Consider the following 72,089-nt stretch of genomic DNA (forward strand, 5'->3'; position numbering starts at 1 on the left):
AATGGCCCTGGCTGTCTCATGCGGTTGCTCACTGTGCATTGCCTTACTTTGAGATAGGGTTGCCTTACTTTGCGATAGGTGACATCTACAGCCTAAGAGCTGAGGGTGGCCGTCGGGAAGGAGCAGCCCCTGAGGGGATCTCATGGTTCCCTTCGAGACAGGATCCAGGTGTAGCCCACAGTTCCCATGCTCTTTCTCATTTGCCAATTTGTTGCTGGGTACTTCCTGCTCCAGAGGAGAGGGCTGGAGACCTGCTCACCAGTGTGTGTTCCAAGACCTCACTGGACTTAATTAGAGCCACGCTGGACTTCATAGACAGGGGACAAAACATGTCGGGGAGGGAGAGAAGAGAGCTGTCCTGCAAAATTCTCCTCTGGTAAATTACTTTCTGGCCATGTGGGCCCATTGGGAAGAACACTCCAGAGTGATTACTGAGAAAGGGGACCGCAGGACAGTGAAGAATGGGGCCAAATGGGAGAGAATGGACAAATTAATGATTCGGGAAGATTTTTTTTTTTTTTTTAAGAGTGGTGTCCAGCCTGGCCTCCCCGATTTGACCAATCTTTCACTGTCAAGAGAGCCTGGGAGATGGATTCAATTAAGATTAGCGAGGCAGGAAAATGGCACAGGGGAGCTTCTGATGGGCGCTGTCTTCTCTCTCATCTCTGGGTGTTGGTGGCCTCGACAAGTCTCAGGGGAGCGACGCAGGCATCAGAGTGGGGCTGGTGTGCCCTTCTGCAGAGGAGGCCCGTGTCTCTCTTATTTACTTCTGAGTCTGCTCCCACATAACCCTCTGGTACGTCTTTCTCATAATTACTAACTTCTGAAGGGACAGCAAGGTGTTGAGAGCCTACTGTTATCTGGGGGGGTCAGTGCTGGGTATAAGTCCTTGAAGCAAATAAATGTAATTGGAGTCTCATTAATTCCTAGTGATGCCCTGGTGCCCTCTCTGCTGTGTTGGGAGCAGCAGAACAGCCCTGGAATGGAAGAGATCATGGAAACAGAGCCAAGAAGCCCGGGAGCGGAATAACTAGGGCACAGAGTGGGGTGGAGAGGGAGTAGGCTTTTCCCCAATCGCCACTGCCAGGATACCACAGTCACCCAGTGGGTGGATGTCTACCCAAGGGCCTTTGCCCAGGGAAGACCCAGCAACTGTCTCAAACATGCATGACTTGCAATTTGCCATCACCTCCAAATTGGTATTCGGTCCTTGTTGCCGGATGAGTTTAATGAAAGTGGTACTTTCCGTGAGGTCCCTGGTGGAATTAGTTCACATTACAAAATCATTATACATAATGTGACTCTATTGTGTGCCGTTAGCTTAGGGGAAAAGCCTGTTTTACAGCTCCTGGAGACAGAGGTCCCTCCCGATAAGCTTGGCCTTCGAGAGAGAGGGAAGAATGGCTCCCTTTGGTTAATAATAGGGACCTCAATGCTGCAGGCAGCCACTGACTTTCCACTCAGCAAGATGGATATGTAGTCCCGGTAGGGAAAATAGCCAAGTGGAACAGACAGGGGGCTGGATCCTAATCCTCCAGGGCACTCGGTTCATTTGCCCCTTAAATATATCTCCTGACACCACCAATACCTAACTGATGTTTTATTCTGGAACATCCTGCCCTAGTATTTGGCACAGCTTTCTGTGTGCTCTTCCGGGCTGCTCCATACTATTCCATGCCGCCCGCACTGGGTTGCCAAATCTATGGTATGGACAAGGGAAATCTCACAAGCTATGGTATGGACAAGGGAAATATCACAAGCTGTTAGAAAGTAACAGATTTCCATGGTTGTTGTTAAGTAGCCTAGGCCACTGGGTCCCTTTGTTCACTGCTGATATATTAATCTTTCCCCAGGATTTGCAAAAATGACTGGCCAAAGTACAAGCGCCTAAGAGTCTACATGACGAATGTGCCTATCAGAAGACAAGGCCACATGAGGGATAAGTAAGGGGAATGTGATCATGAAGACTGGACAGTAAGTAGTAGATAAATTAAACCTACTAGTAAATTAATAGGTAGAACAGGATCATGCCTGTCCTTACAGCATGAGGAGGAGATACCAGAGATTTGACTCTGGACTGCAAGAAAAAGTCACATACAAGCCAAGGAGAAGAGCCGAACCTGAAGCCAGCCAGTGAACGTATGCACATGCCTTAGTACACTTGGAGGTCAGAGGTCAACCCCCAGTGTCAGCGCTCACTGTACACTGGTCTCTTTGTGGTTCGCTGACACGTAGCTCATCCCAGATGACGTGAGCGCCTGTGGAGTCGCCTGTTTCCCTACATCTCACCGCCGGCACACTGATGTCACAGAAGTGCACTACTGCCCCTGCTTTATTCGAGTCCTGGAGATTCTGACTCTGATTGATCCCTCATGCTCTTAGAGGGCACTTTGTCGGCTGAGCTGTCTCCCTGCTCCAGGTATAACTTTTAAAAACTTTCTCCGTGGTTTGTTGAATGTGTTCACTCAGAACACATGGATACATTGTCCACTCGCCACCAGCTACTAACATCCTTTCTAATTTGAAACAAAATCACAAGCCAACTCACCTCCGGAATTTAACTTCCAAAGATGCCTGCAGCAGCTTCAACTAGCCCACAGTGATCTTCCCAGCTGGTGTCTTTGACTCATCTCTCTTCTTTGGACACTTTGGTGGCCCACCTCCCTCAACCTTTGGCCAGTTCTTGCCCTGTTGTAGTGAGCGCAGACCGTTTGTTCTGTCCTGGCAGCCCAACTAGCTTACACCCAAAATAATCACACAGAAACTGTATTCATTTAACCACTGCCTGGCCCATTAGCTCTAACTTCTTATTGGCTGACTCATATGTCTTGATTTTAATCCTTTTCTATTAAATCTGTGTTTTGTCACATGACTGTGGCTTACCGGCAAGATTTAAGCAGTGTCCATTGCAGGCAGGAGCTCCATGGCGTCTGCCACTCTGCCCTTCTTCCAGCATTCAGTTCTGTCTTCTCCATGCCTACCTAAGTTCTGCCCTATCAAAAGGCCAAAGCAGTTTCTTTATTCAATCAATGAAAGCAACACATAAACAGAAGGACCCCCCTATACCACTGCCCTAGCCTCTTGAGAAGGAACTACTTGGACAGGCCTTGCAGGCTGTCCCTGTGACACACTTGAATATCATTGAAGGTGGAGTACTCAGTTCTTCAAGACTCTTTGGCATAGCTGTCAGTCTCTGAGCTATGAAATCCATCTCTTGTAAACTCTCCCCGAGACTCTCCTTCATTCTTCTGCAGGTCCCATGGTATCCTTTCCAACTGTTCAGATTTCCTTCGAGCTGTGGGAGCTGAAGCTATTGTCTCATTCACAAATGAATTCAGTGTTCCCATGAGGTCAATACATAGCGTAAGCCTCCTAGTAAACGTACATGAAATAAATGAAGGAAAGAATGGTTGAAATGGCATGTTTTCAATAGAAGAAGCCCACAACGGTTCAGCTCCATCTTGTACCGCTAAGGGCCAGCCACAGAGAGGGCGTGGCCCTGGGTCACATGGTGAGCATGGCTGTCCACAGCAGAATATGGAGATGCCTGGCGTTTTGACTGTAGACAGACTAGCAAATATGTGGGAATTTTTTGACCTGGAAATTGACAGCATCTTCCTAAAGGCATTGTTGGATAATGCAAACTTCAGCAGCTGCAAGTCCCAGGCATCATTTCTGCTATTCCAAGGAACAGGATGCAGGATGGATAAGATTTCCAACACTGTCAGGTTCCGGGAATTTGAAAGTCAGAGACGATGGCAGGATCCCACCTGTCTCCTAGACAGAGACAAATGTGCTTGGAAAATTCCCGGAGGCAAGGAATCTCCATCTGTGGAGGCAAGTCTGGCCTAAGTCAGGCAAGAGTACAAGAGTCCAACATAGTTCCTTGTTGTTCCAGAATGCTCCTATGGATACATCATCAAGAGTACAATGGGCATTCCAAATGTCGCAGAGATGTCAGTCTCTGAACCAGGAACTAACTCTATCTGTAAAGACTGTCCTCCCATTCTCAAGACCTTGTCCCCTCCAACAAAGAGGAAGAAAAGCTCACTCTGTTCTAAGCCAAGAGAGGGAGGTGACAGCAGGCTTGCTGGGACAGGCCTGTCATCTCTCGGCATGGGGGAGACAGAGGTGGGAGGATCTTGAGTTTGGGATCAACTTGGGCTTTAAAATGAGAAAGACTTCAAAATAGAGGTTGAGAAAACCTGGAGACATGAGGGGAAGAGACAGATTTTAAAAGGGCCATAAATTACCCATGCAGAGACTGGCCGTGAGACACTCTCAACAGCTTTTATTTGAAGGAGAACAAATTAATCATTCAAAGAGAACTTGAACTAGGGAAAGATGCCATGTGCGTGCACTTTGCTCCCCTTCTCTCGCTTTTCCATCCTCTCTTTCTCCTGTCCCCATCAGAGTAGACTCCTTGGGGCCCACAATAGAGGCCCACTGCTCACCTTAAGAGCTCAGCAGCAATCAGTCCGTGGCAGTTACGCTAGGAATTGTGAGACCATTCTGTTTCAGGCATCTGTTCCAGGCATCTGCACTAACTTTCTTCCCTGCACCTCCTTCTCCCAGACATTTAGTGCTCTGGACAGCCCCATCTCGTGGGACACAGAATCTCCGAGAGGGCCACCAGAGCTAGTCCTGGAGAAGTTTTCCCTCTTTGGGGTCCAGGGCCTTTCTTGTTGGCTCCATATGAAGCTTACCAAGACAGCTCTGGAAACCCTTTCCTCTAGTGCCCATACCACTCACTCCCAGCTGATTTCTGGGGTCAGAAGGCTGCTTATTAAGAAAAAGGTAACCCTAAAGGGGCTGAAAGTTGCCCTTGCATGGTGTTGTCTGGGGGAATTCTACACCTTATCCTTGGAGCTTCCCGATAGGTGGAAGAGAAGGGCACACACCCCTGTGGGATACACTGAGCCCAAAGACATGCACAGCAAACTCCACATTTCCCCCAAGTCTTCCTGCCTCTGGAAATTCACAGGGACTTTAGTTTCTGTGAAATCAGAAACCAAAGTTTCAAATGACTTTGCCTCGCAATAAAAGATTACCTCAAAAGAAGATCACTGTACGTCCTCTGGACATCCATATTCTAAGTCAGAGGAGGAGGACCCCATTGAGAAGTTCAGGATGAGTCGGGCGACTGCCCACCCTTGGCAAGATCCAGTGACCAAAGCTCCCTCACAGAGAGGTGAAGTGATTGGCCCAAGGGATAAAGCAAGGCAGGGTCTAGACTCTCCGATACCAGACACAGTGGATGACAGCCCAGTCAGTGGAGCTGGGAGCGACAGGCGTGAAGCTATACAGTGCCGTGGAGGCACTGGCACCTCGGGACTCTGGGCAATGTTCACACCCCAGTTCTCTGTGCTTCAACTTCGAGATGACCAAGCGAAGATGGCAGCAGTGTGGACCCCAGGATCCAACTTGAGGCTAGAGATCGTGTGTATCCTAATAATGCGTAACTTCCACGGTTTACACAGGAGAGACTCCCGCGTCCCTCTGAAGTGCCTCTCCGAGATGGGCAATGCCGGGGAAGAGACCCAGGAAAGACTTCTGTTGCCTGCGAGGCTTAGTGTTGGGCTTATCTGAGTTAACACCCGGGAAGCATTCGGAACACAGCAAAGCCTGGTATGGAGTGAGCATTCTGAGAAAGCCACCTCTGGCCCTGCAGAGAGCTGTGTCGGCACCTAGGTATGTGTTGACTGCAACTGAGTGACAGGACTGACTTCCTGTTGGCCCAGACGGTATCAGAATCCTTCTGGAAACTGGCGCCCTCGGCTGTCCTCCCATGCAATATTGCTTGGTTTCTGACCCTAGTACCATCTGAGAAAGGAAGGAACAGCTATGAAAGTAGCTTGGGGCCGATTTATTCAAAGTATCCCAGGAAGGAAAACTTCTTAATCCCATCAAGATGATGTTTCCCCTCCAAGATTGCTTATGTCCCCCTTCTGGAGGCCGCAAGGCTAGCCAGAGCTCCCAGGGCCCTCTGGCTCCATTCAAAGTCTCCTTTCTCAGTTTTGGCACTTTTATGGCCTTTAATGACCTCCTATTGTGCCCTGATTGGCAATCAGGGCACACGTAATGACCAAGCAGCATCACTTAGCCCTTATTCTGATGACAATGGCCAGAGTGGCCAGCTCGCTGTTTTGACATGAGCGGGGTCACAGGGAAAGATTTCAAGCCAGTGGCATAAAGATCACTGACCAGCCAGTACCCTCGACGCTTCAGTTGCCAGGGCTTGGACAAAAGAATGAACTCTGAACTTTTCCTTTGACAAATGGAGGTCATTAAAACTGTGGTGGGGGCCCCTTCAAAGGCAGGTGTAGACCATGATGTCTCTCAAAGCGCCTAATAAAGAGAGAACAGGCAATTGTGTAAGATTCGGAGGCGGGAACTTCTGAGGGATTCAGTCAAGTGGTTCAAGAAGTCACAGAGCTCCGGAGAAGGATTGACAGGGGCCAGAAGTGCCTGGCCAGCCCACTACCACCCATTCAATGGGTGGCTGCCCCAATTGTTCCCAAGCAGAGGCCAGCACAATAAATGCTTCTGAGTCCTTTCAGAGGTACCCTGGGTTCCAGGGCCTTGAGCTGGCAAGAAAATCCAGAGAAAGCACCGCCACCAACTGGCATTCTCAATTGCAGCTATTTTAATAAAGTGCCGAGAGACCTCCAAGCAGCTTAAAATATTAAAGGTTTCTTTTAAACACCTGGAAGATAACATCTAATCGCTAGATATTGCTCCCAGTAATGTATATGTAATCATATCAATCCCACCTCCCATCAGCAAACCCCAAACCAAAGCTCTCCCTGAAAACCTCCATCTCTACAGAGCACACGGCACCCTGCAAACTCTCAACGTGGCTTCCAGACAACCCAACCCCTTTGCTCCCATTCCCAACATCCCATAGCCAGCTGGGGCCACATGCTGCCCCTGCAGGAGCAAAAAATCAGAAGGGCTGACCTCCTGGAAGTCAGCAGGACCAGCCAACTAAATAGATTGCCTGCAAATGACTTGAGTCATCAAAGCTCAACCATGAAGGGAATGAAAACTTGGGGAATTTAGACTCTTTTGTGTGTGTGTGTGTGTGTGTGTGTGTGTGTGTGTGTGTTCAAAGGTGCTTTTGCTTTCCACAAAAGAGTCAGAATTTTCATCCCCAAGGTCTGTGTGGCAAAATGGATGGATTTGGATGAGGTGGAAGCTGGGTCTTGGGGGAGCGGCACTCCAAATGCATCATTAAGAACATTTGCTGGACGCATTACACACGCATGCACACACGATGCAGAATTCCTTACCCATGTGAGGGTTAGTAACAGTCACAGGAGCAGATGAGAAGGCAGGGGACAGGCAGCCACAAAGCACAGAGGAAACAATTGTGGAGACAAATAAATGGAGCTTCCACCTCCCCAAAATGTACCCTCAAGGCAGAATCACATCCTTCAAATTCCCCAAGGACAAACCACTGTGGGTTCTTGGGCAGACGATTGTGTCGTCTGGGCTGAAGGAAAAGGGGATGACTCACAGATCCTGAGGAAGGGCACACAAGCATGCTCAGATGGACATTCACTTAGACCCCTTTCCAGGGAAAGCAACATTACCCTCACTGGGCACAGATATCGAGACTAAGGAGGCTTTAGTGGGAGAAAGGACATTCTTCTTTCCAAAGTGTCCAGGAACACAGTCTGAGTCCCTGGGGCAACTCACTACAATGCGTGTCACAAAGATCTCCAGCACAGGGTGAACTGCCTTCTCTTTATCCTCAGAAGATTGTCATGGAGTCTCAGATAACCCAACAGTAGGCAAGTCACCAGGAGAAAACCCGTTTTCATTACAAGCAAATGCACTATGCCCTCTTATCCAGGCAGGACCCCAGCAGACACCCAACACCATGACAGCACTTTGTCCGAAGCAAGTGTGTCCGATAAAGTTGGGCACAGCAAGGGATTGGCACCAATAAGCAATAACAAAATAGAGCAGGTGTGGCAATCTACTCTGTTGCTTAACTTCTTAGCTCTTCTGGAGTTTTCCACGTAATGTTTTCAGAACATGGTTAACTGTGAGTAACTGGATCTGTCAACAGAGAAAGCACATATAATATTACCACATATAAGGTGGACCTCCCGGGGCTATGGAAATGACTAGGGCTATCCGGGTGTGCTTGACTTTTTAAAATAGCCGACTCAAAAGTTCCAAAAAAGAACACTTTAAAGTGTCACGTTTTCATGCAGCTGTACCATGGGATGCTATGCCTTGAGCCCCAGCAGATGAAGAAGACCTGCCCCCTTCATTGGAATGGCAGACATTAAGCAGATAACTCAAGTAACGAGTATTATTATATGAAACGCCACGAGGGAAAGCAAAGAGTGTCCTGAACACCTGAAGATCTGTTCCTATCTGGAGGGCGGGAAAGGACTGGCGAGAGGTTCCCATCCTTTCTGGCACAGGCCATCAGAAAGGGCCCTGGTACAGACAGAGACGGCTCGGGCAGGGAAAGGATGTCTACAGAGGGCTTGCCATGAGAGACGGTGGCTTGGAATTCCCCAATGAGGGGCAGAATGACTAACTAGGGTAGAAGAAACTTCCATTCCCAGCTACCTCGGTTTCTCTGCACACTTTAAACATCAGAGTCCGAGCTGAACTAGAATGACAGGGACACCCAAGGCAGGAAATAGAGGAGTGGGCGACCGTGGGCTAGTGGGTTCACAACTTTGCTGAGACCGGAGGAGGAGGAACATAAAGGAGAAAAGGAAGTGGGTGGGGGGGAGAGAAAAGATAAGGAGGAAGAGGTGCAGGGTGAGGAAAATGAGGATGGAGAAAAGGGAGAGGAAAAGAAGATGAGATGGAAGGAGGAAAGACAGGAGGGGGCAGGGGAAGGGAGGGGAGGGGAGGGGAGGGGAGTGAAATGATGAGGAGGAGCAGGAGCGGGAGGGAGACAGGGAGGAGAAAGAGGAACTGAAAAGAAAGTCTGATTGTGAGATTCAGTACTCTCGGGAGTTGAGACAGAAGTGTCTAGAAACATCTAGAAAATGAAAACCTGCCCAATTCTTAAGTGTATTCAACTGTCCTGGATGAAAACATCAGCAGCAACTCCGAGATGAACTCACCCACTGCCACCTCTCAGTCTGCAGTCAAACCTGGGATGCCATTCCTGCATAGCAACAGCCTGTATCTGGTCCTTCGAACCCCCCCACTTTTGAGCCTGCTAGTGGAAAAATCATCGTTAACTATAACCAGCACTCACTCAACATCTGCACAGGGTTGTGGAGAGTGACATAACCCTACACCCCATTAAACTAAATGTTTGGGTCAAGATGAAGAGATATTGAGCCAAGCATGGAGACACATAGTCATGATCCCACTTAGGAGGCAGGAGCTGCCTGTTCATGATGATCATGAGTTCAAAGCCAGCCTGGACCACCTAGAGAGATTCTGTCTTGAAAGAAAGAAGGAGGGGGGAGAGAGAGGAAGAGGAGGAGGAAGAAGAGGAGAGGAAGGGGAGGGGAGGGAAGAGAGGAGGAGGGGGGGAGGGGGAGAGGAGAGGGGGAGGGAAGGTAGTGGTATGGTAGATCAGAAAGAATAAGAGGTCCTACCTATAGGTTCTCGTATTATGCTTCTCTTCTTTCATAGAGGAGAGGAGAGGAGAGAAAGGAAAGAAGAGCCATAGGAGACATGGGATTCCCATTTCTGAGCCACATGGAGTAGACAGCCTCCACGTCACAGGACTGTGTCTTTTGGAAGGGCCTCTGTGTGATGTCTGCTCAGAGCAGCTTGCATTTTTCCAGGAAATGTCTTCGTTAAATATGCAAGCATGTTTAATTGCAGAGGCCCAGGCAACTTGTTTATCTTCCTTGCACACTGCCAGGGTGGCTCTCGTTTGTTATCTGGGGTGTGAAATGAACGCTGACAACAATTAATACCTCCTCCCAGGCAGCTCGGCGGCGCTCTGACGGGAAGCTGTGTACTTCCGAGCAGGCAGCTGAGGAGGTGGCGGGCCTGGCTGTCACTCAGGATCCGAGGGGCAGAAGAGTGACAGTGGCAGCTGACAGCCCCTCCCGCCGCCTCCGGAGAGGCCCCCGTGATAAAGCGCCCTGCTTTGTGGTGTAATCAACTTGCTTTACATGCCTTACTTCCTAATGAGCGCCGTGTTTAAACAAGTGTATAGAACACATCTGTCCGGGCCTTGGGACTCGAGGCTGTGTGACCAATTTCAGCATCTGAAAGTTAAATTAATGGTAAAGGGTTTAATTGTGAGTAAACAATACCGCATTAAGGAGCAGTAAACACAGCAGTGGGGACCCACCGACTGGCTCTGGTATCACAGATGTGGCTGCCGCTGTGTGACCATTAATAGTCCTCCCCGCCTGGACTCTCTGACAGCGCCTGGAAGCCCATTTGTCATCTAAATGGTCCATCCCCTTCTCAAACATAATTTTGGCTCATGGTCCATTTGGGGGGCTGGTAGGGTATGTTCTTTGGAAGATGGGCCAATTTATTTTTTTTCAAGGCAAATGGGAAAAGTTCCAATTTCTCAATGGAGACCCAAAGTAGGTAGGAGGCACCATGCCCTCCTACGCTAGACCAGCCCTCCAAGAACTGAGTCTGGCTTAGATCACGGGCTTTGATGGCATTGATTCCAAAACTGGCTTTTCAACACCCTAGGGTGTCTCTAACTAACAAAGGATGCCTCCGAACCAAATTAAGTACCCTTAATTAAAGATCATAAACTACACCACAGAACATTCTGTTACTGCAGGGGGATGGAAACGACTGTCACATAAAATAAACAAGGCGCCACCATCCAGAAATGAAGAGCGACCCAACAAGAGCTCAGCACCTTCCTGGGTTGCTGGGGAACCAGGCCTGACTGCCAGTGTGCTGGGCAGACTCTGCCAGAAGAACACAGGGGCTCCCCAAAGGTGTATGCTCTGAGTGTTCCTGGTTCTGGGGACCAGAGACTCTCCCCTGCCATTCCTCCATCATTCATCAGGATAGGAGACATTTTGGTGGTCAGGCTCTGAGGAGGGGTCATAGGAGCACAAGACTCTGTGGTCCTGAGGAGATCTCACTCTGCACACCCAATGTTTCCATCTGTGGAGGACTGTAGCAGGTGTCTCAACCACCTTGCCCCCCCCCCCCGTAATGAGGAAAGTATCTCCCCCGAATGCTGAAATTGTAGTATGCTGGGATGGAGGTTCCCCTATAGAGAATCCCACCATCCCAAAAAATGGGGCCCCAATTGTCAAGATTAATATCCAAGGTCCCCACCATCTCTCTTCCTTTGAAAGTAGTGGTCTGTGACTTCAAAGAAAACTCTCCTCAGGGTTACACAACCTCTAGATTCTGAGTCCCATCTTGAACCTCACATACTCATCTGTGAGATACGAATGTCAGCTGCGTTGCTGAGAGAATCAAGGGCCTTCATGGATAGGGAGGACTCTGGGCAATGTATGACAGAGTCAAAGTCCCGTCAATGCGACAAGCCGTGAGATGGTGCCTCTTAGGGTAAAACCCCATGATGCCAGCAGGTAAGACACACGGAGAGAAATTTGGAATCACTATTGAGTAAATGCAGCAGCTGGCCTGAGCAGGGCCACTATGTGTTTTGCATTTCTTGACCTGTTTGCCTTGAAGCCAAGGGCACACAGCACCCGCATCCTCTGGATATCTGCTGTTAGATGTGGAGGAGTCAGCCACAGGAAGGACACTGCACATACTACCCAGAGCTCGGGAGAGCTCTTGCCAGGTCCTATAAACAGGGGAAGGTACTGCCATCCCTACAAGCCAGCTCCCAGTCACAAGCAGCTACTGAGAAAACTCTCCCAAAGGGTCAGTCCATATCATGCATTTTAAATCCCGGGAAGCCTGTTTCTAACCGTTCTCTGGCCAGAGAGGGTTTTCATATATGGACTTCTAGGGCCCATGAACATCCCACAAACTCCAGAATCTCGAAGCAGGAAGAGCCTCTTGATTACAGACTCACAAGGAGCCAGCTGCCCTGGACCTGAGTTCTTCCATGCAGCAATGGCTTGGGCAGGTGAGATGAAGCCTCCTCTACCTTCCTTCCCTCCCCATCCAGGATAACTCGTTGGCCCTTTGGCACTGTCCTGGTTTGCTTTCCATTGCTGGCATAAACCCCGGGACCAAAGCAACCTGAGGAGGAAAGGGTTTATTCTAGCTTACAGAGCACAGTTCATCATCAAGGGAAGCCAGGCAGTGACCTGGAGGCGGGATCTAAAGCAGAAACCGTGGAGGCAAGCATGCTCTCAGGCTGGCTTCAAGCTTGGGGTCAACTGCTCTTCGTACACATCCCAGCGCCACCTGCCCAGGGTAGCACTGCCCACAGGGGGCAGTGATCCTCCCAGGGCAATCATTAGTCAAGAAAACTCCTCTCCCCACAAACTTGCCTACAGGCCAAGGTGATGGAGGCATTTTCTCAGCTGACCCAGCTTGTGTCAAATTGACAAAAACAGACAAATGAAAACCCAACCAGTACAGGGGATAACACCCATGTGCTCTGCTTCTCAGTAGAGCCTCATGCAACTAATACTCAACCTGTCACACAGAGTGGACCAAATAATTTTACCCCACCCCCACTGCTACTACCACAGACAGACAGACACACACACACACACATACACACACACGGGGTGTTTGCATCCTGAGCTTTGACTGTCTTTGTCTCTTTCATTTCTAAGACCTTGTCTTGAGGACAGGCATCTGGGTTCCCCATCTCCTCTGACCTCTGAGTCCCGCAGATAGAGATTACGTGAGCTGAGCCACAACGCCCCAGAAGCATCCTTCAGCGTGACATGAGTGCTTGGACTGGCACCTCCTCACCCCTGAGCCTGGCACTTTTTTTTACCCCCGCCATGTCTCTGCTGGCCCTGGGAAGAGGTTGGAATTAAGGGCAATCCAGCTTTCCTGTGGTAACCAGTGAGCATGCAACAGATACCGGAGCGACCCCCCCACCCCCGGCCAGGGGGAGATAAGAAGTTTCTCTACCTGCTAAGCTCCAAGCATTTGCCTCTGTGTGAAATTAAAATTTCAGATGAAATTGTTGAAAGGGGTCCAGAGAGGAGCTGTCAGGACACAGTGGCAGCATCGGTGCTTGCTACCTGACCCCGAGATCCTTCTCCTCCTGACTCCCCATGGTCTATCTGCTTCAGTTCTTTATAGGAAAATAGGCTACAAACTACTGGAGCTCACTTTGTTTTCTAGTGAAGAAGACTGTGGCCTGGAGGAGCACGGAGAGTTAACACAGAAATCAACAGACAGAAAGAAAACACAAACTCACCCCAAATATGGTTGGCCTCATTGCTCTCCGTAGTCCAAGGACAGCCTGACCTCAAGTCTCACCTGACGGATGCCCCAGCCATCTTTAAAAGAAGTCTTCTTGCATTATTGTCTTACCTTCCTCTGTTTTAAAGACATGGCTACCAGATCCAGTCCTAAATAGCCAGGAGCGATGTAGCCCATGGAGGGAACGGAAGCTGTTCCCTCTGCCCCCCCCCCCTGCTGCTTTAGCCGCCCTTCAAACCCATTTCCACCTCTATTGATTTTAGTTTTCTGCTGCTCTATGAATGACAACTTGAATTAAGACAATGTAGGCTGAGAAGTCACTAGGCTGGGCTAAACAGATGCCTAGGGCTTCGAGGCTGAGTTCCCCCTGACCATGCATCCTCCTACCCATCATCCTCTTGGGGAGCTGAGCCACACAGAAGAAAACTCCCTGAATGCCTGGCATGGGTCTTTCCAAGTCTATAGAGAACTCTGAGGTGTATGCGAACAGAGACGCAGTCCCAGCTGTCCCTTCCTAAAATCTCTTTGCTGACCTGCTGTTTGATGAGGGGCTCTGTATTTATCCCACTGGGCAGGAATCTGACCACCCCTCCCCCAGCCCAGTCAGAGGCGCACCCAGGTCAGCACAGAAGCCACCATTCCCTCCAAAGCACCTGTGCTGCATGGACCTTTGACGGACAAGCCTGAAGGAGCATTAGAGCTGCAGCCTGTCTGGGCTGTGAACTTGGAAAACAACACAACACTCATAAGCTAGACCACGCACGTTCACAGCCCATTTAAGGTGCAAGTGAGTAAGCACATGTTGATCTAAGGACAGCCAGCGAAGCACCCGCTGTTAATTCAGACAAACCCTAGCCAGAGGGAAGGCACCCCAAAAACACAATTCTTCTGTTAGACATTCTGAAGTCACCTAAAATGACAACACGGGCTAACATTTACTCTCGTAGAAAGATGCCCTGTGGGGAAAATCATAAAATTGAGAAACAGAATGTATAGTCCCAGTCTGAAATATTTTCAACGATCCCCAGGAAAATGGTTGCTTGAAAGGAAAACAAGAAGCTGGGAGCAGGAGGCAGAGGCTAGCCTGAGCTACCTAGAAAGTTCAAGGCTAGCCTGAGCTGTAAAGAAAGTGTATCCCCCTGAGAAAAGAAATGAAGAAAGAAAGGAAAGAAATTGAGACGGGTCAAAACGATAACATTTGGGGGAACTTTAAATGCCTTTTGAACTGATTTCTAAGTATATTAATTTATAATCAAGTAAAAATAATGCTGTTTTTATGGTAAACTTGTGTGACACACACACACTCACTCTCTCTCTCTCTCTCACACACACACACAAATGACCTGGAAGCAATCCATGCTTCTGAGGTTGCCCCAAACCTGTTCTGTCTGTGTCCTCTCTGCCATGACAACAGCCACCTCCTACTACCTGCCTGGTTCCAAACCAGGAAAGACTTGCTACTTTGAGATAAGGAGGTTGACGATGCTGACAAGACAGGAGCGGAGTGAGAGAACTAGAGAGTTCCAGCAGACGGTGCACCAGGAGGGCTTTTGTCCTGGGATTCTGATGGGGACAGATACATAAGTGTTTCCTCCATATAAGTGGCTCCCGAAAAGAGAATTCTACCCCTCTGGGAGGTCAAAGACAAACTTGGAAATCTAATGGAAGATGTATGTTTTTCCTCCCCCAGAAAAACACACTCTGAAGACAATTTTGCACTTGTTTCTGGGGGGAGGGGGAGAATTACAAGTCATCAACCCTGAACTTCTGAGGGTCACCCTGGGTCAGGAAGTCACAAGAGGTTCTGTTCTGTCTCCAGGAGGCTCTGAGGCAGATCACCTTATGTAAACAAACACAGGTCCCTGCTTCAGGGAAGCCTTTGCTCCGGTCTGCTCACCCACCCGCTTGAGCCAGCCACCAAGGTCCAAACTCCTCCGTCACAGAGCACTGAAGCTCCCGTTCAGACCATATGCCAGGACTGTGAGAGCGGCAGTGAGTGGAAGGGAGGAGCCAGCCGAGGGTCCATGGAGACACTCCTTTCTTCAGATAAAAAGGGTGCCATCTTGTAGCCAGGCTGCTTGGGAGGGCTCCTCCCAAAGTGAGAATATCTAAGTGTTTTGTAAGGGTGTTAAAGAGAGTAATTAAAGGGTACCACATGTCAGACCTCACACACACACACCATCCTTCCAGATCCCCTGCCCTGCCTCTCTGATCCTCTCAGCTGCTACAGAACCGGGGCCAGTAACAAAAGGTGTTAATAGCCCGATGAGGGGACCATGCTGATAGATGACCCATTATGGTGATCGCTCTTGTGCGAATGGCAACTAGGTTTGATCAATTAGATTTTAATGTAAAGTGGGGCCTGAGGGAGAAAACAGCAAGGGGGCAAGGGAAGACCCCTTTGTTACTAATGCATCTGAAAAAAGCACTTAATTGAGGTCATAATAATATTAGCAGTTCTCATCATCAATAATTCAGCCTTATTTATTACTACCGATAGAGAGCTGTCAGGTGGGAAATTCAGGAGCCTTTGTTGAAGACAGGATGCATCATCTCCTCTCACTGAATGGTATTCGGGCAGATTCTCTCTCTCTCTCTCTCTCTCTCTCTCTCTCCCTCCCTCCCCCCCCCCCCCCCCCCCTCCCTCCCCCCTCTTCCCCCCCCCTCTCTTTCTCTCTCTCCCCTTTTCTCTGGCCATCTCCGCACCCGTCCTCACTCATTTTTAAAAGTCATTTTTCTCTTGAAGAATAATAACTAATTTTGCCGAAGAAATCTGTCAGGATGGGAAAAGATCCCTATACTTTTATGATTTTTAAAACCCTGAAAAATGACACCTTTAGTCATGTGTGATTTTGTTATCCTTTAAAGCAAAAAGAGAGGGTGCCAGCAAGTGTGTGCTAAATGAATGTGTAATTGCACAATTAAAGATGCTAGCCTCCGTGTTAAAATTTAAAATGTATTAGTCTCGTAAAACCGCCTCATTAGTCTGTGTCTTAAAGGACACACTTGTCCATAATGAGGCAAAGGCAGGAAATAGTCCGGGGTGACAGCCGGGGAATGAAGGGTACTTTGGAGCTGGCTGCCATTTCATTTTTACAGTGTGTGTGTGTGTGTGTGTGTGTGTGTGTGTGTGTGTGTGTGTGTGTGTTGAGAAGAGGGGTGCTTAATAAAGATAATTGGGATGCTCTGCCCTGCTCCCATCTGGAATGGAAACAGACAGACCCCAGGGCAGACAACTGGTCATTAACCGGGAAAATCACCTTTTTGGAAGGGATCTGTTTGTCTTACAGATGATACAGATAATGTTGGGAAGTTTTTTGCACCCCTTTCCCTTTTCCCAGCCTAAATAGATGTTAAACTGCCCTTTGATAGTTATTGTCTGGTAGGCTAGAAAACACCAGCCTCCAAGTCAGGCCAGGCAGTCCCGGTGTCAGCTCCCAGTTCAGCCAGTAATGAACCCTCACTGCCGAGAGTCTGAGCCTGGCCTGAAAGCGGACTGGGGAAAGGAGCTGGGGGGAATTGGTGACCACATTTGCCCTGGCCTAGCCATTGTGCTCGCCACACACCCGTGAGCGGGGCACGTGCTCAGAGAACTCATTCATCAACTCCAGTTGGAATCGCAGAGATTAGGGCAGCCAGGAGAAGCCCCACGCCTTATCCAACTGGCCTTCTGGTGATTTCGAGAGGGAGTAATTACGGTAATTAGAAACGAGGGCTCCATGGCAAAGCTCCTCTGATCCTGCTATTTCCAAGGAAGGTTGCTCGGCTGCTTAGAAGGGCGTGTGAAAGTGGGATCTTCAGAGACAAAGGGGTTGGGAGGAGGGACCAATGCAACCCGCCTTTTAAAGAAAGGAAGAACTCTGGGCTCTGGAAGAGCCCCGCTAAAACTATGGTCCTCCTTTGCCATGACCGTGTTGCCTCCCATGAAATACTTGGCAATGCCATGGGACAGTTGGTTGTCATACCTTGGAATAAGGTACCATTGTCATCTAGTGGATAGAGACCGGGGTGATACATCCCTGCCCCACCTTCTATTACTCTCTCTCTCTCTCTCTCTCTCTCTCTCTCTCTCTCTCTCTCTCTCACACACACACACACACACACACACACACACATGTACACACACACAAACACACACACACACACACTCACTCACGCACCAAAGAATGCCTGAGCCCCAGACTCCACCAGTGCAGGAACAAGAAGCCCTAACCCCTCAAATGCCCCTTGCCGAGGAGTCCAGTTGGCTTTGTCTCAGAACTCAGGTCCCTTTCTTGCCGTCCCCACCTATGCCTCTCCACAGGTTAGCACAGCCCAGAAGAAGAGCCTATGAAAGCTCTCCAGAACCACGGCCCGGATCAATTCACCTTTCAGGGAGTCGGTCAGACCCAGCCTAACCGCAGAGGAGAAAGGACTGCCGTCCCAGTATCTTTGGGCTATTTGCCCTTCATTTCAGGACACGGTGCCTCTGTGAAACACAGCAAAGACTTGGGCAAGCCCTGAAGGACTGTGAGCTAGTTTGTAGAATCAAACTTAGCTGCAATGCCACCTCCCCTGAAAAGGAGGCAACAATTATGTTGCTTTGTAGGGTGGAGAGGAGGAAATAAAAAAAATGCCGAGTCCAGTAGCCAGAGTGCTCGAGAAGGGCTATGGGAGATTCTTTTCAACTGGTGTCAGGAGCCATGATAGGTAGAGACGGCAACAGCCACCCCAAACCTCATGAGGAGACTGCCCATTGTGAATCAAGGGGAGGTTGTTATTTTGTAACGATAGAGCATGAACTCGAAGCTCAGTGCTCTGTCTAGTTATCATCCACATTATCCGCGAGGCTTAAGTGTCTGCCCAAGCTAAGCCCCATTCCCCTTTCCCCTCGTTACTCCACCTGGATTGTGGGAAGAGCCAGGAGCCAGGAAGGCCTCGCCAAACTTCTCCGCACTCACCCCTGCCTCCTCCCGACAGCCTTTGACTGCGCAGTATCGTTTCCAGCAAAGCCCATATCACTTCCAATGTGAATTTCAAACCACACTGATCCCCTCTTCTTAGCTGAAGTCAGCTTTATCAACCACAAGAGATGTGGGATTTGAGAGAGATCTGAGTAAATTCACATTGTTTGGATAAACTCATTCGGGGAGCTCAACAAATCAAAGCCGAAATGGGTATGTATTCCAGAGAGACTGCAAGCTGCTGGGGGGCGGGAGGGGAGTTACTATTAACACTTTTATTTCTTAAGGAGAAAAAAAAAACAGCAATTCCCTTTTAATGAGGGTGTTCACAACCTCTTTCTGAAGCCCCACCAGAGCGGCTAGAGATGTACCGGTTGAAGTGACAGGATCTTGGTTGACAGGGAAACAAGGTGTCATAGAGAGTTAAGTCGCCCGCTGGCCCTACCTTCCAGCTTTGGTCAGCAAAGGGGCTATCAAAGACGGTAATGGGCGAATTTATGCACTACCCCGTAACTTAAGGAACTGTGTATATCATGTATATTTAAAACAATTTCTCTGTAGTTTTAATTATCTCAGTCTGCAGGGGCAAAAGGGGAAAAAAATCAGGCAGCTCCCTTGCCTGGGACCAAAATGAAAGCGTTTGCCTGCTGACAGCTAAGACGTCTGTCCTAGCTGGTTGAGATTTCTATAAAATTTGCATTGGAAAGGCAGCTTTAAGTATACTTAAAATAAAAAGGGGGCATTTGCATCTAATTTGCCACACTTGCAGTCCTAGAGTTTTATCTGAATAAAGACATGTCAACTGGATTTATATAGTTAAGCTGATAGCTGGGAAAGTCAATACCAAAAATACCAGCTAGTTTCAACAAAGTGGCAGAGAACCTAATAGTATTTACAAATTGTTGTGGGTTTTTTTTTTTCCTCCTCTACTGATGACTTTAAAACTGTAGCAAATCTTCTGCTTTTTGCACAAGTGCGGTGATAGCAAGGTTTTAATGAAAGGCATCTTTATACATAAGGACCTCCCCAACCCGCCATCCCCCAGCACAGCTAAGCATCCTGTCCAACTCTGAGCTTATAAAATGAAGTGTCCTATGGTGATCTGCATCAGCTTTGGGCTTGGACAGACATGCCCCGGAATCTTGACAAAGCCGCTTTCGAGCTGTTCAGCTTCTTTTAGCCTCAGTTTCTTCATCTGCCAAATGGGGGATCGTGAGATCTGTTATCCCCAAATCACTACAATTGTGCAGTCCGTGAGGTGCCTAACTGCCCAGCCAAGAAGTCCCAGAGAGGGCTGAGACCTGGACTCCACTTTGCAAACCAGGGATGTGTGGCCTTCTGCCGCCTCCTCAGAGGGAGCTCCTTGCCGTCATGGGTGCAAAGGTGCTGTCTGCGGCAATTTCCACTAAGCACTAGATTAGCAAGTAGATGAAGCAAGTGCTTGAAAAAATATCAGGGACAATATTGACAGTGTCAGTCAACCATGAAATGTCACACCGCAGTGGGATTGCCTCAAGTAATAATCATTATACCTCACCTGTTCCTTGAGGGTGGCATTCTGTCGTAATGGGCTGCAGGTGACCCATTCCCTTCGGTTCCTTAGACTGACCCCAAGGTCAGCACGGGAGGGAGGGGTAAGCAACATCTTTCTATCTGGAATGCCCTCCCTCTCCCCACTCTCCCCAGCTAGAGAAATGCAGTAAATCCCAGCTCTGGTCACAGCCTCAAACAGCTGGGAACAGATTTCTGTCTGCATGCTTGGAGCAACCTCTGGGGTCTAGCTCCCCTCGCCCCTTTCCCAGCTTAGGAGGAAAAATCACCCAGGAAGGGGACATAATGCCCCCCAGTGTTGGGTTCCCTGCCTCCTGTTCTGTGAGAGGCCCATCAACCCATCAACCCACTGCCCTGAAAGATCAGCTCCAGACCCGAGCGGCCTTGCTTCCAGGGTCTGGGGAAAGAGGATTCCTACACCAGGAAGTCCCATGCTCAGTTCAATTCCAAGACCCCTATCGCTTCCCTTGCTTCCAAGCCATCCTGGTTTCCAGTCGGGTTTCTCTGCACCTGGGTGGGAACGGGAGCCATGAGGATTCCCGCTTCTTGACTTTGCGGTGGGGTATGAAGCAGCTGATGAGCAGTGGCAGCTGTCACATACAGAGACAAGAACAAGGCCACCGTGGACCAGACATAGCCAGGCAGGCTAGCCAAGGTTCCCTGAGTATCAATTTCTAAGGCAGGTCATAGAATGATCACCCTACTTAGACATCTGTGATGGGAAGCAAGGAGTCTCCCCCAGTTCATGCCAATCAAGACCTGCTGTCTGGTACAATACTCCGAATGAAGCTTTTACTGTCTTAGTCAGGAAAGAATATTTGGGAAGGGGCAGGAAGATGTAGATGTCTTTGTCTATAGATCCCACCTATGATTTTGTTTGGTCTGGTTTGGTTTGGTTTGGTTTGGTTTGGTTTGAAGCATCTCTAACTGAACCTGAATGGAACTCACTGATTGGCTAGGCTGACTGGTCATCGAGGCCCTGGGACTGTCTCTACCTTCCAGCTCGGGGATTATAGGCATGTGCCCGCTGTCAAATGTATTTTTTTCAACGTGTGTTATGTACCTGAATTTCAACACTCTTGTTTGCATGGCGAACTCTCTACTCTCTGAGCCATCACTCCAGTCCCCAGAGAAAAGAAACTCGACTCCCTCTGCCATTCACAGAGCAAGATCCACAGGTCAAAAACACACAGCCACCCACCTGGCAGCCTAATCACACACAGGGATATCTCCAAACATAACAATTCTGTGGCTGAAGAATTGTGGGCAGGGTAGTTCCAAAGCAACAACCTTTCCCCGGTAAGTGGGCATCTGCTCACCCTGAAACCACTGAACTACAAATCAAAAGAGAGCACAGAGCCCGCTCCGGTCCATGGGTAGAGAGAAGGCAACCATGAGGACAGATGCTAAGAACAGAGACAGGCAGCCTAGGCTATCCTGTGCTGCCTCTCACTTCCTGTCTAGCAAGGGACCACACTGACAGTCAGAGCCTGGACAAGGACCATGGTGAGTATGTGTGGAGGGTGACCTCAGAAGGCCCAAGGGGCTACCAAAGTCTACCATTAAAAACAAAGGTGATTCTTTTCAAGGATGAACAGGTCACCCATGTGGCCATCTAGGACAGGGTTGGTGGGGATCTTCTGAGTCTGTTGACCTCACATGTCAGGGTCCCACCAAGGATGAAGGAGTTTGTTCAAGCAAACCCCTATACTCCCACTCACGGACTTCAACGGATAGCAGTCATTCTTGGGATTTTTAACTTCCTAGACCATTTTATTTTTGGTTCTGCTGGAAAATGGAAGAATGAGAAGAGATGGCTGGTAACCGCCTAGCAGGGTCAAGGGAATGCGGCTGGAGCCTGACAATGGTAGCCACATTCCAGAAAGTAGTTCCTAATAGCATATTCTCCTGCAGGGAGGCTTGGAGAAGGCCCACCATCCATGCAGGTAGAGAACAGCAAAACTAGGACTCAAGCTGATCACCAGGAACTGCAGAGACTCTCTTGGGCACATTGCTTGTCCTGTGTCCCATTTGCCAAAAACAACCACGTAAAAGGCTGTCACTCAAGAGGGGTGTCTTATTCTGCTAAGTGTTTGACACACAGCACATGCTGGACGTGAGTTGGTTTCCTTGCTTCTAACCCTGTAGACCTCTTTGCTCTCTGTTCAAACAACTGTCCCTTGGAGGGATTGGCAGCAGCTGAGAACTGGGATCCTGGCACACACTTGCACAGCCACTGGGGCACAGGCAGAGATGCTGGGTTGGAAGTCTATGCTCCCCTGTCCCCTTAGACATAGAGTTTAGCAGTCAGATCCTAGCCTAGATAGCAAAAGGAAGACACTGCCTGGGACTCAAGACAAGACTAGATTGAAAAATGGGGCTGGGAGAGAAGAGGAGGCACTTACAAGGGTCTTAAGACAGTCAGAGGAAGGGTGACTTGTCCTAGGGGCATTCTTGGGGGACTCTACAAGTCTGGATGCAAGCTATGGTCAGAGGACTTCCCTTTGTAATAGCTTACAGTGTTCTGTCTACCCTTGTTCAGCTCCTCCCTTTGTAATAGCTTACAGTGTTCTGTCTACCCTTGTTCAGCTCCTCTAGGACACGGAACTCTTGTACTAGCTGAAGTCGCTCGGTGAACACCACTCTTCTGTACGTCCATCTTTATATCCCCAAGAAGCCAACACCGCTGTCTAAGGCTGTGTCCAGCCTGCCCGTGAGGACCAGCCTCACTTGCTGTCACTTTGCACTGCAGGACTCATCCCTGGCAACCAACCAGTTCCCCTGATAATGGGATTGCTCTAACTGGCCGGGAGCCAGGTCAGATCCTGAGACACACAACACCCTGGCTTCACAAGTTCCACAGCCACAGGCCTGTGTTGAGGAATATGACTTTGACTTTGTAAAGGTGTGTTACATTTGTTTATGCTGCATTTGTTTGACAGCGTAAAGGTGTGTTGCTTTGCCTACCAAGGCATCTGATTGGGCTAATAAAAAGCTGAATGGCCAATAGTTAGGCAGTAGAGGGAAAAGCAGGGCTGGTAGGCAGAGAGAATAAGTAGGAGGAGGAATCTAGGCTTGAGAGAGGAGAGAATGAGGGAGAAAGAGAGGAAGATGCCCAGGGCCAGACAGACAGACAGACAGACAGACAAATACGAAAGAAACATAAAAGTAGGACATACAGAATAAAAGAAAGGTTAAAAAAAAGTTCCAAGGCAAAACATAAATGAAGAAAAACAGGTTAAAAGTTATAAGAGCTAGTAGAAGCAGCATAAGACCGGTATTCATAACTAATATTAAGTCTCTGCGTCATGATTTGAGAGCTGGTTGGTGACCCAAAACAAAGCCTGCTACAGACCTGGGTTCTGGAACCACACAGATTCATTTTCAATTCTGCCAAAACCTGTACCATCTGGACAGCTACCCTCTGAGCTTAGTTTCCTCATCTGAGAAATGGGATATTCCTCAAAATTCCGCTGGGCAGAATGAGATGAGACACTCACTTCACAGCGATCAAGAGCTTACATACCCAAGCCAGCATTAAAGTGGAATAAATACTGAGAACAAGCGAAAAACCTTCCTGCTGTTTGAGTCACACATACTCACATAATTCTCTCTCTCTCTCTCTCTCTCTCTCTCTCTCTCTCTCTCCCTCTCTCTCTCTCTCTCTCCCCCTCCCCCCCTCTCTCTCTCTCTCTCTCTCTCTCTCTCTCTCTCTCTCTCTCTCTCTCTCTCTCTCACACACACACACACACATATATTGAATAAAAAATTTTAATGCTTGGGGGAGCTGTCAGGATAAGCAAGTGAAAAGCAAGACCAGAAACAAATGAGTCTGTTTTCAACAGGCATTGACCTAGAAGCAGCTGCTAACACCTGGTGAGCCTCAGCCTTTGTTCTCAAGATCTCTGATGTGTGGAGAGGTGAAGACAAAGCTTGGGACTTAGGCAAGGTGGCTACTTAGATTAAGACCCCCAAAGAAAGCCTGAAGATGACCCACACTCTTAGAGTAAATTGGGATGGGTGGGGTGGGGGGGTTTCAGTAACGTTGTTGCCTGAAAAAGTAGAAAACAAAACCGAACAGGCCATCAGCCACAATAAGGAGGTGGTGGATCTCACCACTCCCTTCTGTGAGCCACAGTCACAGGCTGCCTTCAGCTGGAAGTCAGAAGCCATTTCTTATGCCTGCCAACTCTCCCACTGACCGGGGTCCCCTGTTAGTGACAGTCTGTAAGCCTGGCTGAAGCAAATGCAGTTTTTCCTGGAGGGTTGCACCTAGCAACCCCACATCAGCAATCCCTGCAACTGGAAAACCAGAGAGCATGACTTCGCCTGCTCCACATCACAAAACCACAAGGATGTAGCCCATCATGAGAAAGACCCGAGGAGTCTGCAGACATCTCAGTGCTTGGGAACAGAACCCCAAACAGAACCCCATATTTAGCATGCTTTAATAAGAACCCAACAAATCAGTGATGGGTGGTGCACCCATGTAATCAAAGAGCTCAGATGGTTGAGGCAGAAGGATTGCAAGATAGAAGTTAGTCTAGGATATGAAGTAAGATCTGACTTTCAAAAAAAAGCAAAATAAATAGTTTTAAAAATAAAAGGATTAAATGAGGCCAAGCAATGGCTCAGCAGGTGAAGGTGCCTGTTGTGCAAGCTTGGGAACCTGAGTTCAACCTATAAACCATCTCTAGATTACTCTGAATAACTGATATAATGCAACTATTGTGAGATCATTGGGATACTCTTATTTAAAGACTAATGAGAAAAAATATGTGTATCCCACATTGGAAAACGAAATGTTCAAGTATTTTCAACATGTGGGATCCACAGATACAGAAACTGCAGGTTCAAAGGACCAGTTGTCTGTGCTAGTCCATGTATGCACATCAGAAAAAAAATAGAAAGACACAGACATCCATCATCTCAGAAGGCAGGAGGGGGCTTCTGAGGAGAAGGGAGGTGACGGGAAGAAGTGGGGCATTCGCTCATATATCCACTATAGGAGTATTCACCAAGCCTTGTGCCATGATCTCTGTACCTGTCTCTATGTAAAACTTCAACTCAAAAGAGGAAATGGATGAATGCGTTAGACATAGGCAAGAGGAAACCCATGCCCTGGACAACAGGGTTGGAAAAATTAAACCACATCATAGTGAGAAACGGGTACAGAAACCTCGAAGGGGGGCACAGGGGAGACACCTGACACACATCTGATCTGAGTTCCAGAGAGAGAGAGGAGAGAGAACAAGAAATCAGGGAGAAAGTAATACTTAATGAAGATGATGAAGAACATTCCAGAAATGAAAAAAAAAGTCACCAATCTTCAGGATCAGGATTCTAACCCAAATAAACAAATGTTCACAGTTAGCCAGAACTCACTGAAAGAATTCCAAGAGAGGAAATCGTGACATCTTGAAATAAGAGGAACGCTCTCTGCTGAAAGTGGGAAAGGAAGTGATCCTCAGCACTGGCAGAGCAAGGGCCCATAGCAACACCCTCCTGACAGGTACTTGTCAGAGTGATAATGGTACGCATGTCGCTCTAGGGGCATTGCCAGTGCCTTATGGGACCTGAAACAAGACACTTAACCACAGGAAGCCTTCATTTCCTTAGAGCAGGTCTTGGTAGAGATGAAACACTATGACATAAAGCACTTGGGAAGCTTCCAGAGCTCAGTTAAGGCTCAGTTAACAGGAGCTACAAATCAACCTCCTAATGAGCCAAAGCCCCAGAAGTGATGAGGGTCAGATCCACCTCACGCTGCCTGTAAAAGCTGCTAGCCCAGGATTCTCCTGTTAGAACCTAGGGCCACTCCTTGCCAAGGAAGGAGATCTAATGAAAACGGGGTCCAAAACGTGGTCGCAGCGTTCTTGTAAGGGCAACAACCCCTGCACCCCACGTGCCGGAAGAATACAGAGGGAGTCTCTGGTATCTAGAACCCAGAAGCACTTTCTCGACACTCTTCCACACTACTTTGTGATTGCAAGTGTGCAGTCTCCTGCCATGTGTTACGGTGCCAGGTGGCACACTGTCACCACGGCGGAAGGAGTCAGCGGGTGTCTCTTCCTTCGGGTGCCTTCTGAGTGCTCTTCCCGTCCACCCACCTCACACGTTCACCATCTACAGCGCTGCTCTTTCCATCCCTAACACAGCTTCCTCTGCCAGACCTAACTACCCACCAGGCTTGTGAAGGCCTTTCGTCACCAGGCTACCAATGCCGAGAGGAGTGCCTGGCTTTGTGCAGCAGCCGTCCTGCAAGGGTTTGTTGGCTGAATAAGCGTGGATGGGGTCGTGAAATTGATGAACAATTTAGGGGGCAGCCTAGAGTTATGGGAATCGCTATAAATTCCCTCAGTGGGAATCCCAAACAAGATCTTTATTTCTCCTTCAAATCTTGCACCACCACACTCTCTGAACAGTGTTTCTCACGATAAAAAATAATAATAAAAAAAAATCCCTGAAATAAAAAAAAACCCAGAGTGACTAAGGGGAGCAGTTCCCGGTGTGGCCGCCACCTCCTCCCTGCCATCTCCTCCCTGCCATCTTTTCCCATTCTAAGCCACACCAGGAGCTGAGAAAGCAAGGTTCTTAGAATAACCCTGTTCCTAGAAGCCACCTCTCCTCTCCCTTGTAGGTGTTTGACACAAACTCAGAATCGGTGGCCCTCTACGATGTGTCTATGCCATGCTAGGGGAGGGCACAGCCACTGTCTTCCCGGTGGATGCCAAGAGGCAACAAGCCTTGACAGTAAACTACAGTTTGGGCCACCAAGGAAGCCCACAGGGCAAAGGACCGGGTGAATCACGCCAGTTTAGGAAGTGATCGCTCCTGTTTAGGAAGCTCCTCCTGCTACCTGTGTACTTTGGCTCAAACTCCACACTTCCCCTTCCACCCCTGAGAGCTTTGGAGGATCGAAGGGAGGAGAGAGAGAGGAAGGAGATGGCGATGCATTAAACGAAAGAGTTAGGCTGCAGCGGTGTGAGATTGGTCACACATGCGTTGTTAAGTCAAAGCCATGTCCCGGTGCTTGTGGGAGGTGGAATTAGCTCATTCTTTTAGCCGGCAAGGCTCTGTGATCCACCATTCAAGTATGTGATTGGATTTTGGCTCAACAAAACCTTAAATTACACACCTATTGTGCCCAAGTTAAGCCCAGCTTCGCAGTGGTGGAGGAGGCCTCTGCAGCTTCCTTGGCAGCGTTCGATCCGGTGTGGCTTCTCATCGCCCGTTGATGAATGAGTAATGGGGATTAGAGCGTCTCGTCTCGGGCCACACTGTAATCTTCAGGTTGGGACAAAGGCTGGATGATGGATAGGAGCTTCATGGTCCAGACAGGCCTGCTCCTGCAGGGTGCCATTGACACAAGGGACGGACCCAGGGCCTCCGTGAGGACAGTGCCAAGTTTTAGGAAGAGACCTGTTCATGTGAATGAATGGTCTGCCAGATGTACGGGGCACAGCACTCATACAGAAGGCCGTATCTTAGCAAATGGCCCCCGAGGTGGCAGAGGGGGTACCTCATACGTGTTTTTTTTTCTACACAGTATTCATTTTCCACTTCTGGTCACTGGACCAATTCTGTTCCATGTAAACTCCACCCCATTCCTACTTTGAGAGGAGACATGAAGGGATTGGCTAGGCCTCCAGCTTGGGGAGAGGTCATGTGACCAAAACAAGCCCTTTAGCGCTACTGGCATTCATTGTAACTGCTGTGTGGACTTCCGGTACACAGCCTGGAGGCAGGACCACATCCGCATGGGTTGCTTGAAGAAAGCAAGGTAAGCCAGGCCATGGGACGAGAGGCAGGAGGATGTCTCCATTGTCTGCTAGAAGCCAGGTCCATCCGTGGAATTTTTTAGTCACTAAAAGCCAGCAGATTCCTTCCCTGGTGCAAGACAGCTTGACATGCCTTTCTGTCCAATGAGTTCTGCAACATTTTGTAAACGAAGAGTCAGAGTCCCCAAAGGTTCGGCTATCTGCCGGAGGCCATGAGCCCAGAGCAGGGCAGAGCTGCTTCTCAAGACCAGGCTTTCAATTACAAGTCCCTTGTCCCTTCCTACCAGCCAGCCGTGAACCTGTACTCCAACACTGATGCCTTGTGGGAAGAAACAGCCCAGCAGCTGAGAGATCTGAGGCACGTTTCCAAGACTAGAGATGCTCTGATGTTTTCTCTTCCTGTCAAAAGTTCCATCTAGCCAGGTGTGCGAGGGGTTTGGAGGGACGGGAGTGTTGGCAGACGGATAGATCTTGGTTAAGTTCTAAACCTACCTAACCATTTTCTAGCCGTGTGACTTCAAACTAGTACCTTAGCCTCTCTGAGCAGAAATTAGAAGCAGTGCCTTGGGCAAATAGGAAGGTCCCCTTACCGTGAACCAAACCATGGGATCTGGGTGTGTTTTTCTCAAACAGCGGCATGTCAGACCCAGGCATTTCTGGATGTATCTCAGTGGCCTGCCGTGGATTTGGCCTTCTGCAGTTGTAGGGTGGTTCTGAAATCGCAGAACACAGCACTTGAAGGAATTGTATTCCCAAACCTGTCCTGTTAAAAATTCCCGGCATACCTCTCCTTACATCTCATTGGCCAGAACTAGATCACATGACCGCTTCTAGCCGCAAGGGTCTCTGGGAAGATCAACAGAAAGTACTTCGTGCTCTGTATCTCTAATATCAGAACACCAGGGAGGCAGGGGTTGCCAAATGATACATAATACAAAGTGCTGGGCAGAAGACAGCATGCTGGAAGCATTGTCCTTACTAGATAGCATGCTCTGCTGGTCAGCCAGACTGTTTCTCACCTCAGGACAGAATGTTAGCAGGGGGTCTCTCATGCCTGGCACCTCCCCTGCCCCTACTGCTGAAGGCTCACATGCATTGGCTTCATTCTTTCTCGCCCCCACCCCCGCCCCCACTCCAGGACCATCGTGGTGTGTCTGCAGAGAGAAGAGAGTAAGCAGGAAAGGACCTGAAACTGAAAGTCAGACGTGCAGCAGGTGAGCAACTCTGGGGCTGTGGGAGCCTCTGCTGGTCGCCATCCTGGGGCTGCCTTGCTCAACAGTCACAGCCTGCAGTCTCCACAGGAAGGGTGTGTGCTGCGATTTCTAATTGTTTTTAATAATAAAAACCTGAAGTCCGCTTTAAGGGGTGAAAGCTGAAAGATCAGAGAAGCAGAGCAACCAGCCACTAGTTCTTACCGCTACGAAATCCTCAGACCGAATGGGCTGTCCTGTCTCTACAAGTCCTCAGACTGGATGTCCTTTCTAGGAAACTTCAGACTGCATCCTGAGCTCCCGTCTCCTCCCACCTTATATTCCTCTCTCTGCCCAGCCGTATTCCTTCCCATCTCCACCTCTCTAGCTCTGGAATTAAAGGTGTGAGTCACCACCGCTTGGCTCTGATACTTTCTTAGACTGACACAATCTCGGGTAGCCCATGGTGGCATTGAACTCACAGGGATCCATCTGCCTCTGTAGCCTGAGTTCTGGAATTAAAGGTGTGTGCCACCACTGCCTGGCCTCTACGGCTAACTAGTGTGGCTAGCTCCGCACTGTGATCTTCAGGCAAGCTTTATTTGTTAAAGCACAAACAAAATATCACCACAAGGGTGGCCCTTCCCATTCTCCTCTCTACTTCTGTCCAATAAAAAAAAAAAATCCTCACACCTTTCCAGACCCACAAAGAAACTATAGATCCAGCCCTAAGGGAATCACCATTCTCCTGGATAACACGCAGTGGTGGCCTGACTCCTAACCCATCCATCCTCCGTGGGTCTTCAGTGACTGATTTTTGTCAATCAACCACTCAACATTCAGTTATGAGTGTCTACTAATGTCAGCTGACACTGGGTTCTGGGACTACAGGCCAGCAGTTAGTCCCTCGGGGACCCTGAAGAGCTTCCCTAACTGGTAGCCAATGGGACACATAACCAAGCTTCCTAGGGACCAGTACTTAGAGCATCTCCACAGCTAATTGTCCTCCATCTCGACTCGCAGTGTCCTACCTGAGGATTGCTTCCCTGTCTTGGGCCCTGCACGTCACTCCGGCTAGGCTGGCTACAGTCACAGATACGTAATAACAAATGCTGGAGAGGATGCAGAAAAATGGTTTCCCCTCACACACTGCCAGGGAGAACGCAAGATGGCACGGCCGCTCCGCAGCTGGGAGTCGCTCTGAGTTTAAACAGAGTCACCATAAAGTCCAGCAGCTCCTCTTCCAGAGGCATAACAGGGAGCGCTGAAAATACGCCCCCAGAAAACAGCCGCAGAAATGCTAACGGCAGCGATGTTCATAAGCCAAAAATGGAAGCAATGCAGGTGTCTAGCTTCTGGTGACGGAAGACGCAGGAGCATTCTCTCCGCAAAAAGATCTTAGTCACCCGTGGAGAGCAAGGAAATACGGTGCACGCCTCAGATAGGCCAGCAAAGAACACCATCCATGCAGAAGCAGTCAGTCACCAAAGACTTCATATCAGGGATCTACTTGCTTGTCCAGCCTGAGAGCCAGAATGGAGGTCAGGGACAGACAGAGGCTGAGGGACTAGAGAGGACAGACTACTCATAGATATGGGGGCTTCTTTCTGGGGTGTTGAAAACTCTTTGGAGGGAGGGAGATGGGGGTGATGTTTATACTATTCCGTAGATTTACTCAGCGCCACTTACTCTCCAAAGGAAACTGTTTGTAAGGCCGTGAGACGGCTCAGTGGACAAAGGTGTGACCACCAAGCCCTCTGACCTGAGCTAGATCTCCAGGAACACATGATGGAGAGAGCTGACTCCCGGAAGCTGTCCTCTGACCTCCACACATGCACTGGGCTGCATATGCACACGGGGGCGTGTTTGTGACGTGTGGTGTATATCTCAAGACACGACCACCGATTTCCAACCCTCCCTGGCTCTGACCACCATCGGAAAGGAATAATTTGCTGGGCAAGGGCGGCACCCAGCTGCTTCCTCCTCCTCTGGCAGCCCAGACACCAAATGTTCACTCGAGGAAGTCGGCCACTGCCTGCTGAAGCGCCCCCAGCCTCCTGCATGCCCTGACAGCCAGAGTGGGGGGCACCCCATTCTGCTGCTGACAGCCAAAGCCTTCCCTGTACTCCCCTCCCCTCTGAGTTCACCGCGTGACAAGAGAGTCATGCTGGACACTTGGCATGTCCTTGAGAAGGACATTGGAGTGGAGACTGCAGGAGCATCCTGTCACAGGCTTCGCCTGATTGTGCAGTCCCCTGGGGGAGAAGAGGAGTCCAGAGCAGCTTTTAGGGCCAGTGAAGGTGACCCCTGTCCCCATCAGAGTCATCACACCTGCATGAGAGGAGTTGCTTAGGGGGTAGTAAGGGCAATTATTCTCTTTTAATGATTATTCCAGTGACCACACTGGAATGAATGAAATGACCGGCTGGAATTTTCCTTCAGGCACAACAGTTTGGATGGACATATTGGAGACTCCTCAGCTGGGCTGTTTTTCTGGAAAACCATTTAGCTGGGAATGGAACCCAGGGCTTTGCACTTACTACTCAATCCCCTCCACCACTGAGCAATACCCAGCCCTCACTAGCGTGTGTAAGTAGCACTTCCCTAGCCTGGTACGTGAGCCATTTTATTCTGCACACCGGTTCCCACACACTCAAGGTGGAGGGCCGTTCCCCACAGCACTTCCGTACATGTCTTCGCAAAGACTCCCTGACCCGACCCTCATTCCTCAATTCTAAGGCCTGCGCGAGGGCCTCACTGCCTTCCCAGGGCTGTGAAAGTCTTTTGGAGACAACTAGGGGGAGGTCTAGTCCCGTGACTTCTCAGTTAAGACAGCTGGGCACTGTGTTGATCTGGATTGTTTCTGAACCTAAGGTGTGATTATGTAAAACAAAACAAAACAAAAAACCAAGGATCTGTAGAGAACCCCAAGCCCAAAGCTGCTTTCCCCAAGTGGGACTCAGAAAAATGTGGGGGACAAATGAAGAACATTCTAGAAGTTTTCCAGCTTCAGGTGAAAGAAACAGTTGGCAGGTCTTGGGCTTGGCCATGCTCGCACACAACACCGCAGAACATTCACCGGAGACACGGGGCAATCAGTGCCTGGCTGGGCTCTAGCATGCAAGGAAAGGGACCAGGATGGAGGGCTGGGAGTGCAGAATCTTTCTTGACCCACCGGGAGCTCCTGAGAGACTTTGGCCTTGAAAATGGCTCTGTAATCAAGGGACTTCATCCAAAAGGCAAGCTCTCTGCTGGCCAGACACACTCACTCACAAACAGGAGTGAAGACCAAAATCGTGAACAGGGCAGAGTGTGGCAGTGCACACTCAGGGAGCTGAAGCAGGCAGCTGGAGAGCGCAAAGCCAGCTGGGGCCCCCGTAAGCAGATCCTATCTCAAGAAAATAACAACAGCTCACAAAGAAGAAACTCCTCCATATTCCCGAAAAACACCAAAAGGAAGAAACATCAAGGAAGGAGAGGGCATTTGCGAGTTTCCAGGGATGTTAGGAAACCCTTGGTGGCAACTCAGTCCCTTCTGTGAGTTTATTTCCCTTGGGTTTACTCTGTTTCCTAGATGTTCTAGAAAAAGCTTCCAGGGATAAAGAAGTCAGATGCCCAGGTAGCGACTGAGTTGGTACAATTCTGAGTCATTCCAGTTTTTTTTTTTCCGAGACAGGGTTTATCTGTGTAACAGTCCAGGCTGTCCTAGAACTCGCTCTGCAGACCAGTCTGGCCTCGAACTCGCAGAGATCCGCCTGCCTCCCAGGTGCCGGGATTAAAGGTGTACACCACCACCACCTGGGCTAAATCACTTCATTTTTCAAGCATACACCCCAGGCCGTACTGAGCTAGAAATCTGAGTCCCCAAATCCTCACTTCCAGGAGCCTCCCTTCCATGGGACAAAGGGACAATAATATTTTGAAACCTTGAAAGGTGACAGTTCTAGGACAGCAGTGGAGGTCATAGGATTTAGTGAAGAAATAACCCGGAGTCCAACTGGAGATGCAGGAGAGGAAAAGCACATGGCAGTTGTTAACCAAGAGACCAAACAGCAAGCCGCATGTCTTGTCAGGGGATATGGGGCAAACGGCACACTCCTCTAGCCTGGTTTACCCACCTGTGCCACAGAGACCATACAGCTGCCGTTCACCTCACAGGACGGGTGAAGTTAGGAAAACAGCAAGCAGAGAGCTGACGGTAACTCCTGGTACACAAATGCTCACTAAATTCACACTGTCTCACTCTTTGTGAAATGACTGTGTTCACCATGGGACTGGAAAAGAGGGGGTGCAGGGTACGGGGTTGCGGATCGTGTAAGGAGATCCCTCTCCTGGTCCCACCGTTACAGTTGCCACGAGACTTCGATTTGTTTGATCCTCACACACTGAACCAATATGGCTGCCTCCACCTCCCCCTCCACCTTAGGAGGCTGCTCTAGGTCTGGGGGTTTGTTGCACCCCTTAAGGAACCCACATGGGCAGGGCAGTCTACTTGACTCTACCCACCCACGGCCTGCACAGGACCTAGAGCTGTGTATGTCACCGAATGGTTGGATTTAAGTCCGAACTGCCCTTACCTCACCTCCCTGGGCGCGCATCCTCAATAAGTGCCCCACCATCAGGTCTCCAGCTCACTTTCAGGGCAGGTGGCCTGGAAGCCATGCAATGTGGTCAAGCCAGTGATGTCCAAAGAATGTGACCGGGTCAGTAAGGGGTGCCTCAGGGATGGCAGAAGGCAGGATGTCCCTCGCACACAGAGAAAATCCTTCCTGCTGTCCGTGGGGGTGAGAAACTGTCCTGAGGAAATTCTTCGGAGTTATTTCACCATCAGCAGCTGGTATTTCTTGGCAGCTGAAACAAGATAATAACCATGTTGAAATGGCACCCACGGCCTTGTAGGAACAGGGCATGACTTGTTACCTCCTCAAGCCCGTGCAATTCCACCTCTGCACTCTCACATCTGGAACGGCCCAGGGCAGCTCACTCCAGGGAAGATTTAACACCAGCAGCTGGGGTGGTGGGGCAGAGGAGATCTGATCTGAGTCAGCTTCTGACCAGATCCTAGGACCCCACACAACTGGCCCGAGACACCTAAACACCATCACACCCATCCCCTCCCGCAGCAAACCCTCCCACACTCATTCCATTCCGAGTGTGCTTAGACACAATTCAAAGGTCTGTTTAATAAATCACTACCTCTCCCTGACCTGACAATAACCACAGATAATCCAGGGCTATTAGGAGGCTTGTTTACAACTCATAATTCTAGGTTGTGCAAAGCCCAACAAGTTAGGAGAGGTGTCAACCTTCCCCCTATGAATGGCATAGTTTGTGCTCACAAATTATATGTAATTGATCCAAAGATGTTACAGACATTTGAGAAACCAAGGGCTTGCCTCTTCCCTCCCCGCCTCTCCTTTCGGGAAATTACCCCCAAGGAAATCACAGTGGGGAAAAAAAAATTAGTACAGGGTGTTTATAAGAAGAAGAACTTAAGAAACAACCTAGGTGCTCAACAATAGGGGATTACTTAAACAAACCTTGGACGTGTATACAATGGGAGTCTAAGAAGCCATTTAACATACTATTATGTAGGAGGCTGGATCTTGCCATAGGAGGAATGTTAATCACCTGTTGTTAAGTGACGGACAAAACGCAGACTACAAAGTAAAGGCTGCAGTTAACGCCATTAAATTATTTTATATTTATACATTTACTTGACAGTGCTTGGGTGGTAAGGTGTGTGCTGCAGGCAGACAGACAAGTTTTGAGGCTGGATTTTCTTAGCTGTATGTAAATGCTCTTGGGCAAGCCATATAAGCTCAGCCTACCCTGTTTCAGTTTTTCCATTCATCCATGAAGGGGGAGAAAGAAGACCAGCTTTGTGGGTGGAGACATGGTGGGGACTTCTGCAGGTAGGGGCTGAGGAACATTGAGTAAGTCCATCTCCTAGGAGGAAATTGGGACAGCCACATCAGAAACTGGGGCCCAGAGAAGACAAGAGCGATGGATCCAAGCACAGCAAAACCAGCTGTGTATGCTTGGCGCGTCCCATGCTGAGCGATGCCCATCTCGCTCCTCATTGCAGGTAGCCGTCTGACCCTGATGGAAGGAATGTGGGAACTTAAAAGGGGCTCACACTATGGTCTGAGACTTAACAGTGAGGGCTCTGGGGTGGTCGCTAATGAAGGAGAATGACAGGAAGTAGGTAGGAACTCCTGGGAGCTAGCATAGCTCAGAATGTTCCAGAAAACCCGTATTTGATGGCCCTTGCCTTAACCAAGGGTTCCAAGAGCTCAGAAGTACAGCGTCCAGACCCCTTGAGGCTGAAAATGTCACACATGTCTGCACCCCCACCCCCAACATGAGCCCCTTAAACGGTGTTACTGAGCGCCAGGGCTCTGCTCACCCTCTCTAACTGAGCTCCATCTTCCAGATAACTGGGTGTGACGACAGTGGCCAGGAGGTGGGGAAGGACCTTGACTTGGAAATGCAGTCCTCACCCTTGGTTTGCTCTAATTGCCTCCACAGGAAGGAAAGCACCGAAGTCAGAGAGAGCCACAATTAGAGACGCACCTCCATGGGCCTCTAAGGAAGACTGTAAACTAGGAAGATCAGGTCCGTTCTGGGTGGTTACGAGGAGCCAAGCCCAGTTCTCTTTACCCTCCAAAGCAGTAACTCAGCATTAGACAAGAGGGGACCCAAATCCCTGTCACTTGCTACTTTAGGGACAGTAATATGGTGGAAGGGACTATCCTGCATTTACCTTGAAAGTCTCTCTTCTTCCCCTACTCAAGAAGGAGGGAACATAGACCTGGAGTTGAGGTCCTTCACCTTCAGGTTCCCAGCTTTGGTGGCTAAGGGAGGGCATCATGAGAGCTCTGGCCACATTGGTCACTGCGGGCTGTTTCTCAGGCATGTGTCCTATCTGGTTGACAAAGGTAGCCACCTTGTACTAATGCTGGAACGTGAGCCATGACATCACCTTCCCACCACTTCCTGCTTGACTGCACAGCCCCAAAGCCAGAAAGCACCAAGAGCAGAGAAACCGGAAGCCTTGGACACAACCCCTGGGAACACCAAATGTTGCAAACTGCAATTACTGTTTGCTCAACGAGTTCAGCACAGTATTACCATACAGGCCTGCAACTTCATGCCTGCGGATGGCCTCCAGACAATGGAAAATGATTACACAGAGGCTCGTAAGAGAACAGACCAATCCTGAGAACAACCCAAGTAACCAGCAGCAGGCTGATTCTTTTTTAATTACTTATTTTTATCTTACGTAAAGATGAGTGTTACCTATATGTATGTATATGCACCACGCACATGAAGTGCCCAAGGAGATCAGAAGAGGGAACTAGAGGTCCTGGAACAAGCTTTAACAGGCTGTCATGGACTACCATGTGGGTGCTGGGAACCCAGGTCCTCCTCAAGCGCAACAAGTTCTCTTAACCACGGAGTCATCTCTCCAGCCCTTGATTCTTAGGATCTTTAATCGTATTCATCCCATGGGGCATTACCACCATAGAGAGGAACCTGGCTCAACTCTATACAGCAGCAAGGATGGACTTGGATACACCATGTCAAATGAGGGAAATCAGACACAAAAGGTCACACTAGGATGCCTTTTCCTCCAACTATCTGAGGTAGAGACATTCCTAGAACAGAAGCAGGTCAGTGGCTTTCCTGGGCGGGCTGGGATGAGGCCGGGAATTAGTTGTTTCATGGCTCCTGGGTTTACCTTGAGAGTCATAAAGATGTCTGGGAACTAGACAGAGTGGACGGTTGTACAGCCTTGTGAAACTACTGACCGGCGCCGAGTTGGGGGTTGGCGGGGGCAAAACGGTGAGGAGTTTCGTGTGAATGTCAACTCTAAAGAGAAATAGAACTTCATTAAAAAGTTTCTGCTGGCCACGCCATCCTCAACATGGACCCCTGTATCTGTAGAGCAGGCCTCCCCGGCAGCAGCAGCAGCAGAGTTTATTGCCCCACTCGGCTGATAAGGAAACTGAGGCTTGGGTGGTGATCTGATCAGCCCAGGGCCGCACACTCACACACTCTGCTCCGGGCATAGCAGAAGCCTCCTGGTCTGCCCAGAAATTCCTCAGCGTTGAGTAAGATGTCTCCTCGGGGGTTGAGGATGTACATCCTGACCTGGGAGGCAAGGGAGCCAGAGCTCGGGATTCCCTGCAGCTTCGTGGCTGGAATTCTGAGCTGGAGAGCCTGGAACCCAGGGATGGCTGCTTACCACATGCCTAGTGTGCATGTGCAACGTGACCCATGGAGGACTGCCTGGGGCTGGGGCTGAGAAGAGTGCTAGAGAAAGAGGGGGCTGGAGACACTGAGGCCCTGCATTCAAGGAACATGGTGGCAAACTGTTCTTGAGCCTTCCAAGACCCTTCCTCTACCCTTGAAGACAATGGGCACCATGCCAGGAAACTAAAAGATTAATTGCTTTGGTACCCTAGGTACTGAGATTCACTAAGTACTCCCTGTGTCCCTGACTGTCCCAGGCACTTGACCAACTCTCCAGAACCTTATAAGGTAGGATAATTGTCACCATGGTAAAACTGAGATCATCGAATCCTACCCACCTCCCTTCACGTCCCATGTTTAAACAACACTAAAAAAATGTTGTCCCCTTGCTGTCTATGACTAAGTATGGGATGTGCCCTGGCCAAGGAGGCACAGGACATTTATGGGATCTCCTGATGAAGAAGCACTTGATCCAAAGAAAGGTGTCCATTCAGGCAGAATTCTCTTCCTATGATGTTGTCACATCGGAATATGGTGCTGGGGACCTGGCAGACATCCCTCCTCTGCCTGACAATAAAATTGGTATGAAGATGGCAGAACATAGATGTAAGGACACCATAAAGCCACTGATGGTACAGGGCAGGCTCCATCAGTCTCGGGAGAGAATGAATTTCTTCACCGTCCTTTAAACCAAAAAGACTTCAGCAGCGGACAGATACAGGCTACCACTAAGAACTGGGAGGCACTGAGGTCATGAGCCAGTGGGCTAAGAATCCTTATCATCAGGCCCCAGAAAGTCCACCCTTCACCCTTGGAAGACGTTGTGGGCTGCACAGGATTGCTACCACGCAAATGCAGCATCAGGTACAGCGGGAAAAAAAAAATAATGTCATAAGAAAATTACCAAAATGGCAACATCAAACATTCAGGTGGAACTTTGAGAATAGAGAGGGTGCTCCAGGGCAGAGGTATTGCCCTGCTTTCCAGTCCCAGTGTGGTGTCCCTGAGCCCAGAGTCTGTCACCTCCACTTCCCTGTCAGCTTTCATCCCTAGGGAGGCCTATCCCTCGGGTAGGCCTCAGCCTACCTGTTCTTGGTAGCATTGAGGCTCACCCACCACACTTCCTTCCCACCCCAGCTTCCAGCTCACCTCCCCTTCCACACTCCCATGAGTTGGGAATAAGCTACCAATGTCTGCACAGCAGTCAAGGATGTCTTACATGTTCACAATGCTCTCCTGCCCAAGACTTTTTTTTTTTTTTTTTTTTGCTTCTTCCTCCTGAGCCTAGAATCAAACCAAACACAGTCGTGACTCAGCCGGCCATATGCTTCCAGGCCTGCCTTGAACTTCACCTTGACCCCAGTACCTTCACCCTGACCCCATAAGTTCCTTGCACCTGGGAAATGCACTCTCAGCCTAGGGCTTCTGACCTTGCTGCTCATATAGCTTGTACAACACTCTTCCCACAAGGTCATGTCACTATGCCGTTCCCCAGGCAGGCGCATTCTGCCTGTCTCTGGCCAGACATCCAGTATTTTTCTACGATATCATATGGTTCTTTGACATCATGTCTCATTTTCAAGCTTTTTTTTATTATTATTTTCCATCACACACACACCTGGGAAGATCCTCCACGTGTTGGGGACCATGTCAGTGCAACCCACTGCCATACCTCCAGCATCCAGAACAAAGTTGGGCACACAGTAGGTGTTGGGCACACAGTAGGGGCCCGATAAGCATTTATTCAAGGGTTAAGACCCCTCCAGGTGAAGCTGCCATGTACTCTCCGAAGAGGGGTTATTTCACCCCTCTCATCCACACTCAGCCTTGCCGCTGTTAAACGCGCTTACACGGGTTCACAGAGAAAGGTGCAGACTTCGGGTCCCTGCCTAAGCTCTGCCAGCTCTCAAAACATGACCTTCAGCAAGTCATTTAGCCTCTGTGCGTGTGCCTCAGTCTCTCTCTGTCAAGCAGGGATCGATCGTGCAGTTCTTGGACTTACTGGAAGATAAGCGAGAAGGCACATTGGCATTCAGCGCAGTGTCTGGAGTACGAAGCACCGGCAGAGTCAGGCTAGGAGAGGGGAGAGGGGATGAGCGGGAAAGACGCATGCTGCATATTCCGTGACAGAGTCCTATCTTCCATCACTGAATCACCCCATGATGGAGGATTCTCATTGGCTAATAAACAAACTGCCTTGGCTTTTTGATAGGGCAAAATTTAGATAGGTGGAGTAGACAGAACAGGAAAAAGGAAGTGAGGTAGATGGCTCAGACAGTTGCCCCACCTCTCCTCTCTGAGCCAGACTGCCATGCCTCTCCTCAGGGAGAGAGATGCGATGAAGCCAGCTGCCAGGTCAGACATGCTGAATCTTTCCTGGTAAGACACCACTCGTGGTGCTAAACGGATTATTAGATATGGGTTAGACAAGATGTGAATAAGAGGCTGAAACTAATGGGTCAGGCAGTGTTTAAAAGAATACAGTTTCCATGTAATTATTTCTGGGGCTAAGCTAGTCAGGCAGCTGGGAGCAGGGTGGCAGGAAGCCACCCGCAGCTCCCCACTACAACCCCAAGATGCCAGTCCTGGTGAAAGAGGGTACACAGGGGTCTAGACAGACACGTACCAAAACCTTTCCCTGGTTTCACCCATGGATTCGTTGCTAGGTTCAGACACTGCCAACACCCAAGAGACCTTACCTCTCCCAGATTTAATCCAGAGCAGGCCTTGAGCATCAGGAGAGAGGGGAGGAATCCACTCAGGGTCAGGGAACCTCCAAGTCCCCAAAGCACTTCCTGATGGGACAGCTACTGCAGGGGAACAATTCCTGCCAGGATGAGTTGGGTCTTAATAGCTGCTAATTGGTCATGAGGAGAATGGAGGAGAAGGTATTAAGGAGCAAATCATTTGGCTCCAAGTGAGCGGGCCATAACCCAGAAGGATTTTATTGGTCTGCCTGCCTTTTAAGAGTTTTCATTTATAAAGTGTCTTGGCCTTAAAACGCTCCACTAAGACCAAGGTTTTGAGAAAACGAGCAGAATATTGAAGATCATGTGCAGCCCACAGCTCCTCAGCTACCTTACCCATGAGCCACCCCGAGGCTGCCCAGCTGCCTAAGGCTCATCTTTCACTGCTCACAGACCCTGCTGAGGGCACCTGAATACTAGAAGTCACCCATATTTCAGCCTGAATTTGGGCAACACTCAAAAGAGTCAAAGACAGAAATTATGCCTTCCTCTACAATCTTACTGGCCAGAAATAACCGTAGTCAACATCATGGTTTATAGTTCACTAATGAGATAAATCTCACTATATTAAGTATTTGGAGAGTTAATATATTGAATATTTAAATATACACCACCTAGCTTTAAAAAAAAAAAAAAGCATCGCAGACAAGCTTGATTGCTCAATTCTCTGCTTCTTTTTTTAGACCATTCCCTTCCTGTCTTCCCAGCAGCGACCTTTCCTTCCCAGAAGTTACCTGTCTTGTATCCCTTTTCACCCCATTCCCCACCCATGTTTTTTGCTTTCTTAGGGAGTCTCAGCTGAGGGATTGTTGTCCGGATCAGATGGCCCATGGTCATGTCTGTGAGGAATTACATGACTGATCGGTACGATGTGGGATATCCCAGCCCCCTGTGGGCAGCGTCATCCCTAGGCAGGTAGCCCTGGACTGGATAAGAGAGCCAGCCAGACAATAAGGCGGTAGGCAGCAGTCATTCATTTACTTCTCCAACTTCCTTCCCCGAGTTCCGGCCTTGACTTCCCTCACTGATGGATTGTGACATGGAGGTGCAAGCCAGATAAACTCTTTCCTGCACAACTTACTTTTGGTCAGAGCGTTTTATCGAAATAACAGAAGGGAAGCTAGAACACATAGCACATCCTGGTCTAAAAGTATCACGTGACAATTTCCAGAAATAACCTATTCGCAAGCATTAGATTGTGCATTTGGGGCAACATTGCGATGAAATTTCGTCATGCCTTACTCCTTTCCACCCGACGCCCACCGCTCTCTGACCCAGTGCATCCGCGCTACATTTGCTGTGCATCCTTCAGCCACTTTAGCTGGCTGTTGCAAAAACTGTCGGTGTCACGGGGCGTGTGTTCAAGTCACCATTATTGTATGTCCCTAAATCAGAAAAGCAAAGATGCTAGCAATTTAGATCTACTAAAGAGAACTTGTAAAGTCCTTCATGTGAAAAGATAAAAATTCCTAACTACTTTGTGGGTGGACAACTATAATAGAGAGTTTAGTATTCTTTGTGGCTTCAGGCATCACTGTGAGTCACTGGCTCGCAGACTGCTGGAGGAGGTACTACTGGGGCCATAAAGAATATGTAGAGTTATGTTACCGAATGTCACCCTTATAATGGAGGCTGCTCGTTGGTTTCCTGGCCACCCAGACCCAAATAATCGCACAAAACCTATATTAATTACAATATTGCTTGGTCAATGATTCAGGCATATTTCTAGTTAGAACCCATTTCTATTAATCTGTATATCACCACAAGGCTGTGGCTTACCAGGTAAGGTTCTGTTCTGGCATCTTTCTCCTTCAGCAGTTACATGGTATCTCTTTGGCTTCAACTACTCTCTCTCTCTCTCTCTCTCTCTCTCTCTCTCTCTCCTCTCTCTCACCTGGCTTTACTCTGCTAAGCCATTGGCTGAAACAGTTTTATTCATCAACCAATAAAAGCAACACATATACAGAAGGATATCCCACATCATCTCCCCTTTTCTGTCTAATTAAAAAGGAAGGTTTTAACTTTAACATAGTAAAATTACATATAACAAAATAGGTATCAAGCAAGAATTACAGTTACAGTATTTCTTTGTGAGTCTAAAAGTTTCATATCTAATTTATCTTTTAACATAACTAAGGAGAAATCTATAATTATTTGTCTTCAATTTCACCAAAGACCCCAGAAGAATATAACATTACCTAAGTAAACAGGAAGTGCATTATAAGCAACTTCCAAAACTCTAGAAATGACAGAGACATCTCACTGCCCGGATAGTCACCCAAAGTTCCTTTGTAAAGTTGGGGCATCCATTTTCAGCCTATAGGCCCATAATATCTGGCAGACTTTTCATGAAGCAGAAATTTACAAGACCGTTTTGCCTGTATTGGCAGTTTGTCAGTCACTTCTTCTGTGTCCTACAGAATGTCTGGCAGTTTCCTCTATGAAGCAGGAACCATGAGGGACCATCTCATCTTTTGGAAAGTCCAACAGTCACTTTTCTGTGGGTCCTGCATGTCCAATTTATACAGCAAACCACTAAGAAGTTCAAGCAAGAGCAGATTCTTGCCTAAATGGCTAGCCTTGTCGCATTGAAAGCAAATTCCATAATAAGTTTCTTCAGTGCACATCAACCTCTCTGAAGTAATTGGTGCTGCCAGAAACAGACATGTCTCACTGTTGAGAAAAGTCTAAGTTATTGAAACATTTTAAATGACATATGCTGAAGGTTTTGAAGTGTTGAGGATTACCTATCTAACTGAAATGTATCTCTCTATATCTAGAAAACCTAACTAATATGACTACAAGTTTGACTATTATAGATGACTATCTATTAATCTGTAATTTTAATTATACAATTACATTTTTAAATGAGCTACACAAACACAATGCCTTAAACCAGAGCAGAAATACATATACACAGAATAACAAAATCAACCTTAAATTTGTACCAATAGACCAAGATCCATACAAATACAAAGTACTCATCTTTATATCATATCCCCCTTTTAATGAAAACAAACATTTATAAACAATCATTTTGGGAATTTAAACACAGTTTTCTCTAAACTACTTTCTGCTGTTTGTTGGGTGAAGTATTTTTAGGGTTTATGGAGACCTTTCAGGGGGTATTGGTCTATCAAACCACATTAGCCTAGAAGGAATCCACAGGTCCTCATCTTCTGTGGAAGCAAAAGCAGAATCTCTTTTTCAAAGTAATATAACCCTAGACTCAAATTTAAAAATCAAGATACCTTTAAAATTTATATATTGGTTTAGCTTAACAGCCCCCAGAATCAAATGTCTCTCTGCAGTCAAAAAATTTAAAGAAAACAATAATATACATAATCCAGATGCTCTGCATATATTCCATCTCTATGTGGCTTATTTTTCTTTATTCCTTTAATCTATGACTGTCTGTACTCTTTTATATTACTTTTACTGTCTCTTTAAAGTTTTTGTTTTATTTTTTAAAACTATTTACTTATTTTTATAACTGTCTATATGCTTTTTCTTCTCTCTCCCAAGCCTATGTACATTTTTTAAACACACTATGACCCATTCAGAGGTTTATTTTTGTCTGAATGGTCTTTGTTGCCTATCTGGTGTGGGAAGCCCTTCTTATGTGTATTGCCTTTATTGGTTAATGAATAAAGAAATTGCCTTTCCCTGTGATAGGGTAGAGTAGAGCTTAGATGGGAAAACTAAGCTGAATGCTGGGAGAAAGAGGTAGAGTCCAGAGATGCCATGTAGCCACTAGAGGCAAAAGAAGCAAACTGTCAGCTGGAACCTTGAGAATAGGCCATGAGCCTCATGGTAAAATATAAAATAATTGAAATGGGTTAAATTAAAATAGAAGAACTAGCCAATACAAAGTTAGAACTAATTGGCCAAGCAGTGATTAATTAATACAATTTCTGTGTGGTAACTTTGGGGCTGAGCAGCCGGGGAAAAAACCAAGCAACCTCCCATAACATCTATCTGTAATCATTTTCTGACCAGGAACACCTTTTTTTTAATGCTAAGCAGGCATGTCTAGGATCAACTCTAAGGCCCTGCATGTTGGCCCCACCCTGTCCAACATGGTGAAGGTATTTTACTGCCTCTGTGAGCCATGCTCACCATTATAGCTCCAGGGATACAGCAGGTCTATGTCTCCACTAAGCAACTAGTAGCGTGCTGCTTACAAACCCCATTTAAGTGCAGGGCATCCCCAAAACAGCCAGAGCTTGTGCTACCAGCACAAACCAGGAGGTCGCCGTTTCCTAAAGGAGCCACACCTCTACTTGCAGCCAGCAAGCAGAGCCAATCTGGGGGCGGGGGGGGGGGGGAGGAAGTGCAACTACCAAGAAGCTGCTAATGGCTCCCATTTTTTCTGAAACTAGAAGCCCCCCTTTTTCTTAAGCTTTTTTAGGTCTTATGTGGATCTATGCCCTAGACGTTGGGCACCATTTTATAGACAGAGGCTGTTTGTTTCCTGGCCATCCAGACCCAAATAATCACACAAGAACTATAATAATTGTAACACTGCTTGGTCAATGACTCAGGCGTATTTTTAGCTAGAACCCATTTATTTCTATTAATCTGTCTATCACCACAAGACTGTGGCTTACCGGATAACATCTCTTTGACTCTGCCTACCCTCTCTCTATATACCTCTGTCCACATTTCCCACTTGGCTTTACTCTGCTAAGCCACTGGCTGAAACAGCTTTATTCCTCAACCAATAAAAACAACACATATGCAGAAGGACCTCCCACATCCACATAAAAACAGTAAAACAATTTAGTTACGTAGCAGTCTGCACGCACTTTACTTTCTCCACCTTGCTTTTCCAGATGCCCCTGCTGTCGGCATGGTAGCACCGTTTGCTCATTCTGATTTCTGTCTCATTATGTCACCCCACCACAATCTATTATCCATTGTCCTGTTAAAGAAGTCCTGGAGTTGCAGACCTCCCACTTCACAGGCAGTGCTGCAGTGACCATTCTAGCATCCAAGTCTTTAAGCATAGGTAGACATCTCTCTGTCTACTATGGAGAAGTCCAGAAGAAATATGTCTACTTCATGGAATGAGCATCCCAAACTCTGCTAAACAAGTTGTTCTCTGAGATGTCTGCACAAATCAGCATGCCCTACCATCAAGTATAAATCGGTAAAAAGCACTTTGAAGAATAATTAGGCAATATCTACACATGCATGAACATCTCTGTGGCTCCACATTCTTGCCAAACAGTGTTGTCAGACATTCAAATTTTTGCCAAGCTGTTGGGTGTGGATGGATGTTTCATGGCTGTCTTAATTGCATCTCTATAATTAACCAGACTGAGCACCTTTTGTGTGCTCTCTGGCCTTTCCAGCTTCTTGTTCTGGGATTTACTTTGTTTGTACCCTGACTAATTTCAACATATAAATGATAATTAGATAGACAGACAGACAGATACATACATAAATACATACATACATGCATACATACATACATACATACATACATAATACATAGATGATAGACAGACAGACAGATAGACAGATAGATATGGTCCTTTGAATAGTTCATACAGCAATATGCTTCCAACCATTCCCTGACATAATAGATCTCTTTAGCCCATAGTCTACATTGTATTCTGCAAATGAAGCTTGAACATCTTACCAGCTAATGATCCCTTTTCTATTGTCCTGCAATTGTACCACAAGTACACTGTGATTTACTAATCATTTCTCTATAAGTGGACATTTTATTCTCTTCTTTTCTCATGATAAATAGTGGGTTCTGTAACATTTAGCCACAGTCATAGTGTTTCTGTGGGAAACGGATAGTTCTGTGCACTACAGTGATACTTAGAAAAAAAGAAATTGCAGTGGAAAGGGTTTCCCAGACACAACTCTTCCCTCTTCAAACAGCTCAAAGCACAACATGAGAAGAACCTCTTAGGAAATATGTTTGGCAAAGTTTGCTAAAGCTAAACATGCAGTTACCTCTGACCCAGGATTGCGCTCCTGTGGATGCACCCAACAAAAATAGATTCATGTCTCCATAAAAAGTGTGAATGTTCACAATAGCGTTATTCATAAGTCACATAAATCCGTGTGCTAATGGCAGGCCCAGTGCCATGGGCAGATCGGAAGACACAAAGAAACCAGCCTTGAAAGAGAAAATCTTCTCTCATTCCATGTGCACCAAGTCCAGGCATGGACAAGATGAATACGCATTAGTCTTAGTTAGAAATTAGAAAATTAATTAGAAATCAGAAAAAAAGTGTCTGGATGGGATGACACATGCCTGTAATCCTACTACTCAGGAGTCTGGGGCAGGAGGATAGCCATGAGTTTGAAGCCAACCTAGGCTACATGGTGAACTTGTCTCAGAGCAACAACAGATAAACAGACAGACAGACAGATGATAGATAGATAGATAGATAGATAGATAGATAGATAGATAGATAGATAGATATGATTGATAGGCAGATAGGTAGCTAGATAGATAGAGATAGAAATGATAGGTAGATAGAAATGATGATAGACATTTACACAGACAGACAGATGGACAGATGGATGGACGGACGAATGGACGGACAGATGGATGGATGAAGGAAAGACGGTTAATCCACCTCACTAAAGCAGAGGGGTTCAATTAAAATTAAGAGAGAAGAGCCGGGCGGTGGTGGCGCACACCTTTAATCCCAGCACTCGGGAGGCAGAGGCAGGCGGATCTCTGTGAGTTCGAGACCAGCCTGGTCTACAAGAGCTAGTTCCAGGACAGGCTCCAAAGCTACAGAGAAACCCTGTCTTGAAAAACCAAAAAGCGAGAGAGAGAGAGAGAGAGAGAGAGAGAGAGAGAGAGAGAGAGAGAGAAGTTAGATCCAAAAGTTACAAAATTCCTCAGAACAGGAAGAATGAGTCTAGTTCTGCTGGTCTATGTGGTGACTTAAGTATAACTGGAATGCTTGTGAGAGGGGATTTTAAATGTTCTCAACACACACACGAGAGGGAAGAGGGAGAGGGAGAGGGAGAGGGAGAGAGAGAGAGAGAGAGAGAGAGAGAGAGAGAGAGAGAGAGAGAGAGAGAGAGAGAATAACTACCTTGTTAGTAATTTTGTAATATTTACATATATCAAACATATACCATAAATACTTCCAATTTCATCTGTTAAGATAAATAAAAACACGTTGGATGTGATGGTACACACCTATCACCCCAGTACCAAGAAGGCTAAGGCAAGAGATCCAAGAGTTTGAAGTCAGCCGCCTGGGCCACATAGCAAAACCCTGTCTCAAACTTAATTAATATCATAAAAATAAATTTCAAAGATGTACACATGATTTTGTTTTCTTAAAAAACACATAACTTTCTGGTTATTCAGTTTTGGTTCTGCTTAAGTGAAAAGAAGGTCTTACGGAGCCTTAACCACTGAGGGAAATATTGCGTAAATGTTACCCAGCTTAATTTTCCTAGTGAGCTCTTGGGGGCAAGCACGAGTGTCCCTATGCTCATATATGGAAAGCAAGGCCTTCGAAATCTAGGTGATTCCATCTAAGGCCCTGGCTGCAGTCAGACTCTATCGACAATGGCTTGAGTCACAGCTGTCATGGCTCTTGCTGACCAGGCGCGCAGTGTGTCAGACGTTATTCCAACAGCTTTTACGTGTACTATCTCTTGTCATCTGCCAGATGATCTCATGCGACAGGCGCCATTATTACCTCCATTTTACAGGTGAGGAAATTGCGACAGTAAGTCTCTTCTCCCCCAGGCCACACAGCCGGTCAGTGGAGGAGCTGCACTCTCTCATTTCTATGTGGCACATGCCCCAGTTCTGACTTTCCTAGCCCCAAGACTAGGCCTGGAATCTGCCTCCTGCCTCCAGGTGATGCTGCTGCAGATTGCATTGTGGCAGCTGTTTTTGCTTTGTTCCCGAATCTTCTAATGGAGGCTATGTTTATTTGTTGATTTGTTTTTCAGATTCACTCACCTGCTTAGAGGTCAGAACAAAAAAAACATCAAGCATGGAACCCCAAACAATCCCCCCGAAAAATTAGCAAACAGCTTCACGGAGGCAGAGAAGCTGGGGACGGGGGTCTCCACCATTTTTCAGTGCATAGAGCCAGACTCCACCATCCCAGATCCCAGTGACACACTCCACATCAGCTCAAAGTTTGGGGCGACATGAGTTTTTCAGAACAGGTATCACCTCGGGACCATGTTTCAATGAGAAACACAGCTGCCTGGAGATCAACTTAGAAGTTTATGAAGAAACTAACACTCTAATCACGGAACCAGTTTAGGCAAAGAAGGACCAGGAGGGGGCCATAAGGGAGGAATGATCCCTGACCGGCCATCAGCTTCTTGTCCAGCAGAGGCCTAGACCACACTACAGCAACACTGTGACACCAACGGCCCACCTAGGCTGCTGTCCTTAGTCACAAGGCTCCCAACTAAAGTTCTACTCCACCTTCGCTATCTTACAAACCACTTTCACAAAATGGAGCAGAAACAGTAAAGGCGAATGTCCACAATCACAGTCCTCAGTTCCAGGAAGTGTGAGAAAAGACAGGGCCCAGGTCTCTTTCCGCATGCAGCAGGAACGTTTCCCCAAGGGCCTTGGAAGGAAGAAGTTGGACTGCATAAGAAGAGAGTGGGGCCTCAAGGAAGTCACTGAGATCCCAGGCCCATGAGCAACAGAAATAAGAAGCTAGCAACCAGGAACGTTCTAGGCACCAGACCCTTCTTACAGAACACCCCTCACCTCTTCCTTCAAGGGAGGGATGTTAATCAGCCTTGCTTGACAGAAGGGAAAGCTGAGGCTCAAACAAAGTCAAGTAATTGCTGCTCAGAACTTCAGAGGGCTGGCTTCCTCTATAAAGCCCTCACCACCCTCTGCCGAGGAAGTAAGAAAGAAAGAAGCAGGGCCATTGTCACAGGGGCTGTCTATTCTCAAACTGCCCTTCACAATGAGGGGCCAGTCTGAGCCCACCCTGGTCTGCTTCTCTGCTACCTTGCTCCAACTTCCAGGACAAACAATTGTTCACAACCTTTCCCAGAAAGATAACAATAAAGACAGAGGTGATTTTGTCTAAGCAGCACATGGGCAGGGTTTCAGGCTGGGGTAAGACTGTCCTGAAACCATCCGAGAACCCTGAAGAGATGTGTCAAGCGGGTAGGTCGACCTCGTTTCAGAAGGAAACGATTTCCATCACCGGGAAGGGCTAACAGCACTCTGGGTGTCAGAAGGGAGACCTGGATTAAAGTGATGGCTGCTGATCTAAGAAACAGCCAGGATTCATGGCTCCACTCAGGCAGGCCCTCTCAAGCCACCCACAGCCAGGGACCATCATTCCCGGGTTGTACTATGGCCCAGTTCTGAGCAGAGTGGGCTGGCCTGGGTGGCAGCCTAGAGGCCAAGCAAAACCTTTTGCTCCAGTCCCTGGGGGCCAGCACCTGCAGAGGCCACTCCAGAGAGACCTCCGAGGGGAACGCCAGCTGTTCAGTTGCTGGGTGTGAAGAAAGGAGCCCCTCTGGGGATTTTGTTGGAGGGAACTCTGCCAAATCAGAAGGAAGGCAGTCTTCTCAAACCAGAAATGCTAAATGCAAAACTGCTCACATGCTGCCCTTTCGAATACTTAGGAACAGCAAAGGGCTTACAGCCACGTGCGGTGCCTTCCCATGACTTCCGGCTCCCCAGCCAAGCAGGTGGAATCTGAACCCTGATTATCCTAACTGTAATGTGAGGCAGATGCTCAACCTCAACAAGCTTCCCATGCTTACTTTCTCCTCCAAAACATCCTACCTTCTGCCTTACCTGCCCAGTGACTGGAAATGGCTGACACTGAGCTGCCCAACCTAAGTACGTGGGAATTATAAAAAATTCACTAATGAGTCACTGATGGCCCAAATGGCCCAGGCTGCCCTGCCCTCATGCTCCAAGCTTATCCAGTATGATTCCAGCACTAGAGAGGTTGAAGAAGGAGAAAGACAAATTCCAGACCAGGAAACATAGCGAGAGCGGGTGGGGAAAGAGGAGGACGTGTGATGGGGAACCTCCTTCAGCCAATGACCTTTAAGAGGCTGCACCAGCTTGGGGCACGACTTTTTGGGTACTGCTGGCCCACCGAGCTCTCAAGCTCTTGTTCCCGTTCTCCATGCCTTGAGGTTGGACACCTCCCCACCCCTGTACCTGATCCATGAGTTTTTCCCTTACAATAAAAAATAATCTTGGAATTTTTTTGGAGTTAGCTTGAGATTATTTGACTCACGTCCCATTCCCCCCCACCTCCATCCTTCCTTCCCCACCCCATCCCCCACGTTTTAAGCATTCAGCTTCATCTGGTACCCACGACCCTGGGATTAAGAGTCCCATGCTCTACCGACATTTTGTATACTGATACAATTTTTAGGATATATTTATCATATTGTATAATATATTTCTACCTCTGATCAAGATACTTATACATTGTTTACAGTTTGAGGTAATTGTCCTCATTTACTGCACAGCCGTTTAAAGATTGTTTAATATTTCTGATATAAAGTCTTAGTCTTTAAATTATACAGGTATTAAGCATTATATGTTAATAGTCATTCATATTTGTTATACTTATAGTCAGACTAATTAGGTTCTTTAGATACACAGAGATTGTATTCTGCATAGATAGGTGATCTTCAACCACTTCAAAGATCTGTTTTCTCTTGGCACAACTCTCCTTTGGGCAAGGAATTGCCCATGCCTCCACCACTGACAAAATGCTTGGTGTCTGGACTGTACAAGCAGGATACAAAGAAAAAGACTGCCAAAGCTTGCCAATACAGGGTAGACGGTTCTAAAATGTTTCCTGCCTCTGCAAATGGTCTGTCAGTTACTCTAGGCCTTAGCCAAAGTTGGTTGCTTCAACTTTGCAAATGAGATTTGGGTGATTGCTCAGCTAGCCAGTTGTCGCTGTCGTATATTGCACATTTTAGAAGCTGCTTGATTGCACTTCCTACCTACTCAAGAAATATTATCTCCCTTTTTTAGGCCTTTGATGGGGTTGAAGATTAGACCCTCTTATGATCTAGCCAAGCCATTTTCAATGCAAGACATAGACTCCTTAGGATAAATTGCTTATTAAGCATTTAACATATATTCCTTGCTTAATATTGTTTATGCTGATTGTAATTCTAATTTTATACTTGATATCTGTTCCTAATGTATATAATTTTATATTAAGTTTGGAACTCTCTTATTTAGACAAAAGGGTGAGGTGATGGGGAACCCAGAGAAAACTACCAGCCTGTCCAGCTCTCTCACTCTTGTTCCCATGTTCCCACGCTCCAAACCTTGAGGTTGGACCCCCATTCCTGTTCTGTGAGTTTTTTCCTTACAATAAAGAATAATCTTGGAATTTTTTGAAGTTGGCTTAGGATTATTTGACTCGCACCCCTCCCTTTTACACATTCAGCTTCAGACATGGGAGGGAAAGAGAAAGAAAGGAAGAGAAATGGTTGGAGAGAAGAGGAAGGGATAGGAAAGGTTGGGAGGAGAAAAGAAGAGAGGGAAAGAAGGAGAGAGGAAGGGAGGTCCGAGAGGGGAAGAGGTAGGGGATCTGTTTCTGGGCTTCTTGAATCTGGGCTGGCTGATGCTCAATCTTAGCAGGCAGCACACTGAAAACAAGAGCTTGGGTTTTGCTTTATTCCCAGCTCCCTATCTCCTCTGTATTTCCAAGAGAGCACAGGAAGGTTCTCCTCTAGAAGGCTGAGACACGTGAACCCATGCTGAGTCCCCTTGGCCTCTCCCACCTCTTAAGACTCTGTCCAAAGCTACCTGCTGTCCCACAGCTGATCACCGGTCCATGACAGAGCCCTGCCAGCAAGCTCTGAACTTTCACACAGTGAGCACAAACAGACGCTTGTTATGATAGCTTGAGCATCCTTCATGCAAACATCTACGTCACAAATGCTCCAAAAGCTGACGCTTTCTGACACCACTGGTGGAAAATTCCATACCTGCTCTCATGACGTGGGGCACAGTCAGAGAGCAGGTGTGCTAGAAAGATCATGCAGTTACCTTCAGGCAGTGTGCAGAAGGTGAGGTCTAAAACAGAAAAGGACTTATTCAGACTTAGGTTTTATCTACGCAATGTCTCATTACAGATGCATGAGAAATATCCCAAACTCTGAACTCTGAAATGCCTCTTAGCCTAAGCATTTTGGATAAATCCTGCCAGGCAGTGGTGGATCACACTTTTAATTCCAGCACCTGGGAGGCAGAGGCAGTAAGAGCTCTGAGTTCGAGGTCATCCTGGTCTACAGAGTGAGTTCTAGGAAAACCAGGACTACACGGAGAAACCCTATCTCCAAAAAACAAAACGATAAAAAATAAACAAAAACAAAGTCCTATCAATCCATGTACACTGATCTGTCTGTAGTTGTCACTTGCTGTCATTTTGGTCATAGAAAGCTGACAGTTGTTACAAGGCCATCAATGGACCAAGGTCTGGCTTCAAATCCTGTTCCTCCCACTCAGTTGTGGGATTATGGGCACATTGTTTAAGTTCCTAGTGCCTCCATTTCTTTAACCCAAAAATGAAGGCCGATAGCAGAGAACCCATAAGAAGTATCTTCTGATATTAAATACCAAGATATTTATGTCAGTACCTGGCACATACTTAATGCTGCAAAAGTATTTGCCACTAAAATACTATCTGCAAAAAGACTGTGATTCTATTTTTCTCTATTTCCTACCCTCTTTCAAAACATTATCTAGATAGTTTCTGTCCATTAATAATGAAGATGGATCTTTCCAAGTTTTAGACCCCAGGAATGTTACCTTTGGTCAAGCTGTTCTCTGAGGTCAGGGTGGCTTGCACTCTGGAATGGTAAGACCCTATTTATCTCCCCAGTCTCCTCTTGTCCCAGGCAGTAGTACACTTCTTACAATGCAATAACAGGAACAGCCACAGCCTCCACATGGCCACTCTTCTGTGTCGTGCCGAGACTGGGAATGCCTCTTACCGCGTGTCCCTGAGTGCTTGCGACCTCCTTGTAACCCTCATTTCACAGATTAAGAAACTGAAGAGTGACTTGCCCAGGTCACCCCACTAATAAGCAGCAGATAAAGAACTCGGGGTCCATCCTGCTACCCTGTTTCTTCCGTGAGTCAGGCTGCTCAGAGGCAGAGCAGGATAGAGATTCCCACACAAGCTCCCTTTGAATTCTGTCTTCGGCATCAGATCAGGGTGCCACGTGGTCCTCACTCCAGAAGGGATGGAAAAGTAGGGAACACCCTTGCCATAGTTACGAATTCTCACCCTGTAACGTACACTGAGACTGGAAGGCCAACAGATAATTATGGAGACCAGCAGCAGCCTGGCTAAAGATAGCAACACCTTGCTGAGCTCCACACCCCTACCCAGGCCTCAGGCTGTTCTTGCAGATTAACACATACTAGGTGGTCATTAAGGCTACACTTAAATATTAACTACTGCGTACCAGATGTCTTCCTTCACATCACACATATCTGCAACGTAATATCAACAGCGCTAACTGTTCCCTGTTCCACAGATGAGAAATGAAGGGTCAGAAATGGCAGAATGCTTGACTGAGCCAAATTCGAGCTCGGAAAGTCTACCTTCCACAGCCCGTGCTCAAAACGATTGCTCTGCTGCCCCTCAAGGGAGTCAAAGAAGGCTCAAGAAGGGCTCCAAGTCACCAGATACCTCTTCTCCAAGCAAGAAGGACCTTGGAAGCCTAGAGCCAAGACAACACAGGCCTTCTGTGTAGAAGTAGAGCTTCTGTAGCAGAAAGACCAGTGATTGATGCCATGGAGCCTGCCTGCCCCCTCTCCTCCCCAGCTCTGACTTCTGCACCCGTCTATATTGGCTACTATGCACATGTGAAAAAGAAGCCCAAGTTTGAAGCCAATGGTATTCAGGGATCTTTGTTATCACAATCCCATTCTCACCTCTCCTGACTGCTGCAGGTTGGGCAAAATGTGAGAAAGGAAGGAATTTTAGGTCCTTGACAGTCAGGCGTTCTTCGCAGGATCAGGATCATCAGAAACCAGAGTCTGGTCACCTCAGTTTCAGTGGGAATATGTGTGTTCTTTCTGCAGAAGAACAGAGAGTTTTTTTCTAATCTGACCAAAGTCTGATCCGAGAGTTAAGATCAGAGATGAAATTACCAACAGAAAACACACATGACCCTTCTTCAGACCTGGCGGACGTGGAAGCCTCTCATTGCTTCCATGGCCACTGACTGGGGTGGAGGCTGACCCGGCTGTGACTTTACCTGTGGCTCATGATGTAAATCTCTCAGCTGTTGCTGCAGTGCCATGCCTGTCTGTTTCCCTGTCTGATGATCGTGGGCTGACCCTCTGAAACTGTAAGCAAGGCTTCAACTAAATGCTTTCTTTTATAAGAATTGCCTTAGTCACGGTGTTTCTCCATAGCAGAACAGCAGCTAAGACAGAGGGGCTCACTATCTAGCACTGGCTAGGGTGGATCTCACTCTGTAGGCCAGGCTGGCCTCAAACTCCCAGAGGCCCGCCTGCCTCTGCCTCTCGAAGGCTGGGATTAAAGGTGTGCCTAGCGGGATGAGGTATTTACGGCCATGACATTTGCTGTGATTTGCGACTCTCAAACACAACCAAACCTGGAAGCTTTGAAGATAAGGAGTAAATAATAGCAGCCTTTTGTGGGTGGAGCCAGGTAACTGTGAAGAGCAGCCAGCCTTCAACCCTGGCTCCAGTCACTTCTGCAGTATCATTAGAACCCTGGAATATAATGCAGACTTGTCACCTCAGAAGGCTGGCAATTTTTCTCCCAGGCAGCCTGGGATTGGCCCTTTGAACCCACAGAAGTTCCCCGGACTACCACAGGGCAAAGTAGCAACCTCAGATATTCCAGGCTGAGTAAGAAGGAGGCCGGCCTTCTCATCAGATGTAGGGTCCTGACTGGCTCAGTGGGAAGGGAAAGTGGGCTTAAGCAAAGGGTCCAAGAAGCAAAGAGATACAGAGAGCTTTGGGGCTCAGTGGGCACAGGCCCAGCACCAGCCTCAGGTATTGTAGCAGGTTCAGACACTGACTCTCCACTCTCTGGTCCTGAAGATCCAGCTCTGTGGTTTTGCCTGTTGACATTAGGCTGTTTTCTTCCTGTTTATCCTTACTTGATTTGATGTGCTTTTGAAGGGAGCTTCAAGCAAAGTGGATATTCAGATGCTCTTTCCTTCAGTGCCAGGGACGGAACCCATGGACGTGAGCATTCTAACGTAGTCCCGTACGTAGCCCCGCCGCCTCTGAGCCACATCGCAAGCCTACAAGTTGACCTAGAGAGAAGGCACCTAAGAGTAAACACGATTCCTAACGGTGCTGGTAAAGTTCAGCTGGATGACGTTTCCACTCAAAACCTCTGCGCCTGAAGCTTGCCCTTTGTTTTTATGGTAGTAACTTATGCAGACCACAAAGCTGATCCCCGTGACCATTTTCGTCCGTGGTGGTAGCTATGTCTGCTTGTTTTTGTTTTCTTTTTCCCCCAGGAGTGGACATCAGACCAAAGGCCTTGTGCACGCTAGACAAGTGCTACCCTACTGAGCAGCAACCATCCCCGGATCTACTCCAGCCAATCAGCGACCCTTGCCACCCTGAGCACCCATCACCAACACTATCTCTAGAACCTCTGCCGTTTTTTTCCAAACTGAAATTCCACAGCTGTGAACCTGTGGCACCCAGCCCACCCTTGTCTCAGTCCCAGGCGGCCACCGCTACACCTTCCATCCCTGTGAGTTCTTTGGTTTAAAGGGAAATTGGAACAAATCAGAGAAGGGTTGAGGGTATGCCAGCACCTAGCCGAGACCCTTGCTCTGAGTGGTTCTGACAGACATGGCATGAGAATAAACGGTCCATTTGTTCTGTGGAACTTGATTCCCCCCCCCACCATAACTGACCTAAACCCTTAGCATGCATCCTACAAGTTGCAGATGGACCACAGGTGTCCCTAGGTTTCTCCCTCTAGACTCTGATTTTGCCACAAGCATGTGACAAAATTCAAATCTAACACACGGCCAAGCGAAGGTATGGCTGGGTTTCCTTTCAGGCGCTCAACACTGCTGAGAGAGAAATGATTTCTACTTCATTGAAGAGGGTGTGATATATCTCAGCAAGATAGTAGTGCCCCCAAAGTGACACAATTATCCCACACCAGGGCTTGTGGCTCTAACCTCAAGCCCCTTCCCTTTCAACTCCACCATGCAGACTTCCCTAAGGCAAGTCTCAGAAGCAAAGCCCAGAAATGCCCACAAAGAGGTAGGGCTGCTGCTCTGTAAATGCATCCACACTCAGCAAGCAGATTCCTAACAAGCTAATCAAAATAAATTGGGTTGGCGCATGCCTGGCTACCGCTCTTTCCCAGTGCATAAATGGTACTGTTGGGCTTTTCTGTCCATGTGACCACTGAGTGGGCCCTATAATGAATGCACAGGAGAGGCTGGCCTTCAAGAGACTGTGCCCCTCTGCTCATCTCAGGGGACCCACCCAGCTCCTTCCCAGACCTCTGCACAGCAAATGGCTATGCATACTCACTCAGCATTTGGGCATGTCTGCCCCCACAGGATACTGATGCGAATGGATTTGACACACACACACACAGCACCCCTCCCACCTGAGTGCCCTGATTGCTGAGGGCTGGCAGCATCCTCTTGGTATTGCTTGCCTTCATCTTGTGTGTGTTTTAAAAGAGCAACCAGACAGAGACCTTCACTAAGTATCTTCCAGCATGCCAAGATGGCGATGTCTTCCTGAACTCCACCCCACCTGATAGCTGATTCCGTGTTTGCACTGGCTCCGGGCTCCCTGGCTGGCCTCCATTAATGTATGATGCTCAGAGGGAGCCACATGCATAGAGTTCGGACATTAGTGGAATCTTGTGCGTTTTCAGGCTTGGGGATGCAGCCAGGTACCGGGGCCTGACCCTCGCTGCTTGCATTTGCTTTGGTGCCACAACCTCCCTCAGTGTTGAGTGACTTGCCTGTGCTGTCTTAAAGACATCCCGTACACAAACACGGTCATCTTTAGAAATCCCAATGGGGTGGTTCCAGAGCTCAGTGCCCCCACATTCCCAAATCTGTGTCTGCTCCAGTTCCTTATATAAACTGATCCAGTGTTCGCATATAATCCACAAGCATCCTCCTATAGACTCTAGGCTGCTTTTAACACCGTGTACTCGGTAAGTGCTAGGGAAGTGTGCTGTTGGGTTGTGTGTGGAACACAGAGAGGCAAGAGAGCTCAGTGTGCTCAGCACAGATGGAATAGGTTTGCAAACACTGTTGATTCTGGGCTCCCTGAATCCACTGTGGATGTGGAAGACTGATTGCACCTCAGGAAACACTTGGATCGTTTTAGGAACTAGAGAAATAGCTGAGAGGTTAAGAGCACTTGTTGCTCTTTCAGGAAACCTGGGTTTGGTTCTTACCGCCCACATAGTAGCTTACAACCAGCTCCAGGAGAGTTGACACTGTCCTCTGACCTCAGTGGGTACCGGGCAAGCATGTAGTACACATATATACACATAGGCAAAACACTCATACACATAAAATAAGTAAATATAAAAAATAATTTTAAAAGAATCTCATCATTTTTTCTTTTTAAAGTTTTCTTGATTTTTTTTAAAGTTCGGCACTCATTTACTTATTTTGTGCTGAGTATATGTGCCTGTCAGAAGGGAGGGGCATTGTGTGTCACATCGTGAGTACGGCCTTCCAGGAAAACTTGTGGGGGTCATTTCTCTCCTTCTACCACGTGGGCCCTGTGACTTGAACTCAAGTCACCAGGCAGCCGGGCGGTGGTGGCGCACGCCTTTAATCCCAGCACTCGGGAGGCAGAGGCAGGCGGATCTCTGAGTTCGAGGCCAGCCTGGTCTACAAGAGCTAGTTCCAGGACAGGCTCTAGAAACTACAGGGAAACCCTGTCTCGAAAAACCAAAAAAAAAAAAAAAAAAAAGTCACCAGGCTTGGTGGCAAACACCTTCACCCCACTTAGCCATCTGTTTCACTGACCCTTGATTATTTTCCCGTTAGTGAAATCTCCCATTGCTTTTTCTCTTATGGGAAGGCAGAGTCTTTCTTACCATAACCAGGACTTAGAGACTTAAGATCTAGGACTTGCTCAGGCTCACAGCCAGTTGTGGGTGGCAGTCAGGCTCCCGGTCAACCTGTCAGGGAGGTCAGGAGCGGCTAGTTTCAGTCCCCAGCAGGCTTCAGGTCCAAGTCTGAAAATTCAGGGCACCTGGCATAAATGGAGAGTGACGTTATTTATGCCTATGGGTGTCAGGGACAGAGAGGTCTCCCTCCCACATATTCCCCCCTCCCCGTTTTAGAGACTGCAGTAGCTATGCAACTGAGACCCCAAGATAAGGAGCAGGGCCTTTATGGTTGAGGTCTCTTTATTGGGGTGTGAGAATGATAAGAGAAATGGTATAAGCCCTCAGGATGACTGCTGACACCTGACTTGCCGGATGCCGTGGCAATCTCTATATAAGCCTTCCCATCAGCCATCCTGCCACTTGGGCTGCCTGAGAGCTCTTTGCTCTTCAGGGCTGTGTGTCTAACACTAGATCCAGCATCAGCTGGACGGTGGCTTTCCCAGATTCCCTTGCAGCCAGAGCCAGTCAGGTGACTTTAATTTGATCAATGACACATAAGAGACAGGTGCTGGCTCGCTTTCAGTCAACAAAACTTTCTAAGCCATTCCCATTCTGCCGTTTGTCTGCCTGTCCTTAATCTCATGACCTTTGGTGCCAGTTTTTCAAAAGCAGCAAAGGAAGGGTCAGCATCTGAAGGAGGACTGTCAAGAACACAGAAAAAGCCAGGTGAGGCCTTTTCCAGACGCTGGTGGATGCAGTGAACATCTACACTGTTGATCGGGCCTTAGATTTAACCCTATTTCTAGTCATTGTCCCCAGACTTCTGCCTGCAGCTTCCAGAAGAGCCACAGTCTCCTACAATTCCAAGGGACCAATCAATATCCTTTAAGGTCATTCTTTCACAACTCGGTCATTCCAACCTCACAGCTCCAAACCCAGAGACATTTGCAAGCCTGGACGTCTACACAGGCAAGCAAGCTCAGGCATCTATGTGGGATGCTGACCTTCTGCTTACCACTGTCTGCCCAGCAACTCCTATCTAGTGACACCAGCAAGACATTTGACCACAACTGGGTGTTGTGACATCTCCTTCACAAAGCTGTTGACCAGAACTGTTCCTGGGGATAGATTTCCTGCTTAATTCACCAGATTCCCAAGCCCCTACCATCACCTAGCATCTGCTAGATTCCAGAACCCCACTGCTTTCTTCTCACACATGCCCCTCTGAACCCCAGCTCTCCTGGGTGTCTTCCGATTGCTTGGAGACCATTCTCTGACCCCTTTTACTTTACAAATGTTGTCCCTGTCTGCCTCCCCCTGGAATCTCTGATAGACCTCACTTGCACAAACACACACACACACAGAGAGTTGGGTACTGGGATTGTAGGGTTCAACAGTTGTCTGTGAGCAATCCAAGGGGTGGGCCAAATTTGTAGGGCTCTTCATTGACTCCTCTACTATCTAGCTGACCTAACCCAAAAAAAACCATTCCATAACTGTGCACTTATTAAAAGAAGAAAGACAGGAGAACTCAGCTCCAAGTACATGATAAACTCACACCTTCAGAGAAAATCTCCAAAGCACAGAGGTTTAGAGATTCACCTTCCATCCCAAGGAGCCATCCAGCCTCTATTGCAGCCAGATCGTAAATGACCAGATAGGGACTTTATCAATCAAGTGAGTGTATGTGTGTGACCGCTGGTAGTTGGGAAGGAGAGCTGTGGAGCGGTCAGAGGACAAGCTTGGTGTAAATTCTAGCTGAGCCACTTAGCAGATGTGTGACCCTAGGCAAGTCACTTAACCTCTGAATCTCCATTTTCTTGCCTACAAAGGAGAATCTGCATAGTAACAATTTGATGGGATTGCTGTGATAATTAAATAAATGGATAAAATAATACATAGTGGTAACTCGTGTGTGTGTGTGTGTGTGTGTGTGTGTGTGTGTGTGTTGCTTAGGATGATGTCCAAGACCTTGAGCGTGCTAGGCAAGGACTCTGAGCTACATTCCATTCCCAATTCTATCTCAAGATCTCTTTATATAGCCCACATGGGTCTTAAACTTGGGACCCTCCTTCCTTAGCCTCCTGAGTACTGAGATGGCAGGTCCCTACTAATGCTAGCTAATTTTATTATACATTGTTAGCATTATCATCATGCTGGAGACATTTGGAATGAGACCTGAAATGGGCAAGCCCACTATGGACCACACCGTCCAGGTTTGCTCATCCTGGTGTTCTGCCTCATCCCCGGATGCTTTCTCTAGCAATCTCCATCCTGGTCAGCAATGCCGCTTCCACCAAGCTTGTCCTCTGACCGCTCCCCAGCTCTCCTTCCCAACTACCAGCGGTCACACACATACACTCACTTGATTGATAAAGTCCCTATCTGGTCATTTACGATCTGGCTGCAATAGAGGCGACTCCTGCCAACTCGAAAGCAATTAATCTGCAAACAAGCTGGGCAGCAGCAGGCCTGGGCATTTCAGTCTCGGGCCGGGCCACTCCGGAGAGCAGACAAGACTGCAGCCGGCTATTTATTGTACATTTTAATTAAGTGCTTGTTAACGACAGTTATTTTAACAGTCATAAAATTACTGTTGTAATGCATTTTGTTGGAGGGAGAATGGAAGGGCCTCAGGATTTTATGAAAGCAACCACAGATTGCCTTCACTTTAAATCAAAGAATAAATTCTGAAGAGGAGGGCCAGTGCTGTGGTCCAGGCCCAGACGCTAATGGTTATTTAATGTGCTCATCAGTGTTTGTAAGTCCTGAGCATACGGCGTGGACACAACAGCCTCCAAACCCTCTTTAACACTTATTTGAGATGACAGGAAAAATGAAACCATTTGTGCTTTCAATGGAAAAGCAATCATTGGTACATTATATTCGCCTTGCCCTATCAAGCTAATGCATGGTAAAAGTGTCACCAAATGTATTTAAGGGCCTGATGGACTGTTAACGTTGGATTCCTGGTACTGGACTGATTAATAAAAATCTTCAATTTGTATGTAAATGCAGCGAGGCCTCGTATCGTCGGCATACCTGCAGCCTGAGAAAATAATAAACTGAAGTTTAATGCGGCAATTATCAGCATTTATGGAACTCTTAAAGTGGTTGGTGATGGCCCTAGGAAGTAGGCATACAGGGAGAAGCCAGGGAGAGGATGAGATTCCTGCAGGAGCCATAGGTTTCTCCCAGGGGCCAACACTGGCATAGCTGGGGTAATGTCACATGGTGGTACCCTGTGCAAATTCAAAGAGTAAGCCAAGTGCGGTGATGCCAGCTGATGACTGTTACCAGAAAGATGATCCAGATAAAGCAGCCGGGCACCTGCTGATACTCCAAGCTCTGATTCAAAGGAACCCCACAGAGCAGTCCTACAACCTGCTAGACCAAGCCATGTGTGTAATGACCAGAAGATTAACTATGTACCTACAGAAATCGTCTATCTTGGCACAAGTGGCAATGTCCTCAAAACATTGCAATGCTGTGTGTCCAGCCCAGGGCTAAGGACAGCTTTAAATATTATCTCATTCTTTATGATGTCAGAGACTGGCTCACTGCTTACTAAATTCATTTCCTTTTCCTCTCGGTCGCAAACTTAAACTATACTCCTTTGCAGTTACAGGTAGCCATTCGATTTAGTCTGGCCGGCCAAGAATAGATAGACACCAAGATGAGATTGGACAGTAGATATGCAAGAGTTTTAAAGCAATAGAGAGCAATAGAACCCTTGGGCTATCAGCCACCCAATTGCTACAGGAACAGAGTAGGGAGAAAAGAGGCGTGAACACGGATTCTCAGAAGGGATCACTCTACCAATAAAGTGTTTGCCAGGTAAACAGGAAGTCCTTGAGCCTTTGCCCATTGGTCTTGCCTCAGTAAGCCTGGCTCCATAGCCCTACCATGCTCACTGTTCCAACACACCAGAAGAATGTGCTTACACTATGGGAGCATGATGGGATAGCCAGAAGCTTAGCTTGGCTCCTGCAGGAGACCAGAGGCATGACAGCGTGTCTGCACGCCACTAGTAGCTAAGGGCTGGCCAATAAGATGTAAACAGAATTAATCTATACTCCTTCTAGCCTGACCCTTACAATATCCAATGGACTGTTCGTAGCTTGAGGCAGACAAGATGCTTATGAACTAAAGAACCAGAGCTATATGGATAGGTTCCTATCCACTGCTTAAAGACATGCTACCACCCTGGAAGATAATTGCTTAAAAGGCAAGAAAAAATAAATTTCCATTACAATAAGCCCTTGAGATTAAGGACCTTTCTGTTATAGCAGCTCAGCCTTAACCCAACTGACATCCTAACAGCAGAAGGCAAGTGTTCGGGTCTCCATTTCCCAGTAAGAACAGGAACCCAAACAGATCAGTTCTATTCACTTCCTTGACTCAACCATATTTTGTTTCCTGTCCCCAGGCTTTTCTGATACTTTGGGACTCCTTGGGTCAGTAAAAGCTCATTTAATCTTCACCAGCCACCAGCAAGCCAAGTATTCAAGGAGGTCCAAAGTCTGTGAGGTCACCTTCATAGACGGGATGGGTAGACACAGGTGAAGAAATGTTTTCCTTTTGTCTCAGGCAGACAGTAGGAACCAGATTCTACCAACAGCCCTTGGTGGCTTCTCCCACCTGCGTTCCTTCTACCCAACTCCTCCACACCTTGTCCATTCTGAGCGCCTGTTCCTTGGGACCCTTGTGAAGAAATTCCGTGAATATCAACCTTTGCCTACCTCGCCATTTCAGGGGGCGCCCAGCTAAAACAAGGTTTGAATCTGAAACAATCAGAGTTGCCGCTGACCACAAGGTCTAAATGAGGTTTTCGAGTAAGGAATAGAAACCCCTTGGCAGAGAGAAATGGGATGAGGGGCTTTGTAAAGACAGGGAGAAAAATGAAGCCCAAAGAGAAGGAGAGGGGGGAAAAAAATCTCAATTTGTTGGTTAGCTCAATGCCTCCCTGACTCTCTAAGTTCCAAATTGTCTTGCTTTTCTTCAGATTCCAATCAAGACTGCAAGCAGCTCCTGCCAGCTTAGTGTCTCCCACCCACCAGTGCCTGCCCACTCAGGGTCTCCCACCTACCAGCATGGGGTGCCACGGAGGGGGTTGGAGGCTAAAAAACTTCCACTCAGATCTCAGCAGGCATGAACCAGTCAGCAAGGAAAAGAAAAGCAGTTGCAGCCACACCTGACACAAGGGTCCTTCTCACTCTCAGACTAAGCCCCTTTGTATAGAGTTTTGGGGACAAAAAAGGGGGGTTGTTGAGGAGGGGACGGGGAGATAAAGCCAGGTGTGCCTGCCCTTACCCCACACCTAAACCAATAGGGTAACAACAAAATCGGTTTCCTAATCATAATTTAAGACCTTCACATCTTCCAGAATGGATCCATCTGAAAGGCCCAGCTGCTCTGGCCCCTTCCAATCCACTTCCTCTTCCTCCAAGAGGGGAAGGACTAGCTCCGTTGGGTGTGTGCCTTGTCCAGCAGAACCTGCCCATGGACTCTTACTGCCACTCACTGGGCCAGGGCATGTGTAAGTGATGGAGTGCTGATCTTGGCATCCCATAGTCCACAGACTAACAGCAAAGACACTCTGGGCTCAGTTGTCCCCTTTTCCTGGATCAGAAGAGATTAACCTTCCTTTTTCTTTTTAAAATTTTAAAGAGGTGTGTGTGTGTGTGTGTGTGTGTGTGTGTGTGTGTGTGTGTGTGTGTGTTATGTAGTTTTTAATGTCAATGTATACACATATGCATGAACATGTTACCCGTGAATGTCAAAGTGTGATATATGCATAGGGGGCTAGAGATTGACAATAGATGCCTTTCCTCAATTGCCTTCCCCCTCTTATGTTTTGAGACAGGGTCTCTCACTGAACTTCAAGCTCATTGATAAAGCTAGGCTGCAGTCAGTGTGCTCAGGAATCCATCTGTATCTGCCCCATCCCCAGCTTCCCAGCACTGGCATTTTGGGTACTCGTTGTCACACCCAGATTTCTATGTGGGTTCTGGAGATCCAAAGACAGGTTATCCTGCTCTTGTGGTACTTTACTGACTGAACCATCTCCCTGGCCTGAGGGAAACTTTTTCAATATATGTTTAATTGATAGCAAACTAACTAGCACATAAAAACACCCCTCTTAAGCACGTAAGTGTTTTAAGCATGCCATTTAGCATTAAACATTCACCCTGCTGTAGAACAGTCACCACCCAGAGTCCCGATCCACCTTGTAAAACCAAAACTACACCCAGAAGCCATTCCTCATTTCAGCCCCAAAGGCCACCACCCGTGGCTGTGGGGACAACAAACTACCCACGTACACAGAATGGCACATATAGGTTTTCTTGTGTCCTCTTGTCCATCCGTGCTGTAGCTTGTGACAGAATCTACCTCATTCTGTTTATCTTGTCACATTTGGGTTGCACCCACATTCTTGGCTATCTTGCTGCCATGCATTGAGTGTGCAAAGTCTTTGAGGCTCTGATCTCAGCAAGGAGGGGACATTTGCACCCCCAAGTGGTCCCTCACTAGCCCCAGGGGAGGAAGTAGGGCTGTGATTCCCAGCTCAGATTTGTAATCCTACTTGACTGGTTTTCAATCTTGATTTCTACCTCTTACTCTACTTAGGCAAAACCATGAATGTATGTGGGCCCTTGCCACACGCCAACGGCTCTTCCAACCGCTATCACACAGGGTTAGCAAGTGTGGTGCTCCCTGGAATTCACAAAGGTAGGTGCTGTTCCTCACCCTGGTTTACAGAGGAAATTAACTGTTTATCTGGATTCAAATAAGAGATAGAGCCAAGATTTCAGCGCAGACAATCTTGTGTGTCCCAGAGCCCATATAACCACAATGAATCGAGAGATGGCCATCCATGCTTGAGTCAAACCTGGCCCTGCTGCAGCATCCGGGTGAAGCGTTGTCTCCTTCAGACCTAGGTGCTGTCAGAGGAGGGGAAATGGAGGCGAATGTATTTATTACATATCCCTGCTTTCCTCCCACAAAGACTGGCTTTTCTAATTGTTCTGTAGTGTGTTCCACGTCACGGGTGAACAAGAAGAGGACCTGGGGTTCCAAATTCACTAACCCCATCCCATGACTGTTTTCTTGGCCAGTAATCTTTGTATGAATCCCTTTGTAAAGAACGAGGAAGGGCTGTGGGCAAAAAAATCTCTCACATTCTCCAGTCCTTCCAGTGAGTTCCTCGGCCAGAGCTGAAATTCCAAAGACATCTGGCAGCGAAGCAATCAAGGGAGACCTGTGCAGAGAAGGAAGAGGAAGCTGGTGAAGGTTGAAGATGAGTATGTGCCTGGGGCAGTCACAGGAAATGGAAGAAGGAAGAGAAGATTGGTGGGGGTGGGGTAGCATCTCCCTAGAGATGAGTGTCATCCACATTAAAGCATTCTGATAGTCACAAGTAAAAAGAAAAAGAAAAAAGAACCCTTCAAAGATATAAACAGCTTCGATATTAGACTCTGTCTTTCTGAATACAACTCCGAGGTAAGGCTGGCCCACATGAGGCTCTGTTTTTATTTGGGTTAAACCAATTGAGAAATACTATTTTTGATTGTTTTAAGCTGGACATGGTGCCACAGGCTTCCAGTCCCAGCACTCACAAGGCTGAGACAGGAAGGTCACAAACCAGACTGGAAGGCATAGTTAGATTCTGCCTCAAAAACAATTTGTCTGTTGTTGTACTGTATTTCCTTTTGCTTTTCCTTTCTCTCTTTTTCTTTCTTTCTTTCTTTCTTTCTTTCTTTCTTTCTTTCTTTCTTCCTTTCTTTTTCACATAAGGTCTTTCTGTGGGACCAAGCAACAATTGTCCCAGACAGAAATGTTCCTCCTCTCGGGCTCCCTGCCACAGACTCAGAAGCCCATCAGGGCTAACATCAGGGATGGCACTGTCTGAACATATCTCATCCATCTCTCCTTTCACCTCTCTCTTCTCCCTCTGGGGTCTCCCTATGCGTGCAGCCTACATTGATGCTAAACTCATTCAGACTTATGGCAATGTCCTTCCTTCGGTCTTCTGCATGCTGGGATGATAGGCATGTACCCTCACGTGGGATTTTCTTAGGTTCTCCTTTTATAAACCGTATGGGGGAACACCCTTATGAGAGAATCAGAGGCCTCCTGTAGGCTTTCTGTCTGCAGCCCCTAACCTCCTCGGATCTTCTCCATTCCTGCCCTTCCTGTTCATGCTCTCAACTTCCTCCAGCTCTGCTACCCCAACTCAGCCCTCACTCAGTAGATGTTATAGTTTTAATGTGCGGTATCCCCTGAAGGTCATGTGCTTGAATAACTGATGATGCTCTGCTCACCTGACTTTTTTCCTGTTCCTCTGTGCAGGAAGTCCCTCAAAGAAGGCTGTCCATTAGAAAGGCTTTGGCCATACACTCTCTGTCTTTGAAAACAGCGTTTGCTCTGCATGAAGCATCTACCAGACACAAGCAAGGGGCTCTCCCTTCCTAACTCTAGGAGTACCCCTGTTTCTGAGCTTCACGTGCCAGGGCCTGCATTCACTGTACATATGCCTCTGCCTACCTAGGTGGCTTCGGAGGCAGAGAGAAAGCCCCCAGAGAAATATCTGTTCGTACTCGAAAGCAGGTCAATAGACGGTTCCATACCCTGCCTTAGCAAGAATTCAGAAAACTACCCAAAGTCCTGTTTCATGGTGGCCTCACAGCTATTCAGACCAGGAACAAATGGCTATGAAGGTCCATGAGAAGTAGAGATAGAAGAGCTGACACAAATTACAGGCTTCTCCGGTCCGCATAGCAAGACTTAGGCTAGAGAGTGAGACTGTCTCCCAACAGTGACAAGATGCTACTTTGGGATTTTCAATAAACTGACTGAGGGGTGGTCAATAGATCCATGTCATTGAGCTTTCAGACTCCCCAAAGCAGACCCTGGAAGGAGATGTGGGGTACAGTGAGGGAGGGATCCCAGAAAGCAGGAGTGAATCAAGCCAAGGAAGGAAGCGAAGTCAACAGGAACAGCGAGTGGGTTACCTCTGAATATAAGGGGCTTGATGCCCCAGACCCTCCGAGAAGCATGGTAGAACTTAGATCAGGATGAGCCCACTGGGAGACAGGAAAGCTCTCTGTTCAAAATTTCCTACTCTCTATCTTGTAACTAAAGATCTAAATGCGAAGGGGAGCATTCAACGCCTGTCCTCAAAGAACTGCGTTGCCTGGCTACGTCTGTGCTCACTAAACACACCCTGGAAAGAACTGTGATCTTTGGGGCTCTGTGTTGGTCTTTCTTCCCTCTTGGAATTATATTAGTGAAAGATCTAGGGTGTGGACCCAGTAGATTACGTCTCTGGCCCTCAGGAGCAGTTCCCTGGGCCTTAGCTGATGTGGTTATAGATCATCAAAGCACAGCCCAGATGACCCAGGGCCACAGCTCGATGACCCGACCCAGGTCAGAGCCCCATCCGGCTCACCAGAGTCAATCCAGCTAGGGCCCGCACTAAAGGATTCAACTTCCCTCCCAAGGGTGTTTGAAGTGCAAAGGCCCAACACGTGGACACCCTCTCCTGTTAAGTGTTCTTCCTTCCTTCCTTCCTCTGCCTTGCACAATGGAGAAAGCCCCAATGTCATTAATCACTGCAGGACTTCTAAGCTTGCAACACCCCACAGAAAGCAAAGATTCTGTTTGAGTCCTGATTTGCTTCAGAACCAGGTTCAAAACTTATAAGCCGCTGGCCGAAAGCAAAGGAGGAGGCAAGAGCAAGGTAAACTGAGTCTGTCCATATGTCACCATTGGGGATGTTCTATAGTACAGCTTCTTCCTCCCTCACTCAGAAGAGGTCATGGCTTCTATCTTCATCTTCCCGGTGGGACTAACCACATGCACAGTAGGTCCTACAGCTCCCTTAAAGCAAAAACGAAAGACTCTTAATCCAGCATGCAGGCTCACTCCCAAGGCCAACCTGGCTTGATGGTATTTCTAAGTCAGTCAATGGAGACCCACAGCACCCTTCCCGGGCATCTGCAGCAGCATCTCCAACCCCTTCAGCTTCTCCATTTCCTCATCACACGCTGGAGATAACTTTTTAAATTGGCTCACTCTCGTGTGGCCCTTGGAGAGTTTGCAGGCTCAAAAAGAGCAGGGGCTGGCTGGTCTGTCACATGGCTGGTCGTACACAGAATGCTTCCTCAGGGTTTGGCCACCAAGTGGATGAGCCCTTGACCTCGCGTGGGGAACTCCAGCTCTCGAGGTTAGACTCATTCTTGCCAGGCGTGAACAGCTCCATCTCTGATTTGAGCTGAATTCTTTGCCTGAAGGCTCGATCACAATGTCATAGAACCCCATAGTCTGAGCTCTCAGCTCTGTTTGAAAGAACAGACAGCCTGCTGAAGTTAAAGAATGTTGGGGTGCTTAAGCAGACCCCATAGATATGCCCCTGGTGGGGTCTCCATGGTCCTGCCTTCTCCCGGGACCAAGTGACTTGGGTTACTTTCTTTGGGTGGTCAGAAAGAGAAGTCTCTTGAGAAACGTCCAACTTCTATTCCATTTCCAAACACTAGTATTCAATGCCCCATGAGCTGCAGGGCCACATCTACAGATGCTAAACCCAGCAGGAGTCCCAAGGACAGCCGACATGACCATTGGAAGGTATGAGAGAGGAGATAGAAGCTCACCAGCATTAGAGAAAGTTCCCAAATGCCTACCTAGGGTAAATGCAGCAAGCAGACCACTGTGGGCAGCTAGAGTGAGCCGTCTCCAGCTCCTTCCCTCCACCCCAACCCCTCCCCCCAGCACAGGCAGATCGCTCATAAACGCCATGTTGAACTGCAGACGGCAGAAGCAAAAGGATGTACCCTGGGACTCTGTTTCCACAAAGGGCAACACAGGGCTGTGAATGAAAGGATCATCAAGGATAACCCAGGAGCCTCCTCCTTCCTTTGTCTGGTCACATGGAATTGGTTTGCATGAAAATGTATGTGTGCCATGCTTTGGGGTGCATGCACTTCATTTCTAGAAAGATTATTAACTAAGAAACTGTAAAGTTTCCTGGAAAGGGAAGAACCCTGACTGTCTGGGGTGACATGAGCTCTGCACACCAGCAGAACACAGCAGCTAAACTGCAGGTTCTCTGGGTCCCTGAGTGTGAAACCTGACACTCTTGCTTTAGGCGGTGTGACCCCAAGTCAGTCATTTAACCACCCTGTGCCTTGGTTGTTTGGCTTTGCTTTGTGTCGTTTGTTACTGTCTATGAAACAGAAGAAAGAACTGTCCCTGCTTGGTTGGGTTGTTTAACCCAATGGGAGGTTTAAACGAGGTAATGTTTATAAGGAGCTTAAATCTACACCTGGCACAGGGAGTGCTAGGTGCCTATTAGCTTCTATGGATAGGAATATGATGACAGAGACACTCCTACATCCACACGTCATAATAACGGGAAAGATGCTTTTAAACTGAGCTAACGACACAATTACCGAGCACCTAATTACCTGTTCTTAGCGCTTGATTGGTATCTAGTCATCTAATTCTCCTCACAGCCTTTACACATGGAGAATCGAGACCCAGAGAAGCCACGCCACCCGCTCAGCAGTCCCCAGATGACAGGATGTAGAACTGGGATGTGCTGGCCATGTCCTTGCCCTGGCTCACGGCCTGCATCCAGGATCTCGGTGGCATGTGGAAGGCACGTGACTCTGTGAAGGATGTTCACTGGTGTCCACGAGCCACTGAGACTCCTCCTCCCCCAATCTAGAGTGGGGTTTAGTGACAGAATGACGCCAAAGTTCCTACAGTGATGCTCTAGAGAGGGGCGACCAGGAGGCCGCCAATTGAATTTTTCAAGAGAAAACTTTTGAATGTAGATGTCAGGAGCTGGCATAACTCTGTAAGCACCCAGCTTTGGCATTTTGTTTTTGTTCTCCTCTCCCTTTTCTCCCACACATTTCCGAGCATCCTGGTCTGTGCCCACCGGGCAACTTGACTTGTCCATTGTCTCTAAACGCCCAGAAATACGGCAAACTGTCACCAGTTATTAAAGCAAGATTTCCAGCAGTCCTAGAACTCCTTCAAAGCTCAAAACCGTCAACTCTTGCAGAAAAGAAACCCAGCCCATGTCCTCTTCAACACATGTATTGTGGGACTTGGAGCTGGGCTGGGCTTCCTCTTTGGGTTTTGGAGGTGTAAGACAATGGCAGCCTTTGCTGCTTTAGACAGGTTTCATTGGCCACCTCTACCCAGCTGGCCTACATGGAAGCATACATAACCACTGCTCCACACATAACTCCCAGGGACTGGCTAGAACTTGGCACAAGCTAGAGTCATTGGGGAAGAAGGGAACTAAAAGATCCCCAGATTGACCCAGGGACAGGCATGTGGTACATTTTCTTCCTTAATGACTAATGTGAGAGGACCCAGCTTCCTGCTGGCAATACCACCCTGGGCACATGGTCCTGGATGCTATAGGAAAGCGAGCTGAGCAAGCCATGAGGAGCAAGCCAATAAGCAGCACCTCTCTATGGTCTTCTCATCAGTTCCTACCTTGAGCTCCTGAAATGACCTCCTTGGATGATAGACCATAAGCTGTAAGATGAAATAAACCCTTTCCTCTGTGAGTTGCTTTTGGTCATGATTGCAACTCAGCGACAGAGACTAACTAAGACATCCTGGTTATAAATCACGCTGGACCATCAGATCCACCTCATGAACACCCACTGGTCCAGCGCAAAATAGAACCTGGAGCCCCTTTCCCAAGTGTACTGACAACCTTCGAGATGGCGTAACCAAAGATTAAGCCGAGTGCAGGAAACTTCCAAGCAAAGGTGCAGTTCACAGGTGCCTTAATTGGCTTTCTGCTGCAGGGATGAAACACCACAACCAAACACAATTTGGGAAGGAAAGGGTTTATTTGGTTTACAGTTCCACATCACAATTCGTCACTGAGGGAAGCCAAGGAAGGAAGTCAAGCAGGGCAGGAACCTGGAGACAGGAACTGAAGAAGAGGCCATATAGGGACATTGTTCACCAGCTTGTTCCTTGTGGTTGCTCAGCAGCCTGCTTTCTTAAACATCCTAGGGCCACGTGTCCAGGGGTGGCGCCAATGACAGTGGGACGATCCCTTCCACATCAGTCATTAATAAATAAAACGCCCCTCCCCATAGACTTGCCTACAGGCCAATCTGATGGAAGCATTTTCTCAAGATTCCCTTTTTCCCAAACATATCTAAGTTTACGTCAGGTTAACGAAAAGCAACCAGCACAAGAGGTCATGTGACTAGGAAGTCAGCCCCATGAGTACACACAGGGTCTGTGTGAGGTCCTGCTGAGCCCAGGACCAGGTAACTATCCAGTCAATAATACACTGAATGCAGAGCCTAGAACCAGCTGACGCTGGATCAACAGATGAGCCCAGGATCGAATCAGTGATGAGTCAACCCTCAGAATACAATCTCGCCATCACCTTACCCTCTGAATGCGTGGTTTGGGCACAGAACTCTGAATGCCGTACCATCTGTGAGTACTCACAAGTGAGAAGCGTTACTCCTGGCCCTTGTTATGTCAGCTCACCCCCACTAGAACGTATTATTGTCACAGAGGAGGCAAAGAACTGCACCATGCATGCTACAAGGTGACCCAGCTGGTAAGACATGCTTCTGGATTTCAGCTCAGGAGACCTGAGCACAGAGCCTGCTGCTGAGTTAGGGTGGGATGTCCTTAGGAAATCAGACTGCCCCTCTGCTCCTGGAAGCCTCCTCATTCCCCGTTGAACCCCATTAACCTACTTTAATAATAATTGGTGACAGTTTGCCATATTTCCAGATGTTTAGAGGCAGTAGACAAGCCAAGATGCCCCCATTGCACCACCAGAACTACCGAGTATGGTTTATGGACCAGATGGAAAGCCTGGCTCTGGGGAGAAATTCACCAGCGTTTTGTCCTTCATCCACATTCCGAGTCTGGATGGAGGGACAGATAGAAAGAGGTGAGGCATGTGCCCCAGGCAACCTACAAAGCTCAGTCAGTGGCATGACCACTCAGAGCAGATCCCAGATGCCTAGGCAGACCCCACCACACCCACTGAACCCCTTTAGTTACTGGATTGTTGCGCTAGAGAGGAGGATGAGACACTTGGGGACCAGGGCAGGAGGGCCCAGCCAACGTGATCATGATTGGGCGCTGCAGGAAGATAGGCCTTAGGCCCTGCTCTCCTCCTCAAGATCACGGACCTATTGTGTTGTCAAGAGCACCCTGCTCA

Source organism: Arvicola amphibius, chromosome 15 (assembly GCF_903992535.2).
Source record: "Arvicola amphibius chromosome 15, mArvAmp1.2, whole genome shotgun sequence".
NCBI classification, from domain to species: Eukaryota; Metazoa; Chordata; class Mammalia; order Rodentia; family Cricetidae; genus Arvicola; species Arvicola amphibius.